General features: G+C 34.3%; 4 protein-coding genes across 4 annotated transcripts; 2 read left to right on the top strand and 2 right to left on the bottom strand.

Moving 5' to 3' along the window:
• The first annotated feature begins 426 nt into the window (after positions 1-426).
• On the top strand, positions 427-22,541 carry LOC132546747 (DNA ligase 3-like). Its single transcript, XM_060210466.1, has 22 exons — positions 427-483; positions 1,279-1,782; positions 2,200-2,319; positions 2,817-2,978; positions 3,422-3,528; positions 4,383-4,427; positions 5,379-5,465; positions 6,339-6,418; positions 7,900-7,977; positions 8,391-8,559; positions 9,267-9,422; positions 10,593-10,724; positions 11,407-11,486; positions 12,981-13,068; positions 13,519-13,596; positions 15,339-15,462; positions 16,610-16,974; positions 17,405-17,761; positions 17,958-18,065; positions 18,698-18,783; positions 19,240-19,309; positions 20,035-22,541. Exons 2-22 carry the CDS (start codon positions 1,317-1,319, stop codon positions 20,131-20,133), a joined length of 3,057 nt encoding a protein of 1,018 aa, XP_060066449.1. The 5' UTR covers positions 427-483; positions 1,279-1,316; the 3' UTR covers positions 20,134-22,541.
• A 6,251-nt stretch (positions 22,542-28,792) lies between these two features.
• Positions 28,793-37,322, bottom strand: LOC132546749 (CTD nuclear envelope phosphatase 1-like). Its single transcript, XM_060210468.1, has 7 exons — positions 37,142-37,322; positions 33,755-33,821; positions 33,144-33,262; positions 32,450-32,521; positions 31,871-31,987; positions 31,087-31,198; positions 28,793-30,564 (listed from the first exon to the last, which is right to left on the bottom strand). The coding sequence occupies exons 1-7, from the start codon at positions 37,238-37,240 to the stop codon at positions 30,422-30,424; spliced, it is 729 nt and encodes a 242-aa protein (XP_060066451.1). The 5' UTR covers positions 37,241-37,322; the 3' UTR covers positions 28,793-30,421.
• Positions 37,323-38,593: 1,271 nt separating this feature from the next.
• LOC132546737 (uncharacterized) lies at positions 38,594-43,473 on the top strand. The gene is made up of 5 exons (XM_060210454.1): positions 38,594-38,789; positions 39,871-40,060; positions 40,347-40,510; positions 41,273-41,368; positions 41,795-43,473. Exons 1-5 carry the CDS (start codon positions 38,594-38,596, stop codon positions 43,471-43,473), a joined length of 2,325 nt encoding a protein of 774 aa, XP_060066437.1.
• A 7,658-nt stretch (positions 43,474-51,131) lies between these two features.
• On the bottom strand, positions 51,132-60,647 carry LOC132546760 (solute carrier family 2, facilitated glucose transporter member 3-like). Its single transcript, XM_060210479.1, has 11 exons — positions 60,531-60,647; positions 59,682-59,780; positions 59,302-59,462; positions 58,881-59,005; positions 58,159-58,329; positions 57,455-57,562; positions 57,033-57,121; positions 56,819-56,917; positions 55,930-56,142; positions 55,073-55,276; positions 51,132-51,332 (listed from the first exon to the last, which is right to left on the bottom strand). The coding sequence occupies exons 1-11, from the start codon at positions 60,645-60,647 to the stop codon at positions 51,132-51,134; spliced, it is 1,587 nt and encodes a 528-aa protein (XP_060066462.1).
• Between the last annotated feature and the right edge of the window lie 301 nt (positions 60,648-60,948).

The following is a 60,948-nucleotide window of genomic DNA, read 5'->3' as shown; positions in this document are numbered from 1 at the left end:
TAACATATTCAATTTAATATGAAAATAATTAATTTTACCTGAACTTTTCAAATTAACATGCAATACATTTATACGTAGATGCTTTACAACGTCCGTTTACAAAGTCGCTGTCGCAGGTGGACTCATAGTCTCTGGCGAGGTACTTGCATGCTACGTTTTAATTCATTCGAATAGTGGCGCGGTTTAGAATATACACATATCCTTAATTACGAAATTTATTGAATTACGGGCTTCTGCGCCTTCTCGTCTAGTCTTTAGGTTTCTTTCAATCACTTTGGATTTTCTTCAGTCGCCGCCAAATCTTCCCAATTTAAGCCCTGATCGTCACTGACGAGCTATAGAAGTACAGCTAGCGACAGTCTCTTACTAAGGGAAACAACTCTTACTATACTGTAACTCTTTCGTCTATGAAGGAGAGATAACGTTCTTTAAACAACTGCAATTGTCTGCAAAACAAACTTGCTTGTTTAGCGTTTTGTACAGGTAAGACGATTTGTATTTATTATTGATATCAAACAGCTTAGAATCATAGTTTGTCAAATATGGTTTCTGAAATCTTAATGCCATGGATGAAAAAACTTCTCAGACAATGCGCAAATGGTTTAAGTAAACTGTTAAGTTTAAATACAAAGACCATGCATTAGGCACAGGCACATGTATCTGGAACGTAAACAACACAAGCAAAAATCCGGTCCAGTGGGCTGAAATTTTGCTTGTGATGTTAACCATCCAGATACAGATGCCTGTGCTTTAGGTAAGGGAACATGGCTGCTGAAAAAAAACACTAACAGATTCAATATCGAATGTGCTGTGTCGGAATTATACACTGTATGACTAGCACTCTGATACACTAGGCAGGTAATATATCAAGTGTAATATTAAGATTGCGTCAGTAATGTGTTGGGGTATTTACCGAAGTGGAGGACATGTTGATTTGTTTGTCAAATATAGTGGGTTAATTCCACTTAGAAAAAGAATTGGTATAGGTCTGTAAGAAGTTGGAAATTGTATTCAACATATTCATTTAGATAAAAAGAAATTGTAGATAATGGTCATGACTCAGTAGAGTGAATATATTTTCGTTCTTTTAAGTAGTAATTGTCAGTACTACATGTGTGGCCTGAAATATGAATTCTGCTTCCAGAATCATAAAAAGCTCAAATGTGATATTTGGCAAATGGGTACTTAGGTCATGGTGATATGAAGTGTTTTTTATGGTTTTTATGGCATATGATTCACACTTAATATTGCTTCTGTTGTATTTTGTTTCTTTTACAGATGGAATAAATCTGTTAAACAAAGAGCAAAGACATTTCATGTTAAGATTTTACAGAGTGTCTAGGTATGTGTACTTGTCGTCAGCCCTGGTAAAGCTACCAAAAGGTAATTTGATAAAGTCATGTCCTACCAAACTGACCTGTAACAATGTCAACAGTTTACTGACAAGCAAAACTCCTTGGACCACTTTGACTTTGACTAGAATCCAAAGCTATTGTGAAATGGCAGATAACAGGTTTATTGTTGGATATGCAAAGTTGGGAACATCAGGATGCAAGGGTTGCAAGACAAAAATAGAAAAAGGATCTCTGAGAATTGGGAAAGTAACGGCCAATCCGTTCGGAGGAGATGGAGACATGAAGCAATGGTATCATCCAAGCTGCATCTTTAATACTTTTAAGCGAGCTCGTGCCACTACCAAAAAAATAGAAGAGCCCGATGACATGGAAGGATTTTCAGAAATTCTTCCAGAGGATAAAGATGAAATCAACAAACTTATCAAAGGTTATATATTTTTTTTCATGATCATAGTGTCATGAAATAAAGTTTGATAATTCAATTTATTTCAGTTGATTTTCAATGAATTCATTGTAATGTGAATAGCCATTTCTATTACATGTACTAGCAGGTAAACATATAAGTGTTGAAAGTCCTATTAAACAATAGATATTTTATTGATTTCCTTCAAGATAAATCTCTTCAGTACATGTACCATTTATAAGCAGTATTAGCAGTATATATAAAAAATTATTTTTTTACCCATGCATTAGGTATTTGTATTATATGAACAGTAATATTAAAACTGGTATAAAAAATGAAAAAAGAGATGAAAGTGAATGAAATGTGCAATGTTAAAAATTAAAGGGTTAACATACATTTCTTCATATGTTATGTCAGTGTTATGTTTTTATTTTTATACAGAATATCTTGCTAATGCAAAAACACCAAGTAAGAAAACTCCAAAGGAAGCAACCCCGAAAAAGACAACTGTCTCTCCAGCTGCGGCAAAATCTACCCCATCTAAATCTTGCAATGATGATGGTAATATTTTAAAAACATGTAAATCTTTAAATGATGATGATGATGATGATAACATACAAAAATTGTGAATATTTCAATCATGGTGATGATGGTTATATATGAAAACATATATAAATCTTACAATGATGCTGAGGATTATGTATAAATATGAAATTGTGTAAATCTTACAATGATGATAATGATGGTGATATAATCACCATTTGTGTATATGCTGCATTGATAGCAACAGTACTATTACCAGTTTAGTTGAAGTTTTTTAACGGGACTTCTTTACTAGAGTTAAGGGCAACATTTAGGTTTCTTAGTTATTTCGTAATCCAGGACCCATATGATAGATTGATAAGAAAAAGTTTTGTTCCTGCTTTTAGCTTTGGTGTTAAATTTTGACATATTTGTTGCTTTCTCTACAACAAAATACATGCTTTTATCCAAATGCCTTGTATAAAGTTGACGTTACTTCACATCATAAAATGCGATAGCCATTGATGCTCTTGCAGCTGTTGTTCCCTCAACATCCACCAAAATGCCGGACGACAATGGGGAGCGAGACGATACATTCCGTGAGTTCAGACGTCTCTGTGCTGAAATTGCTGATGAAAGTAGTTACAACTCCAAGACTGCTCTGGTTACAAAGTACCTCAAGAAGGGCTCTTCTGGAGGTCAGTAAGCTTTTATATTGGCGAGTAAAAATGAAACAGTGATAACAGGTTTTCTTAGCTTTTCTTCAGCAGGCATACTATAGTGATTTAATGCAAAGATTAGACAACAATTTTTACTGCAAATACATCCTTTTTCCCCAAGTGAAAAATATAGACTTAAAGTAGGGCAGGGCATATTTGGGGACTACAATAAGCTGCATGATAATACTTGTAGTATGAATCACAAACAATGTTTTTAAACAAATTCAAAACCAACACATTTTTATATCGCCTAGCCAAAGGGCCAAGTGAGCTGTGCATCATAAACTTTTAAACATTTTTGACTTCTTCTTGAAAACTCCTAAACCAATTTCAATAAAATTTTACAAAAACCTTCCATGGCTAAAGATGCACCTATGCACTGTTTAAGGAACTTACATATAATCTTGTGTTACATATTACAGAGGGCTACACTGGTGACACCTATACACTTTTGAAGCTGCTGCTGCCTGGTGTTGTGAAACGAGTATACAACCTGAATAACAAACAGCTTGTTAAATTATTCAGCCAGGTAAATATTTGATGAGTAAAATAATAACATAATCAAGTTAGGTTTTATTAGATCATCTGACTCTGTCTTTAGTTACCCATACACATTTGATAAGATTGTTTTTCATTTTTCTGTAGAAATAACCCCAAAACAATAAATTTTCCTTGTTCAAAAACAGTCTGCAGTTCTAGAAATGTCCAAACTAAATAGACCCTTGGGTCAGGAGTAGTTTTAGAAATAAAACTATTGATGATCCTGGGCCTTTTTTTGTAACAGGATTACTTAACAGAGCCTTATTGTGACCCCGTGAAACAGAAACCAATCACACCTGTCATGATTCACATAACCCTAGTATAACCTATGTGACCCTAATATTGATATGAGTTGTGCATGATCTTGTCGCATCTGAGAGATCCCTGTGACCTGTTTGAAACTCATGTGACTGTAGATTGAGTCATACATGTACTTTTGTCATGTCTGAGTGAATCCTGTGACCTAGGTCTAACCCTTGTGACCCTAATATGAATTGCTTGTAACCTTGTCATTTCTGAGTGATTCTTGTGACCTAGGTCTAACCCTTGTGCCCCTAATATGAATTGCCTGTAACCTTGTCATGCCTGAGTGATTCTTGTGACCTAGTCGTAGCCTATGTTACCATATTGTCAGTTTCTCTTTCATTTTCAAGTCATTGTATTGATTTTGCTTGCTGGGTTTATCATCCTGCAATAGCAAGGGTCATTTTGAGGCAGAATCTTCTTGTGGTAGCTGGTTGCTACATCACAACATCCTAGAGAGGCACATTGCATGTTCTTTAAACCGCAGCATGAAGAGATCATAAAGCAACACAATTCATTTCATCACCTATTATGTTTTAGATTTTTGGAACCAGTCTGCAGGCAATGGTGGCTGATCTTGATCAGGTATTTAATCTTTTACATATCAACAATCTGTTTTCTATGCAAGCTTAAGATTTATTTGTCCTCCATGTTACTGGAGAGGAGTGTGGTTAATATATCTTCCTTTGTCATTTCGTTAAAGGCCTTTTCTCACATACTCCCTAGTCTTGTAACTTACAAATGATAAGTATTGAATGTGAGCACATTTGGAATGGCTCTGTTTTACGTACTAAAAATCATTTTAACATTGTACATAATTATTTCCCTCTGTCCAGTTTTAATACTGGAGTTTGGCTGTATGTGTGAAATCAAGAGCTTCTCCCAACACCTTGCCTTGTTCATTGCTAAATAATTGTATCTTTCTGGATAAGGAAGATTTTATCCTTTTCTGTCAATACCCTTGATGGGAACTGACATAAATTTGTCATTAGTATAAAATCTTTTTACAAGTGATCAGTCTTATACAAAACACTCTCGTTGTCTTGGATTGAAGGGTGTGAGGTATCTTAATGTGGAATGAGACAGGAGTACCCCTGGAAAAACCCACATGTCCTGGCAGATGACCCCATATAATTAACTTTAAACATCCTTTCAGAGAATTGAAATTTGGACATCATGGTGAAAGGCGAGTGTGTTAACATTGCACAACCCACTCACCATTACTAGTAACACTTCCGCAATGTCTTTTCAGGATTAAAAAATGTATGGTATTCTTCTCTCTATTAGATTGTTTGAAACCACTTTTTCCAGTGTTATAAATTCTCTGCTGATTAAAAAGAATTATCTGTTATTTTATTTCATCAGCATTAACAAGAGGTAAATGATACATTTTGTAATGAACAAAAAGAGTTTTTTTTAAATATTTGATATTTTCTCAAATTTGATAAATTTCTCTTTGTGGATATTCCATGTGTTTTGTTTTGTTTTTTTATTTGAAAAATATATATCAACAAAATTCAATGTGCTTTCTTTCAGGGAGATGTCGCAGAGACAGTGAGGATATTTTTTGATCAGAGTAAACACTTGATGCCTGTAAAGAAAAGTACATTGACCCTACAACAGGTATCTGATCCTTTGAAGTCATTTGTATCAGTAGTCATGGTATATTTGACCCGAAGAAGTTTATTATTATAGAACAGAAGCTGGTATTGAATTCATCAGCACAGTCTAAGACTGAAACATTTCATCAAAATTCCATTAATTCAGGGAATATCTATAAAATTCTATGAGATGTAAAATTTAATAGACAAATGAAACAAAATTCAGACTGTAAAGTAAAAGCATAATTGATTTTATGTATTCAGTGATACTGGAGTCTAGATATTGTCACACTTGGCAGAACATTTGTAGTTCAGTAGAAAGTTATGGATAACGAGACCTCTGTCATTAAACAACACATATTTGTGATCATAAAATAAAATGGATAGATCCTGGTAAATGATTTTAAAATATCCAAACAGATGAGAAGTCTGTAAAAGTTATGCATAAACATTTTTCATCAAATAATTGGTTTTGTCATGTCATACAACAATGTCATAAATATCATAAGATTCATACCTAATATCAATAATGTGATGTCATAATTATGTCACATCATGATGACATCACATAATTGTCTCTGTAATGAAAAATGTACCTTCCAAGTTGAAATTAGCCTGTCTGATTGGCGAAATAATTTTCAGAGATTTTGCGTATTTTTGAGAAATATAGGTTATATTGGATAAATGAAATCTGACACTCAGATGTAATATGGAGTTTATTTAACTTGATAAATAATTTGATGTGTCACTTGCTGAAAGGCTTATGACATATAAAATTTTTGAAATGGTTCAGCAAATTTCATACTACATCTATAGTCATGTAAGACCCTCTGTGAATAAACATGGAACATGGTGAAATTTGATATAAAATTACATAGTTGTTGCATTGTTCCAGGTGGACTATTTCTTGGAAGAGCTCTCTCTTGTGACAAAGGAAGAAGACCAACAGAGAATTCTCACACAAATAGCCAAAAGGTAAACTCTGCCCATCTCAAAAAATTGAAAATAAAAAGGAAAGAAAAATTATCAATACTATTGCCACTGCAATTATGTTAATGTTTTAATCATTTAAATATTTTCTTATTCATCAGCAAGAATTTATAAATGTCATGTCATGGTATGTATTGGATTAAGACATCTGTAATAGAACTCAACAGCTGCCATCAAACTAACCAACAACCCGGAGATCCAGATAAATTAGTTTTTTGTCTGAATACATTGAAACATTAACAGTACTAAAAGATCCATGCCACAGTTGCTCTGGATGGTATGTGACAGGCCAATCTCGATACTCCAGGAGTTTCAGTTACTTTTGCTCTCTTCACCCTTGGAGCATGTCATTACAAAAATTGAGAGTTCCATGTGCGACACCTTATGGACGTACATCAAAGCAATCTCGAGGTTGCATAACAGTATATTGTTATGGTTTTGAAGTTGGGTGTTGCTCTTTATGTTATCTTTAAAGGGAGTGTATTAGCCTGTATTGGTCAGTTTTTTTGTCGTCCGTACGAAAGTTACCTGGACTTTTTTCGGTAATGCTCTGAATTATCAAAATGAAATTTTGCATATGGTTTTTTGTTGCAAGGGTTCAGATTAAGTTTAATTCCTGGCTGTCTGTGATCCTTTTTAGCAGAGTTATGCCCCTTTCAACTTAGAAAATATCCTGGGAATATTGTTTTCCGGACTTTTTTGGCTTATGCTTTGAGTTATCAAAATGAAATTTGGTATATGGCATTCTGTTGCAAGGGTACAAGTTAAGCTTGATTCCTGGCTGTCTGTAACCCTTCTTGGCTGAGTTATGCCACTTTGAACTTAGAAAAATTCTCTGGGAATATTGTTTTCTTGACTTTCTTTGGTTATGCTTTGAGTTTTAGAAATGACATTTGCTATATGCTGTCTGTGACCATTCTTGGCAGTGATATGTCCCTTTGAACTCGGAAAATTTCTCAGAAATATTGCTTTGTGCAGTTTTCGCTTTATGCTTCAAGTTAATGAAATGAAATTTGATATTACAACTTTATGGTTGAATGTTGCACATCCAGCTCAAACTCTGGGTGACCGTGACACTTTATGCAGGCGACACATACCGTTCCGAGGAACTCTTGTTTTCTCCTGGAACCAATCAAATTACTTTGCTTGTGCCTTCAATTTTCCCGTGACAGAAGTGCAGAGAGTGAAAGTGATCATAACCTCTGTAGTATCGAGGATGGTGAGAGGCCTACCATATAATGATCTTTAAGATGGTTAACAGCTAGTACTAGGAGACCCTGTCTCAAAATGACTGTGGCAGTTGATGGGATGGTACATCCACCAAACAGTTGAGCATTAGAGAAAAACAGCTTTGATATGAAATTGTTTGGAACATTGTTATTTATATAGTATTTTGTATTAATGACTTCCATGTTCTTTAAAAGTATGTTTTTAGCTCTTTAAGTCATTTTACTGTTATTTTCTAGGTGTACACTTAATGACCTAAAGATGGTGATACGTCTTATAAAACATGACTTAAGGATCAATGCTGGAGCAAAACACATGTAAGTCTGAAGCAAAATATATAACATCCAATGTATCAATTGTTCTGTCACGCATTTACAATCTATATTTCTTATGTGAATTTCCATTTTACATGAAAACATGTTTAAAATTTTCCTTTTTTTACTGAGTCTTGATCTTTTGATCAAGCAATTTTTGTTGTTTTTGTAAATAGCATTTTATTGGACTGATGTAAATTGCTGTTAGCAATATTCTTGTTATGATGCATTACATTATTTCACAAGATGTTACGAAATTGGGATAAGACAGTTGTAATGACAGTGTGTATAACACATTGAATGTAATTGATGCAAGCCTTTTAACTAGAGGGATATAATGTTGTTAACATTATATAATATTATTGACCAAACAGTGCTCTATATCATTATAAATGTTTGCTATATATCTGTTGTAGACTAGAGGGTTTAGATGACAATGCCTACGCAGCTTTCCAGGCCTCGAGGAATCTCCGTGATGTTGTCGATCGTGTGCAACAAAACTTGGAAGAGGGAGGTGGTAAACCAGGAAAGGCTAGGAAACTGAGCGTCAGGGCTAATCTCATGACACCAGTCCTACCTATGCTTGTATGTTATATAGGATAGAAAACAATGTAGAAAATAGTGATTTTACTTATGTAGAAGCTCTAATACAGGGTATAAAGGACTATGTAAGGATTCACCAATTTTTTGTCCACAACTCTATCAAACTTTAAAACCCATAATCAATGTATTTCAAATTTTAGATACTTCCTCATACCATTGTAATGATAGATATTTATTTATTATTTCATCTATGGTTGCAGTGGTAACCACCTGAAATTTGCATAATTAGAGCAAAGGTCAAATGTGAATAAGTCAATTTTGTCTTCTTGTATGGATTTGGATTTCCATTCCGCATTAATAAAGTTCATTCTTGAAATCTAAGTGCCTTCATAATCTCATGTAAATTTGTTCAAGAATGCTTTCAATAGTTTCTATGGGAAATAATATACAAAAATTTGGCAAAACTAACTGAATATTAAAATTTCTTCACTTTATGCAAAATTGAAATAATTTTATTGCTATGGACACAATTAACAGACGGCCAAATACATCAGTTTTCATGATATGAGTTAATATCGGGAGACATCAGTAACCAGATGATTAATAACTGTAGTGTTGTAGATATATCCTTCTGAAGATAGCCATTGGTTAGCTGGCTTGTCTAACTGTTCAACCAAGTCTTTGTCTAAACTACCAACCACAGTTCTAATTATCTAATCTGGGTTATTGTTTTATTGATTTTGTTTCAGGCTGAAGCTTGTCGCTCTGTTGAGTTTGCTATGAAGCGATGTCCCAACGGTTTCTATGCAGAAATAAAGTATGACGGAGAAAGAGTACAGCTGCATAAAAAAGGAACACAGTTTTCCTACTTTAGTCGTAGTCTTAAACCTGTACAACCTCATAAGGTCAGTGTCTTACATCAGTCAGAATCTTAAACCTGTACAACCTCATAAGGACAGTTTTACTTCAGCCAGGGTCTTAGATTCTACAAACCAGTAGTCAGTCTTACCTCAGTCAGAATCTTAAACCTGTACAACCACATAAGGTCAGTTTTACTTCAGCCACGGTCTTAGATTCTGCAAATAAATAATCAGTCTTATCTCAGTCAGAATCTTAAACCTGTACAACCTCATAAGGTCAGTGTCTTACCTCAGTCAGAATCTTAAACCTGTACAACCTCATGAGGTCAGTTTTACTTAAGCCAGGGTCTTAGATTCTACAAACCAGTAGTCAGTCTTAACTCAGTCAGAATCTTCAACCTGTACAACCTCATGAGGTCAGTTTTACTTCAGCCATGGTCTTAGATTCTACAAATTAGTACATGTAGTCAGTCTTACCTCAGTCAGAATCTTAAACCTGTACAACCTCATAAGGTCAGTTTTACTTCAGCCATGGTCTTAGATTCTACAAATTAGTACATGTAGTCAGTCTTACCTCAGTCAGAATCTTAAACCTGTACAACCGCATAAGGTCAGTTTTACTTCAGCCACGGTCTTAGATTCTGCAAATAAATAATCAGTCTTACCTCAGTCAGAATCTTAAACATGTACAACCGCATAAGGTCAGTTTTACTTCAGCCATGATCCTAGATTCTACAAACCAGTAGTCAGTCTTACCTCAGTCAGAATCTTGAAATTTTTTAAACTCATAAGGACAGTTTTACTTGAGCTACAGTCTTAGATTCTGCAAATAAATAATCAGTCTTACCTCAGTCAGAATCTTAAACCTGTACAACCACATAAGGTCAGTTTTACTTAAGCCAGGGTCTTAGATTCTACAAACTAGTACATGTAGTCAGTCTTACCTCAGTCAGAATCTTCAACCTGTACAACCTCATAAGGTCAGTTTTACTTCAGCCACGGTCTTAGATTCTACAAACCAGTAGTCAGTCTTACCTTAGTCAGAATCTTAAGCTATATAACCTCATAAGGCCAATTTCTTACCACAGTCAGAATATTGAATTTGCAATAGAGAAGAAATGCACTGACCAGAATCATATAGTATATTCAATATGTCTTCATAAATGAAAATATAGGTAAAAGATGGACTGATTGTTTTTGAATTGGTGTTTAAAGGTGGAGCACTTTAAAGAGCACATCCAGAAGGCTTTTCCATCAGGAGACGACCTTATTTTAGATGCTGAAGTGTTACTAGTGGATACAACCACAGGAAAGCCCCTCCCATTTGGTACACTGGGAGTTCACAAGGTTTAGTACAGTAGAAGGTGGTGGTGTTGGAATCAGGAAGGCAATAACATTTCTGTATTTTTTTAAATTTGTGAAGTGTATTGTTATTAATACTGTTGCAAATTTAGTTTGACTGGTGACGCATAGTGGAGCCAGTAAAATGGATATGATCACAATATACCGCTGTAAATTTAAAGACAAGGTAATGAAGATTTTTAAAGTTTGGTTTCTCAGAAATATGGGCACTGTAGCAACAGCATTGTATAATATGATATATGTATATATATGATTGTAGTATGTTCAATACAAATGATGGCAAGCATAGAGATTTGAAATAATTCATTGAATTTTTCAGCCAAAATATGAAATTCATGTGAAAAATATGAAATATGTATAAATTTGGATCAATTTCAAGAATTGATAAAAACTCCTTTCAACAATTGCTTTCACTAAACAACAAATATGAATATATTTTTATTAAACACATAAGAAGGGCTTTTGATTTCTTTTTTGGCAAAAGTTCTACTTCAATATATGTATGTGTTACTTCTCATCTAATGCAATGACTAGAAATTTACATATTTGTAAAGAGTTTAAATGGATAAAAACCAAATAACTACTTATAGGAACATGTACAATTATCCACTACACTTGTCAGTATATTATATAGGCTTCACACAATTATTTCTTTTTATCCTCACAGAAAGCTCAGTTCACAGATGCCAAGGTCTGCCTTTTTGTGTTTGATTGTCTCCACATTAACGGGGAGAATATCATGGACAAGTAAGTTCTATCTGATACCAGGATAAGTAGGGGCTTACAGTGACTCACTATGATAAAATGCAGTGAAATCTGCCTTCAAGGCAACTAGTATTTAAGATGCACTTCTCTTCAAAGGTCATCTGTATTTTAAATGTACCTCTCTTTAAAGGTTATTTGTTTCAGGTACCCTAAAATTCAAAGTTATTGAACCTGTTCATAGTTATAATGGTGATCTACCTATAGAGCCATTTTTATCTCACCTGGCCTGAAGGGCCACGTGAGCTTAGACCATGATGGAGTGTCCATCATCCATTGCCCATCCCGTGTCAACTATTTCCTTTAAACATCTTCTTCTGAATAACCAAGAACCTAAGAAGTATGATATTTTGCTGGAATGTTCATAGGATGAAGCCAGACAAAAACCATGAAAAAAAAGAAGTTACCTTAATCCTTATTCAAGGTCGCAGAGGTCAAAATTGTTTAAACGTTTAAACAACTCCTTATAACGGAAAGGCCAGGAAGCATGATATTTTACTTGTAGGTACTTTGGATGAAGTCCAACAAAATTTGACTCCTGTGACCTCAATTGATATTCAAGGTCATAGGGGGAATTTTTTAAAAGATTTTAATGACTGCTTCTCATTTACCAAAAGATCTAGACGCGTGATATTTGGCTTGCATGTGGTAGGATGAAGCCCAAGTTTGCAAAAAGAAATAAACTTGACCCTCATTTAGGGTCACAGGGGTTAAATTTGTTAACACCTGTAAATGATTTTTCCGACTAACCAAAAGGCACACAAACAAATTTTGGTAGAAAGGTATTTCTAGCTCATAGCCCAACAAAGTTTTGAAAAAGAAAAGAAATTTACCAATAACACTGGTCCTAACAATGTTTAGAATTGAAAGAAGCTCTTTGTTGTGTAAATTGGTAAAAATTCATTGGATTTGCCAAATGTGTAAATGGATTTGTTATATTTATAATGATTCAGTTTTTGATAATGAAAAGATAACAGAACCAGTAAAAACGATTTGATGATGGGTACAAGGATCTCTCTAGGATCTTTCATTAGTAAACTTCTCTTGGTGTTGTCTATGTAAATGAGCTGCTTGCCTTTGATGAGAAATTCAACATTATATTGAATTGCCCAATACTATTCCTTTTACATTTGAAGTTGAAGAATGCTGTGAGATGATATAGAAAAATGATATAAACCAGTACTTACATATTATTGAAATATTAAAAGTGTGATCAGATCTAAATTCATTGTTAAGTTACAGGGTTTCTTTGAAAGGAATACCAGGTAACATTATTTAAGTGATGGTAAAGTTTCAAGTTTTGAATATACATGTAGATATCATTATATGAACTAGACTTATTAGTAAATTCAAAGATCACGACTAGTTTATTCAGAGTCTTACACACACTTATAAATAACATAACATTGATATCAATAAACATAATGTGAAGTTCTGTAGAATATATTTTGCTCTCACTAAAAAGTGTTATTTTTACAGACCCATAAAGACAAGAAGAAAAATACTCCATGAAAATATGACAGAGATAGAACATCATGTTATGTTCTCAGAGATGCAGCACATCAAGGTGGGTTTTATTTCTTTTTCTGTGAAGATTTTACTTAGGTGAATGTTTCATATTAACTAGGCTGATTACAAATATCCATATTATATCAAATTATTGGAAGTTTTGTATGACATGGACATAACTTACACATTGTTAATTTGTTACAGTATATATTCTTTCACTAAAAAGGAAGGAAACCCAATATCTTTTAAAAAGGGAAAATCCTAGTACTTTCTTTACTTTCAAGACTTTCTAGGACATACTGAGCAATATCTGATGTCTTTTGTCACCATGGAGACAACCATGTGATCACATTGGTTTATGACGCAATATTGATATTTATATACACGTGTCATACAATATTTATGACATTGACGTGTGTGACCAAACTAGACAGTTGTGTCATAAATCTGTTTACAACGGTTCATATCTCACTAATATAGCAATCTGTTACCTCGTCTGATATTACAGGAGCCTGACGACTTAAAGGATATGATGAATGAAGTGTTCAGACAGGGACTGGAGGGACTCGTTCTCAAAGATGTCAATGTGAGTTATCTCCCATAATAGCACAATGTGGCTGAGCTTGTTTTAGTATGTGGCTTGCTTATATTGTTGTATTTGGGAAGCCGACTGCCCTTGCTGCACTGTTTTCAACACTGATGAGATACTTTGACATTTAGATATTTAGATAGTCTACTTTCTCTCCTGGTATGTTTGTGTGCAGAGCCATTACAGAGTTAGCTTGTCATGAGAAAAAAATCGGTGTTCATATTTGTTCTTTTATTTGATAAAATATTGAAAATCGTAGGATGATGAATTGTCTTTCTCTTAATTTGAAACATTCCGGAGTCCTTTGTTTTGGAATATTGGGATTTGTTAAAGTGAAAAAAATAGCAGTAGATGTAACTGTTGAGTTCTACTGATAAACTCATCTAGTTTCAATTTATAACAGCTCTTTATAACAGGTCAAGTCTTCAGATCTTGAAACAAAGTATGTGAAACACTAAATTTAGTATAACTGTTAAGACTTAGAAACACTGTTTTTTAGATTTCATGAGTAAAGTTAAATGTTACATTGCTTGTTGGGATGAGTTGTAGGGGATCTATGAACCAGGGAAGAGACAGTAATGTTACATTGTTTGTTAGGATGTGTTGTAGGGGATCTATGAACCAGGGAAGAGACAGTAATGTTACATTGTTTGTTAGGATGTGTTGTAGGGGATCTATGAACCAGGGAAGAGACAGTAATGTTACATTGGTTGTTGGGATGTGTTGTAGGGGATCTATGAGACAGGGAAGAGACAGTAATGTTACATTGTTTGTTAGGATGTGTTGTAGAGGGTCTATGAACCAGGGAAGAGACAGTAATGTTACATTGTTTATTAGGATGTGTTGTAGAGGGTCTATGAACCAGGGAAGAGACAGTAATGTTACATTGTTTATTAGGATGTGTTGTAGAGGGTCTATGAACCAGGGAAGAGACAGTAATGTTACATTGTTTATTAGGATGTGTTGTAGGGGATCTATGAGACAGGGAAGAGACAGTAATGTTACATTGCTTGTTGGGATGTGTTGTAGGGGATCTATGAGACAGGGAAGAGACAGTAATGTTACATTGCTTGTTGGGATGTGTTGTAGAGGGTCTATGAACCAGGGAAGAGACAGTAATGTTACATTGTTTATTAGGATGTGTTGTAGGGGATCTATGAACCAGGGAAGAGACAGTAATGTTACATTGCTTGTTGGGATGAGTTGTAGGGGATCTATCAGACAGGGAAGAGACAGTAATGTTACATTGCTTGTTGGGATGTGTTGTAGGGGATCTATGAACCAGGGAAGAGACAGTAATGTTACATTGTTTATTGGGATGTGTTGTAGGGGATCTATGAGACAGGGAAGAGACAGTAATGTTACATTGGTTGTTGGGATGTGTTGTAGGGGATCTATGAACCAGGGAAGAGACAGTAATGTTACATTGTTTACTAGGATGTGTTATAGAGGATCTATGAACCAGGGAAGAGACAGTAATGTTACATTGTTTATTAGGATGTGTTGTAGGGGATCTATGAACCAGGGAAGAGACAGTAATGTTACATTGTTTATTAGGATGTGTTGTAGGGGATCTATGAACCAGGGAAGAGACAGTAATGTTACATTGTTTGTTGTTTTGTAGGGGATCTATGAGACAGGGAAGAGACAGTAATGTTACATTGTTTATTAGGATGTGTTGTAGGGGGTCTATGAACCAGGGAAGAGACAGTAATGTTACTTTGTTTGTTGTTTTGTAGGGGATCTATGAGCCTGGAAAGAGACATTGGTTGAAGATAAAGAAAGATTACCTAGAACAGGGTACAATGGCGGACTCAGCTGACCTAGTGGTGCTGGGGGCCTACTTCGGGTCAGGAAACAAAGGTGCAGCAAACAGACTTGACCAGTCGTCATAGTGATCTCTCAGAGAATTATTCTATTTCATTGTGTAATATGAAGCTGAATGTGTTTGATACTTGTTAGTTTACCTGTTGGTTCTGTTGTTGTATACCTTGTTTTCATTTTGAAAGTAATATTACTTATGTGGGTTGACCAAGATTTACATGATGGGTGTTGTCAATGAAGCAGAAGATGCTTACTCTTTTGTAACACCTGGTCTAATTCACCTTGCACTTTTTCAGGAGTCTCAGTGTAAGTCTTTCATTTATTCATATTTTGACCTAGTTTTATTGAATTTAAGTTTGGATTCTGATTATGTTGACATGTTGGTATTTTCTTTGGTGTTGTTGCCATAGTTTTATTGAACTTGAGTGTTTGGATTATGTTGACATGTTGGTATCTTGTTGTTTTAATGAAGAAACCTCTTTAGTTTACAATCTATGTCTTCTTATGATATAATGTTTAGTGAGTCCTTTTGATGTCATAGACACATCAAGCATCATACATGTATGAAAAATGTGTGTATATTCCACATCCAATAACTGTCACTATTGTCATTTCTCAGAAAGCAGTTGTGGTTTTATTTATTTTTTTGCTTGACTTCTTACATGAAATTTTCACGTGATCAGAGAAGTCTATTTAGTTGTTTTTTATAGCATTCAAGAAATGATTTAAGGTTAAATCTCACACTTGTGAGAATTTATTCTTATTCATATCCATTGTTTTTCTCAGGCCAAAATGGCCTGTTTGCGGCACTATTTTTTAGAGTAATGCTTGAATCTGTGACTTTCAAAGTTGACCAAGATCAAACGACTGTCGGAGGAATTTCTATGAATAAGCTTGATATTCCTTTCTCCTTGGATACTGAGAGTGAAATAATTATTATGTTAAACATTGTCTACTTCAGAGGACATTTTATAAGGGTTTTGATGTATTGATCAGTGTTATCTAAAAACAAAACATGACATCTCTTATCTGATTCTTCATTATTCAGAATCTCTGCAACTTTTTAACGGTTTGAAACCTGATCTTGAAGGTGATTTACGATAAATTTTAACTATAACAATGGAAAGCTGACACTTTATATTTGAATATTTGTCAAGCATCCCTTACTAGATACTCTATTTTACAGGTGGAATCATGTCAATATTCCTGCTTGGAGTTCATGATCCTGACACTGACCAGTGGTGTACTGTCACCAAGTGTCACAGTGGACTGGATGACAAGACTTTAGACGAACTCCAGACTAAGCTGGACATGGTCAAAATCAGTAAGGATGTCAGAAAGATCCCTGATTGGCTCAACATTAAAAAACAAGTGATTCCTGACTTTGTCATACGTGACCCAAAGAAAGCACCTGTGTGGGGGATAGCCGGGGCAGAATTCAGTAAGGCGGAGATACATACTGCAGCTGGCATCAGCATCCGATTTCCTCGCATCACGAAGTTCCGTGATGACAAAAGCTGGAAAGAGGCAACAAACCTCCCAAGACTTCAGGTAAATAGACTAACTCATTAAGTGAACAAAGTTTAGCTTAATATATATCACAAGAATCTTGAGGATATTAACTTTCGTGATAGGAATTCTTATAGCATACTATAAACATTGTTTATTATTCTTGTCTCCTCTTAATTTGGAGCAATTGACTTCCTCATATTTTTGTGAACGTTAATTACCCCCAAATGTTGTTTTACAATTTGAGAAGTATATCCGAGGATCCACTAATGGGACAAGTTTTTGACACTCCTTAGATTTTACATGTGTCTTACAAAAAGGTTGTACAATACAAGACAGGCACTGGAAGACATTGTCTCCATTAAAAATAAGAGATCAGATAACAGCAGGATGAAGCAGGTGTAAACAACACAGAAAATACAGGGATGTTGTATACATAACTTTACAACATTGATGTCTTGTCTAATTGTAGGAACTATTCAAGAAGTCGAAGGAGACATCAGACTTGTTTCCTAGTTCCAAGAAAGGGAAGGCAGCTACCAAGCGTAAAGGGAGTCAGGACAGTGACAACGACAACAATAACGGAAACAGTAATGGTCACTCTGATCACGCTGGGCCAGCACCTTCAACTCCGTCCAAAGGTCGAGAATCTGCCCCAGTAACACCTTCCAAGGCCTCACCCAGCAAGATGGGGACACTGGCAGGCTGGGTCAAAAGGGGTGAAAAAAGGTCAAGGACAGAGGATAATGACGAGGAAGCTTCCTCACCAAAGAAAAAATTTGATGGTTCTCCTTCAAAGAAAATTGATGAGGAGTCACCAATTAAGAAGGTAAAGTCAGATGTATGTATATATCAGATAAGATTAAATGAGGAAACAAAAAACAAATCAATTTATATAACTAACATTATTTAGCAACGAAAAATGGAAATATTATTTCTCCTGACATATGGATTGATATTGTTATCAGAGGTAAGTATGTGTTTAGTGTAAATTGACTAATCTTTATGATCACTCAATCTTTCAGTCCTCAAAACCTACATGTAAATATAGCAGTGACTGTTATCAGACAAACCCTGCTCATACAGATCAATACTACCACCCGACTGACAAGAAGCTTCCAAAACCAGGGGAGGTAAGTGTGTAGCCAACCTAAACAAGAGGATGTAAATATGTAGTCAACCAACAGGAGAAAGGATAATTGGGTAGCCACTCAAAGAAATGGGGAGGGCTTCATTATGTTATATTCCACAGCAATCACCCATAGCTGCTGAAATAAGTGTGTAGCTGACCCTAAACAATGAAAGTAAGTGTATGGAGAATTCAAACCAAGGGAGATAAGTATATATGATACACATACAGATAAATGTGTAATTTGTCCCCAAAAAAAATTATTTTCAAGTAACTCCAATAGTATATTTCAAACCTCCATGATCATATGCTTGTCTATGCTAGGACAGATAATGCAATGTTGCACATCTCTTTGAGTATCGATAATATTTTTTTAACATTGCACAATTTATGCTGTTTCACCTTCACTCATTGAATTTGGTATTTGACCTGGAGAGGCTTGGTGTAATGAACTAAAAATAGGTCTTGTGCCCATTAGTAACAAAGTTTGTTGGTATCCGTTTTATTTGTTTTGAATACAAATGGCAGTGAGGGATGATTGCTTCATTATATATGATAATCCAAAAATATGATGATTTTTTTAGCTGTGTGTTTTTATTTAAGTGTTACTAGTAATTTATTGTTTTATCATTTCAGAGATTACCAAATGTGTTTTCTGGGACAAAGATTTTCTTGTCAGAAGACACAGACAAATACAGACTGTTAAAGCGATATATTATTGGGTAAGAATTAGATAAGACAACCCTTTCTTTTACCCTGGACAGGTAAATCATGCAAATCTTGTGTTATCATAAAGATTGAAACTCATCTTCATCCACAACTTATCATAATATATATATATAAGCTATCAGGAGTATAATTTCATTTGACATTTATTGGTATGCTCTTTATATTTATGTTTTGTGTAAGATTAAATCACAGTGTGCGAGGCGTGGGTCTCATAACTATTCATACACTATCCACATGTTATTGTATACCCTTCGTATTGTACGTAGATAAGGAAAACAGGAAACAGAAATGTAATAATTCAGTGGGAGATAAGGGAATCTCATTGTAAAGGGAGTTGAAAGATTCTATAAGTTTTCATCCCAAACTATGGTCCCACTCTTAGTTTTTAAAACTAAAAGAGAATCTTTTTATTATTTCTGTGGACCTATAATTCTGCTGCCTGTTTACAGCTTTGATGGAGATCTGGTGAATGACTTTCAGAAGAAAACAGCAACTCATGTTATTGTTAAGCCAGGAGAAGTAAGTTCTTATAAAAATTATTTTCACAATTTCACTCAACAAAAAAACAAACTCTAGAGTAGTTTGGGCCTGCTGTTTGGCAGGCTTCCTCAGTCCTACTGACATTGGACAGGCTAGTGGTATTTAGTCTGATAACTAGGTTTTATTGTATGGTACTGTTTATTTAATAGCCAGTAATACATAGCAAAGATGTGAAAAATGTAGAAACAGTGACCTCATGAAAGTTCAGTTGTGTGACTGTGCATTTGTGAATCATCTAGAGTTTGTTATCTATAATTTTTGAGATTCTTAATTTCTCAATTACAGGAGAGATAATTTCTTACAGAAACTGGTGTATGTTCAGAATTACAGGATAATATAAATAACTGTAGACAGAAAGGAGGTTTAGCAAAGATTAAACAAAGTCTACATATTACCGGGTGTGTGCAGTAACATATATCTCTTTCTTACCCTGTCTCTAGGTGGTACCAACCACAGGTGTGTGCGTCACAGTTGACTGGCTATGGTTGTGTGTAGTTACAGTTGACTGGCTATGGTTGTGTGTAGTTACTTATATCTGTTTCTTAACCTGAATCTAGGCGGTACCAACCACAGGTGTGTGCGTCACAGTTGACTGGCTATGGTTGTGTGTAGTTACAGTTGACTGGCTATGGTTGTGTGTAGTTACAGTTGACTGACTATGGTTGTGTGCAGTAATTTATATCTCTTTCTTATCCTGTCTCTAGGCGGTACTGACCACAGGTGTGTGCATCACAGTTGACTGGCTATGGAGCAGCATTAAGAAAAAGATGAAGATGCCGTTACAGAAGTTTCGTGTCACCTGATCAAAGTTTTGTATCGCACAACCAGGATTGATATCTGCTCAAGTCTGTTTCCAAGGAAGTTTGCAAGGTCTGCTGAACAAGGATAGTATCGACAACGAATATAAAATTCAGATTCCTAAAAAAATGGCATACATCTCAAGATTCTGAAGTGATCAATTTGTATTTGACAATATCATCGAGATTTTATTAAACATTTTTACTGAATTTTAGAAGTGTACATTACCAGTGTAACTGTATGGAATGGGAGAAAGTGACAATATGTGTGAGAAAATGATGGTGTGATGAAATTGTGAAGTATAGAGAGGATATTTAAGTGTTTCCTGTTAGACATATATCAGCACAAGTGGAAAAAAATAGATATCTTCTGTCAGAAGATTAAGAAATATTATATTTACTAGGAAACCATTATATTTTCTTTTTATTATGTTTTTATTGGAACAAAACAAACATAATAATGAACAGTGTTAAAAAAAGTTGGGGAAATAAAAGCATGCTCTTTGATGTCAGATAATTTAACATTATGCTTGACAACAAAATGACACCATTTTGAATCAGCTGCTTTGCATAGTGTTCCACCATTTACCTGGTGAGAATTGGTTACAAAATTTGTTTATATACCAGATCAAGGAAGCATGAAATGTACATATGAATGCTTTGATGAAAATCCAACTCATTCCAGTGTAGTTTCATTTACCTACACTTCATTTGTGACTGAACAGTAAAATCAGGGAATTTCAATGCAGTGACTAGAAATCAATGTTCTTTTTGGATAAAACCACAAAAGTTAAATCATCACTGGAAATTTTTTATCATCATGATAGTTTTAAGGAAATTGATAAATTCCTATATTTCACTGGCAAAATGTAATAAATTGATGTACCTACCAACAGAAAATCCATTTATTAGCTATTTTTGAAAAGTCAGGAAAGGATTTTCTAAAGTGTAATATTAATTTATGAAATTATGCTATTTGACAATAAAATGAATTCCTACGTAAAGGTATGCATTGTTTTTTTTCTGTTAAATTTTTGAGGAAACAAGCAAAATATTATTCATGTATGAGTTTTCACTTATAAACATAGTAAAATGAGGGTATTCCAAACAATTATTACACAAAATTTATACATGTTTGACAAAATTTGATATTTGTGTACATGTCATCAATAATGATTCTGGTTTATACAATGCATTTTTGTTTTGTTTTTGTGCCATGTACAAACAACCTTTTTTTACGTTCTTTGAATGTTTGTGACTTATAATGAAAAGCGTATTATGTTTGGCAGCTATGGTACTTAATACTACTGTAATGTATAGCTACCTTTTGTTGACTGTGTAAAACAATTGCTTTATTCTTATGTCACTTATTAAGTATAATAGCATGCTTTGTATCAGTTAATTGACTTTCATAAATTATGATGTTATAACTTCTTGGTGGGTGATTTCCTTTTGTGCCTGTTTCTACTGGTTTGGGGTAATTTCCAATTCAGGTTGAGAAAATGCTGATCTCGTTTGCAATGTTTTGTTAAAATTCAACACACGAGAGCTTTGAATGAAAATTACTTGCACAGCAACACCCTTTTCACATAGAAACCAAACTTCACTATCTTTACCAAATATCATTCAGGGCATCATTTTTTTATATACAAAGTGCTTGCTGCACTAAATTATATCTGAGTACATATGTACCAAATATATCCATGTCTAAGTCCAAATAAGTAGCAATACCTGTTAAAACACTGGCTAGAGACACAACTGTGCCAGTGAAGTGAGTTGGTTATATATAGTATTATGTAGTTTCCATGTGGTTGAAAGTACATCAGTACATTAACATATACGTTATTTTATACTTAACATTAAATCCATTTACTTTAATAAACTGTCACAATGTTGGACTATACCTGAACTGTCATTATAACCCTGCCTTTATGCTGAGAACCAAGACTGTTGGGTTGTCAAGTTTCCTATGCACAGATAACAGCAATTTATGGTAGGTAGACATTTTTTTCATGTGTACGTAGTTCTTTGTTATAGCCTTATGTTAGAATTTTGTTGACTTCTGTTGTGTTGTTTTTCTGATATTCGATTAAATCATGTTGTTTTCTTGTAAATTAACCAATAATTTGGTTTTTGGTTGAAATATGATGACAAATTACAGTACCCACCCTGCAGTAAGTCCAGGGGGCATACACAAAATGTCTGTCTCGAAGTTTAGGGGTAACGCAGGACTTAAGTAACAAGTACTGACTGACAATGGCACTATTGCCAGGCATGGGCTTATTGCGAGACAATGCTAACTGTCTAGCTTTGATTAGTTTCTCAGTTTAAGCCAGGTTTGTAAATTAATGTCTGCCCATTTCACATTAGTATGTTACTACCTCTTGAGTGAATTGTCCTGTGATAACTGATTGGCTCTGAATATTTGTCATAATTTACAATAAAATTGCTGTAAATAGCCATCTTGGTTTCATCTTCTTTCACAAAAATTGAGGCAAAGTTATCTGTATTAGTGATACCCAATTAAAATCTCATAGGAAGATTAATTCCATGTAACTCAAAAGATGGACCCTTTTTCATAAATACGCCCAATGATAAATTGTGTGGATGCTATGAAGATGGACCCTTTCTCATCAATACGCCCCAATGATAAATTGTGTGGATGCTATGAAGATGGACCCTTTCTCATCAATACGCCCCAATGATAAATTGTGTGGATGCTATGAAGATGGACCCTTTCTCATCAATACGCCCCAATGATAAATTGTGTGGATGCTATGGACCCTTTCTGTGTTGATGCTTGGACTTGAGTTAAATTTAAACTGGAATATTCCAGTTGGACAATAACACCTACTTATGTATGCCCACATGTTAATTGTTAGGGTTGTATAGAAAATACTTTAGGATGATATAGTTTACCTATGTTCCCATTGGAATCAGGAATTTCCTGTGAACAATTTACAGTGTCCACATAACTCGAGATAGAGATCAGAGGTGTGTGGTTGGATGCTCCCTACTCCATGGTAGTTTGTGTTTCCTAGGAAGCTGAGAAATGTCTGTGCTGATATGATTGTGTCTTTGACCATGACACTTTACCTTAGTTGCTCTTAATGGCATGTGACGCGCCTCCTGTATGTTGTTCAGTGAGGTAGCCACCAGCTACTACAAGGAGAACACATCAGAACAGACTATAGTGATCTCTCAATATTTATAGATACATATTTATCTCTACATCCAGATATTTTCCAAGCGATAAGAAAACACATGTTGCTGGTTTTTCTGCCCATTTTCTGAACAGATAGATTTATTCATGTAGTCTAATAACAAACAGTGATGCTGACTGCCGTTTCACCACGGTCGTCTCGGTAACAATTGATGGATCACATGTGAAGGATGAATCACAAAAAAATGTAAGTAACTTTCTCACCCATATGTTCACCTAACATTGATCTGGTCCATTTTCAACACAAAGCTCAAAAATATCCCATCCCAAAAGGCACATTTCTATTTCGAGTTGTTTACCAAGAAGGAATCAAAGATGCCCCAATAATTGTGAAATGGTTGAGGAACAAGGAAAATAATCTTGTGGCTAAGAGGTAATGACAATATTTATATCTCTCTACATCCATATGTAAAATTGAACATAAATATTCTGTCAAGCTGCTTTCAAAGGAGACATTTCTGTTCCATCATTTATCTTACAAGGTTGCACTTGATCAAAAGTGTGAAATTTAAACTAAGTGAACATGTAAGTAGATAGCTTCAATGTGGTGGAGTATCATGTAAACAAAAATATTCAGGCATTCAATATTCTGGACCAGCCTTTGTTTCATGAAGTTTTCATACCCAAATCATGTGGACCAGCTCAATATTTTCACACGGGTGTGAAAGTTAGTATCACAAACATGTTACTGTTCCTTCTCACCCTCAAGTTATAATTTAGACTAGTCCAGTCAATAACAGAAGGGAGTGAAGGTTACTATGGTCACTGATACAATAGCATGACATCAATGTTACAAGCAATGACAACAAAAATTATAATCTAGGCTATGATATTTGATGGCGATACAGAAGAATGACATACACTATACATAACATGGCTTTAGACTCCTTTTCCATACACATGTACTACAACTACTACAGGACCTTCAGCGGGAAATTTGTCTTTTTATCACTTAATTCTAGAAAGTCTTCAAACAAACCTTTCTGAAAATCAAAATTACTCAAATATGAAATCATAATACAGGTTTATGGAGACAGGAGTCCATTTTTCAACTGTTGAATACTGTATCAAATACATATTGTACTTGTTGTGCATAAAATAGCTCATGGCAACATCATAGTCAGCCATGATTTAAGCAGCAGTTAATGATAATCGGAACATTTTAATTCTGGACTAAATTTTGAGGGAATTTTTATCTATATAAACAGTAAAACATACATCTCACAGGTACTGGTGCTTTCATTTTATGTGTATTGAGAATAATCAGAAGTCTAGAGAGTATAAGAGAAGTGACTTGGATTGTTAAGGTGTTGCTACCATAAACATACACTACTCTTTCCTCCCATCACACAGTGACGCTACACCTCCCATCACACAGTGACGCTACACGTCTGGGCATCAGTGTACTGCTATATAACATACCACATACATTACAGCCAACATACAACAACAGGTTATGATATGGGACAGTACAACAACAGGTAAGCTAGGGTTAAAAAGCACTCATTGCAGTGTTGAACATGTACAGTTACAGGTTGCTAAAGTACATCCATATTAGTCTGAAGAGTTCTTACTATCTATTGTATGTTTTTTTTTGCCATGGTCCAGTTTGACGTGATACAAATTAAAACACTGGATATATAAAACCCTCAGACTTGTATGGGTGTAGAGGAAGGGTAAAATGAAACTACAGGTTTAGAGTACGGAGAGGATTATAACTACAACTGTGCTCGCTTTGCTTGCATATTCTATAAATACACATATAGCTATTTTACTACTAGTTTCATTTAACACATACAGGCAATGCTCTACATAGGAATACTGAGCTTAATTTTAAAACTTGTATTAATACAAAGAATTAATGAAAAATATCAGAACAATTTCCATTTTGTGGTCTATCAGCTAATGTAACAAAGCCTTAACACTGGTCTCCCCCTCTCCCCCCTTTTTTGACAATGTGATAATTCAAACACTTTTTATGACACTTTGATCAGATTATATTCTGAGGTGGGAAACTGTCACCGCCTTTGAAAATTCAATATTAGGAACTTGTTCATTCAATATTATGAAAATCATTTGAAATGTTCAATTTTGCCATGACACGTTCCAGGGGTGCAGAGAGCAATAGTGAACGTAACTCCTGGAATATCGCAAAAATCTTTACTACTAATAATAATTTGATCCAATATTTTCATATCATTTCTATGTGAAATAAGGAATCACAAATGCTTATTTAACTTATCAATTAGTCGTCCCTCCCACCAGAAGTGTTTATTTATCAACAGAACAAATGAAACCTTACATAAATATAAGCAGTTACAACACAATATACAATAACACAGTGTGTGATTTTTCATAGAGATTATTAGTTTTTGACTAGAAAATCAAGAGATCACAAAAAAAAAAAAAAAAAAAGGATTTTTAGAATTTTTAATCTAAACATTGAACAAGTGTATCACGGGTATGAATTGTTCTGAGCCTGAAATTTACTTCAAGAGTAAGATTTTACTACCAGATCTTAATATTTATTACAACAGCCCAAATTAACTGGGAGCTTTTAATTATCACTTTTGAGGAGCACTTTTTGAAAATTGTACTTTAACAGACTTTATAAAAAGAAAGAAGCATACAACATGCTTTAACCAAAACTCCCTTTCACTTTCATTAGGATAAAAACAAAGCATTGATGTTGGATTTTATATTACGTAAATAAAAGACCTAGAAAGACCAATTTGAAATTTATTGATTTGGTTCATGGTGGTTTCCTGAAGTAGTTTGAATGGATGTAGAATGACTGATGAATATGTGACACCAATCTTTAAATCTGATGAAAAACATATTCAAACCAATAATATTGAGTATAATTCAAATTATGAAAGGAAGATAAACATTCCGTTTGAATGATAGAAGGCTCCATCCAGCAGCACGCTATTCATATTCAACATCAAAATGGAGAATTTTAGTTGAAGAAATAAAAGGTCACACCCCCTTCAACACTGATGACTTTCAAAATAACCTTCCATTCTACTTCCCTATTTCTTTAGGGTGGGAATGGGTTGTTGGTGATGGGGGTTGTTTATAGATATTAGCACATCTATTGGCAATATAACGCATTTAATAGGTAAATTATGTTGATCCTTTTAGCAGTTACAGATAATATATTTAACAGGAATCACATTTATATCTTCTTTAAAAATGTTCCCTGATACAAAAAAGTCTTGTTCTTAAAATATATCACTTATTTGTATATATACGGTGTATGTATAGTAGGATTATGTGGTTAACAGAACCATTCAATATCTTTTTTTATTATTTTTTTTTTACTTTGGGGTATCAGGAATAGAAATCTATCCTGTAGGGTTTGCGATCATTTTATGATCATCCCCATAAGAAATTATATATCAGAAAATGGATGAGAGTTTCTTTTAGAACTATTTTATCCCAAACTAAAAGTAATTGTGATGCTGGATGGAGCAGGACTTTTTAGAAATCTATGAACACATGTAAATCTTAACAAATAAAACCAATAGGCACCCTTCAAACTAAACAAAAACACAAATATATAACTTCTGATATCTTAAGAACATTTGCGTTCCAAATCTACTTCAACCCAAGGAAAGATTTCAGACAGAAAGCAGTCCTAATCAACATCAATGAAATCATAATAATACAATTAACGCAGCAAAATAACCATAAAATATTTTCTGTTACTTTTACAGTTCACACACACTCAACAAAATTAACAAAGTTGTTAGATATTTTAATGCTAATAAAATGTTCCATTTGAACATGGAAATAAAGTATATACATAACAATATAGTACTTATCTATAAAACTCAGACTGGAAACTCAAAAAAATAGTCATATCTGGCATGACCTTGAATCAACTTATATATATTGTAATATGAAATATTTGATGAAGCAGATCAGCGTGTGTACTCGTGTAACTTCTATTAGGCTTTATTATAGATCAAATGTTCACTTTAAATCAAGTTGAAAGTGACTTTTCAAATATCTCCCATGGTTAAACCGAGAATGAATTTGATTCTGGTGGGCAAGTGGTCAATTGGAACAATATAATTATGTCCAACACACATGCAAAATTCTGGGGGTTTTTTTTGTGTGTGTTTTTTTTTTTTTGGAGAGCAATATGTATGATAGTTGTCTATGAAGAGGTTGGGCAAGATATTGAAGTATACAATTGTATGACAGTTTTCTTATATATAAATTTGTGGACATTGAAAATACAAAACATTCTTCTCTTCTTTAGCCATTTGACCAATTAGAACACTGTAATTATAGAAAAAGCTCTGATTAACATATTTAATTGTATGCAAAAAGACAGTGATGTTGCATCCCCAAATTTTTGTTTCATTCAAACTTACAATATGTTTTTCTGTGTTGTCAACTTTAACATTATTATAAAAGTCACAACATGCCAACTCTATGTTTAAACAACGGAATTTTATATTTAACTATTGAACAGAAGTGAGCAAATTCTGTAACATGTTCATCAATCAAGCACGAAAAAAACCTGTTTTGATCCAATTCATTTAATGAAATTTGTTCTTGTGAAATCAGAGATAAAAAAATACTTTCTGAGATGTGATTGTGTATTTTGTCAGTTAGTTTGTACCATCTCATTTTTGTTAACCTGCTGACCAAGGACAAAAAAGAATGCCAGAATCAATTTCATCCTGTGGCAAACAGATAGGGGCTGATAATTTCTATTACAAGTTATTAAATGTAATATTTATTATTGCACAGCTATTTTATGCAGCATTTTACTCACAATAAAGACATATATTGCTTAAAAACAAATTCCACTTTAATCAATTCACTTCTTATTGCATCCTATATATTCCTGTCTAAATATCACCACTTCTAGGTGGTGAATACACTGGAGTAGAATTACCTACATGTGTATATCACCTTTCTGCACCAATATATACCTAAATTGAACAGATGACTTGGTCACTCTGTAGAGGCTATGTGTAGAACTACAGGGTAGTCTACACATAACCAGTACACTATACAATCTAAAGCAGGTTTGACAAACCTTGTATACTATATTTACAGTCATCACAGAGACAATCTATTAACAGTCTTCCAATTTATTACACATCACTGACAATTTTTACTTTATATCCAACTTTAAAATGTTTTGTATGGTTGTAATATTACAAACTCATTATTTTGAAGGTACCCGAGATTTATCAGTGATTATTCCTATGTACCAAAGCTATAATCGATCAAAATCATATAGTATTAAAAGTATAGCACAGTATTACAAATACAACACAGTATTACTGATATAACACAGTATTACTGATATTATATTGTATCACATGTATCATACAGCATTACATGTATCAAACTGTATCACAGGCATTATCCTGTATTACATGTATCATACAGTATTACAGACGTAATACTCTGACATATACATGTATGATACAGAAACACTGTACTGCTGGTGAAATTATTCAACAAAGACCATGTATAAAGGATATATAAAATCTATTATTACCCTTATTTCAGATACATGAATGTTCAATTTGATTATTCAAACAAATCCTTTTCATAACTAGTTCATAATTATTGACTAGTATACTGATATGGAGTAAACCTTAGAAATTGTTAAACACATTATTCATCAAATTCACCATAATTTTACAACATCCACATGCACAAAATGGTGAAAAGCTCAAAAACAAGTTATACATGGAAATGTTTGCACTTATATCATCAACATTGGAAATCAGTATTACTGTTTAAATCTCTATTTTATTGTAGTAATGGCAGATAATGTAATAGTTTGATGAGGTAGAAATCATTGTAATTATCTCATGATTTAATATCAATTGTTTATATTATTAATCTGTCAGTTTTTTTTCTCAATTGCCATTTTTCAAATAGTGTTGGCAAAGCAAACACATCTCTTTTTCTAGTTGTGTTAGTAAATAAACATCTGCATTTTTCTGACTGTATTGGCAAAGCGAACAAACATCTGAAATTTTCTAATTCTGTTGACAAATAAAAGTAAATGTATAATGTGCTGGAAGCAGAAGCTAGTGAATTTTTAAACACAGACCCAAAAAAGTGATTGTTCAGTTTGTAGATATATGTATCAGCTATATAAGCTTATACTAATCCTTTATTAAAGGAATGTTGATGAAAGGGCAGCTCAGTACCCAACAGGCTAGGAGAAAAAATCGTCTTAAGCAAAAGTGTACCTGTTCTAATATTCTAAAGCCGAAGCATACCTGTTCACATGACTAAGTGATGAGGTACCCAGTGGCCTATGATCTTTGCCTAACATGCCAATTTTCAGTCAATGAGTACAACATACTTCCACATATATACCATATGTATGTCACTACTACTAAGTTTTCATAGGGGACCTATAGTAACTATCTTTGAATCTAACATTAGATCCAAACCCATGATACATAAAATCTAAAAGCCATTGTCACTATGCTATGAGATCGTTGAAAGCTCTAAACAGGATCAAACTTACCAGTATATGAATGATAATGTCCCTGATAACTTAAATTTTGATGCAGCCACAAACATTCCACTGGCCATGTTGTAGATCAATTGAATTGTAGAATAGCAAATAGCTAGTCATATGTCATGTTTGAAAATCAAACTTTGTTTAAAAAAGTGCTTTAAAAGTAATAACAGATTTTGAAGCAATGCCTGCAGCAAAGCACGTAAATGTGTTGTCTTTACAAAATACACCAATTGTTACCACGTCTGAAATAAAGAAACGGAATGGATTTTTATGTACTGGAAGGGAATCTGGTATTTTTAATAAAATTAGGACTACGAAAAAAAAATTCTGTTGGGTCTCTGAGTGTTGGATGAAGCTGGATAGGGAAAGAGACAATAGATTTATAGTGTGCGATACAAAAGGTTCGTCTTTGATATGTATTGAGGTGTGGTATGTTTGGGGAGATGGTGATATGTAGGGTATGTGTGTGTGTGTTGGTGTAATACACATATATGTTAATACAAGGTTCTATATTACAGTGAGGATGACACAATGTCCACAAACAAACTCCAGGGCTATGTCCGATGTAGATGTAAGTTTCTACTAAGCACTGATCGCACATCGTTACAAAACCTCAAAGCGTCCAGCATTGGTAACAAACAGAGAAGTGCTGTGTCTGTAGGGTCACTGAACCATGACCGTATAGGGATAGCATTATCTGGAAATAAACACAATATTTGGAGTTATTTTCCTTGCATGATTCTATATTAAATTTCCTGAAAGCAGTTTTCACAGATCAGAAAATATTAAAACAGTTCTGTATTTATGTAATCTTTTATTCTACACAATTCTGAATATCTACATCTCCTCATGATCATCTCCCTATTATACCAGTATTTCTGTCTTATCATCTACCTATTTCACCAGTATTTCTGTCTTATCATCTACCTATTTTACCAGTATTTCTGTCTTATCATCTACCTATTTCACCAGTATTTCTGTCTTATCATCTACCTATTTCACCAGTATTTCTGTCTTATCATTTCTTTATTGAAAGTTTTCATCATAGACCATCTCAAACCGGTTACAATATAATTAACGAACCAATGAAAGATTTCTACTTTAACATAACCTGATATTATCATATGAAAGGGATAAAGTTCTTGGGAATATATTTTGAATCCCATCTAAAGCTAAAATTGATTGCCCAGACAAGTGGATATAAATACTGATAACCTACCTTGATAATTCCTATATGCCACTGGAGAATTGTCGAGTATAAATATACTGGAAAGGTCGCTGCAGATATCACATAAATCCTTAGTGTAGCTGCCTTCTGCTAAATGACAGTGCTGAAACAAGGACAACAGAATACAAATAACTGCACATGATAGTACAATAGAAATGTATAGGACTCATTATATAATTTCACTAATCTGTTACAGTTTACACAATTTTTCACTTACAAAAGAACAAACTTCGGAAGTTTTGTGTTTAATTAGGCTGAGAAATTATTTTTTTGGGTAACTTGATTCTGATGCATGCTATTTACAAGCGACAAAATATTAGGTTATACCCGAGATCCTGTTTGCTTGTATCCTGCCTTATATCACCTACACTGATGAGGCAATAAGGAGAGATGGGAATAGCGTTCAAGTTCAAGACACATCATTACCATTTCTCAAACCAATGATGATGATTATCAATATATTATAAACAGAAGGAAAATATCTATTATAGCATTCACAACACCGGTGGTAACATGGTGGATATTTTTGCTGAGCCGTGTTCAGAAAATTATTCTGACATTAATTTTAATGTCAGGAGAGTGATGTGGTGTGGATGTCATTCATGTATTTTTGTTTAATTGGAACAACAATGATGTCAGGAGTGTGATGTTGTCATTTGTGTATTTTCGTATAATCAAAAAACACTGACGGCAGCAATGTGATATTGTGTGGATGTCATTTGTTTAACTTAAAATGTTAAACATCTGTACCACAGCATACCTGTGTTAAACTTACCTGCCTATAATATCTACGACGTAGAATGCCTTTATTATTATCAAGTTTATCAGCTACAGCCGCACCGTAAATCTCCATACTAGCTGTAAAAACCACCAGGTCGTACCACTGGCTTACCTATAATAAGAAAAATAAATTTTCAGTATAAAATAGTGCTGTATATGGAGACATTTTGACCCAAGTTATTTTCACCTTTGTTCCATTATTACACAAATTTACCTCATATTCATTTCACCCTCTGCGGATTATATAAAAGGGTTATATATATATTACAAATTTTCGCCCTAAAAATTCCTCCTCCTTTGTAAGGGTGAACATCAAATGCATACAAAAATTTCCCAGTAAACAGAAACTGAAGTCTTAGAAATGAAGTTGTACACTGTCATGACATTTAACAAGTGTTCATACTCTGTTTGCAGTCTTTAATTAATGACAGCCTCCCCCTCCTGAAACATCTCACATTTATTAAGAGGAATGTAACGTGTTGACATTTACTTTCAAAAAGGAACTTAATACGTTAAATATGCATTTAGTTGAAGATTTTCTTTTTGAATACAGTAGCACTATATCATGACTTACAATTTCTAAGAAATAATCCACATGTGGTCTTTTGTGTACAAAAAATCTTACAGGATGTCTGTCAATATTCACCTGTAAAACAGCAAGTATTAAAAGAATAATGAGTTGTTCATGGTTAAGGTCAAGGTCAAGGGTAATCCTAGAGGAATCTCATCATAATTCTAATTTGGTTTCATCTAAAGTTGATCTTTTCTGTATTTCTTTCTTACATGTAGGATTAACAGTGAAATCAACAATTCAGTTAACTGTTATCAATAGATGAAATTTCTTAAAATAGTTACAAGAATCAAAATTAAATATTAACAATAAAGGACTTTAAGAAAAGTAGACATAACAAACTACAGATGTAAAAATTCCAGAAGAAGATAATTAAAATTATTGCCAACACTCACAACAATTTTCATTTATGTTATTAAGCTAGCTATGGTCATTTCGAAGCAGGTTCTCCTTAAAGTAGCTGGTGGCTAATTCTATGAACGAAATGTGGGAAGCTTGTCACATGCCATCAAGAGCAATAAAGGTTAAATATCCTGCCCAATGACACAACTACTACAGCACAGACAGATTTGTTTCTGATCTTCCTGAGAAAGATAAACCACCACAGTAGGGAGTGATAAGGATGATAAACACTTGACTCAGTAGTGTATATATAAACCCAATATCAGGTTGTGTATAATCAAATGCTCATAATTACTTTAAGGACAAAATCAGGTGGGGTTCCAGGTTTTACTGTAGGCTTTAATACTCCGTCATGATGAGAATGTATCAGTGTTTCATCTAGATCCAATACTAGTGTTTTCCTTTTTAGCATACCTGAAAGACAAACATTTAAACTAAATGCAAAAATACTTCTTACATGAAAACAGAAACAATGTGTATGTATATTGTGTAAGGTAAAATGAACTCATTTTAGGCATATACATGTGGAATATAGCTGATGGTGTACATAATAATTTAGTACATTTCCTGGTTAAGAAACCTTTAGATATATAACATTTCACTTAGGACTGCGTCAATTAACATAAACTTCATTTCATTTTACACATTAAATATGTATACAATAAAAAACAATATAAAGAGTGCTAGCTCCGAAACAAGTTTGAAAACTTTCATAAACCCGTCTCCATAATTAAGAGTAAGTACAGAAGACAGGATAAGGAACAAGTTTGACAAGTTTTGTAAACCTGTCTCCTTGTTTCAGAGTACATAGAGGAGACAGGGTATAGAAAAAGATTGACAACTTGTAACAAATCTGTCTCCTTGATTCATCATGCATACAGAATTGTCTCTGCTATTGTTACTTACTAAGTCTATGCTTGGATAACGGTGATAGTTGTATTACTTCATATCTAACTGTTTGATGTTGTATAACCTGAAAAACAAATAAATAAAACTTTACTGATGATAACGTGTATTGTAAAAGTAAACGACATGATTCAGCGTTGTAATAAACTTTTAAGCCTACTTGAGATTAAAGAAAAACAGTCAAATAATGAGTCTGCTTAATGTTAAAACATTTTTATGAAATGCTTTTAATATTTTTAAATCTAATCTTTCAACCAGGTAAAGTTACCTGTCTATTATCTTCAGTCATGATCAGTTCATTTGATGTTAAAGGGTACTATATATAACTATATATAACTATGGTCATGTTTGGATGATCTTAATCACGTTTTTTTACCAGCATTTACCTACTTATAAAACTTTCAAGAATATCACCAGTAATAACAAAGTAATAAAAACCAATCACACAATACCACAAAACCAATCACACAATACCACAAAACCAATCACACAATACCACAAAACCAATCACACAATACCACAAAACCAATCACACAATACCACAAAACCAATCACACAATACCACAAAACCAATCACACAATACCACAAAACCAATCACACAATACCACAAAACCAATCACACAATACCACAAAACCAATCACACAATACCACAAAACCAATCACACAATACCACAAAACCAATCACACAATCACACAATACCACAAAACCAATCACACAATACCACAAAACCAATCACACAATACCACAAAACCAATCACACAATACCACAAAACCAATCACACAATACCACAAAACCAATCACACAATACCACAAAACCAATCACACAATACCACAAAACCAATCACACAATACCACAAAACCAATCACACAATACCACAAAACCAATCACACAATACCACAAAACCAATCACACAATACCACAAAACCAATCACACAATACCACAAAACCAATCACACAATACCACAAAACCAATCACACAATACCACAAAACCAATCACACAATACCACAAAACCAATCACACAATACCACAAAACCAATCACACAATACCACAAAACCAATCACACAATACCACAAAACCAATCACACAATACCACAAAACCAATCACACAATACCACAAAACCAATCACACAATACCACCAGTTAAATTGAGCAGATTATTTGATAATCTAAGCTGGTAGCTGACAATCAAACCGGTTCACTTTTGCGTTATCATTTTTTACCTTATTATAATATAATTACTTCAACACAAGTTTCTGACTGCTAATACAAAACCTGCAACCCTATAAATACAAACTCAAATGGGTTCATATTGTAGTAGGTTTGGCGACATGTTTAACAAGTTATCACTAGGGAAAATACAATAATCAATCTCATTAAAATCAAATGTTAATCAAAAATACCTCTGGCTATTAATGGTATGTAATAATAAACAGCCATACCTATTCAGATTACTCGATAATCAGAAGAAAATCTGAATCCTGTGACTGAATAAATTATCTACTCATTGAGCTTCCAGCTTGTAGTAGGTAATTGACTCCAGTTTAACTACTTCTCTCACCTTCAATAAATGCACATCTACTACCATACACTAGCCCTATTAGATCAAAATCAAGTGGAATAACCTAAGATCTAAAATTGAATCCCTAAGACAGATGTAGCAGTGAATGTACAGGTACAACCATTGTTGTATCTTCAAGGTGAAAGTTTTTACAATTCAGGCGACCTTTTAAAAATCTTCATCACGTAGCAGAGATTCAAGAAAACTTGTGAAGGGTCAGAGGTAGACATGAAACAATTTATTGTGATCTGATACATATTGCAATGTTTGCATTATGATTCAATTGACAGTATACTTTCATATCATACTCTTAGTTGTAAGCAGACATTTTAAACACACTTCACATTAGCATCTTGTTCTTGTATTTTATTAAACTTTCATGTTCTTTTCATCAGAATTTCATATTACATATAAAAGTGTATTATATAAACAAGTAAAAGGGTGTGTATCATGATGCACATCATATCAGAGCTAAACTGTATTGTTACATCCCTCGTCAGAGAGAACAATGCCTCAACTACAGGTCATAAGAAGGGTAATAAGTGTAATGTTTTTCCAAGTAAAATAATGAACTATCAATCACTGACATCATCACACTTCACAGTAGTCGGAATTAATTTGACATTCCCCATAAACTTTTTCAGACTGGCCTTCAGTTCATTGACTGAAGACTGATATAAAAAAGATAATAGAATGTCAGGATAATTCTGACTAACTTCACGGATGCTGACAGTCATTAAAGATGTTGATCAATGTTTGAGTGGTTGGTTCACGGAGAGTGAGATAGACCATCTAGCAAGAGTCAACAATTCTAAAAGGTAACACAACATGTTTAACCATTTCAATCCAACATACACATTCACTCCCACATGAATTTCCAATTAGATGCACTGCCATAAACTTGTCAACATTTTCGTAGCTTCCATGGCCTTGGGGTAGAATTCATGTGATCAATATCTCAGAGTGAAGTACATTCATTCATCATACAGAACTATACACTGGTACCATAATGAATACAAACTAAAGCAAAACAGTCATTAGAAAGTGACACCTTTTTAGCTTCTCTTTATTGAAAAGTTGATTTTGATATATCTAAGTGTATGGTTAATAATATTAACACAAAATTTAAGCAGAAAAATAGAAATCAAATCTTGGTTGAATCTAATGTAGAATTTTCATTACTGCTCACCTGCGTACTACATGTGTACTCCTATCATGAGGCTATGTTTGTAAACATGATTTATTAATCTCTCTGTTTGTGTGTATTATGTTACTAGTAAGACGTTAGAATCTGTAAGCATTTATTGGATTAAAGGATAATTTCATGTTTGTTTAAGTAAACAAATGTCAATTCAGTTTGTAGGTCTTGGAATTTCGAAGTTAAGAAGCCACTTTATGGGTGAATGACCTTGCATATTGTGATTAAGGATATTTAGGTCACGTGCGTTCTTATTAATTAGTTATATGTCATTCCACTACTCTGCGTGTGGTGTGCACATTGGACTGTTTGCATTTACTCCGATTGATTTCCTGACACCTGACATTCAAGCTAAACAAACAAAACCATGAACATTATTTTAATTGGGTCAAACCAGTACATCATAGGTTACTATGTGGTTTAAATATTTAAATAAGCGGGCACGTGCTTGTTTTATTTGAAAACATTTACTGATGGGGTACTGACCAAAATACCATCAGTCAACTCCTTATCTCGACGTTGCAACCTCATTATCCTTGATGTGAAAGCTTTATCGATATAAAAGACAAGATGTCTATATTTACCGATGATAACATAACCTAGTTAAAATCCGTGTCACTTACCGTCCTGGCTTGTCTTTTGAAGCAGTAGCAAACGAAACTCCAGATCTTAGCAGCCAGCAAAAAGAAACCGCGTAATCCCATAACAAAGTACTTGATCATGAGTGTAGATGATTTTATCAGGTCTTCTTAGCTCACTTAATATGTCGTCAAATGTCTTAAATTATGTAAATAAACAACAAGTTGCAAGTAACTGTCAACTTGCTTTTTATCTGCAAGGCGCCATTGATTTCCCACAATTCTCTTTCGTACAAAATATTCCGATTTCGTGAGTTTACTTTATTTGATATGTAAATAACAGAAAGTGTCCGAACAAAAAGACAGGTCACGCGAGATTTCATTACAGAGGAGATTTCCGCAATGGCGTCTGTGGAAACCGATTTTTGCATGTTTTTACGTGCTAAAAAGCCCAATTAGCACGCAAAAATAAAATGGTAAGCTCTTCAATGTGACAAACACTCAAACTTCTAGAAAGGTTATGAAAAGTATTTTCTACAGATTGATTATTATCAAGCGCTTATCTTGAAAACGCAATAACTCTTTTTTTTAACATCGATGTCAAATGAAGGGTTACGAAATGCTAGGAAGGATGATATGATGCTCTGATCTGAATCAACAAGGGCTGGGAGATCCTTTCAGTTCCTACTGTTTTATGATTATATATGTTTAAAATGTCTAATTTAGACTGTCAATTTATGATCTCTTTATCTATTTAAAGATAATGCACCTTACCGATAACACAAAATACTACGTCAGTAATCTGTACTTATATCATACTTATAGACAGTAAGCCAGTATAGTGTTAAATCACCTCCCAATGTATTACACCAACTGACATCTAGCCTTCACTGTGCCTTTCTCAGGAATAATGTTTCTCATGTTTAAAATCTAGATATCTTTTAAAAATAATCTGTATATTTTGGTACATTAGTACCATTCTATATGTCCTTATGACTGTACACTTGTTTGGTTTTTTTGCTTCCATGAACCAATTTGAATACAAAGACTTAATCAAGGGATTCGGCCAAGTGAAATCATTGGAAAAGATCTACAATAGAAAAAATCAAAATATGCTAACGCTTTTACTTACAAAAAAGAAGTGAAATTCCCACTAATGTTGTAACTATACTATTTGAAACAGTATAGTCCACTTACCAAGACTAGTAAAATGATCTGTACTTTCTACTATATATTGATATGTTTGATTTAGGCAACCAGGACATATCAACACAATTAATTTGGGAATTGAGATTAATGTTCCAATATTTAATTCCAAATGCTTACCTGCCTTGATAAAACTGTAATGTACATTCATGTTTACTATCCATTTAAGATTCTACACTCACAAGTGATCAACCAAAACATCAATATGTCTCCCTAAACATTCCCTTTGGTTCATTGTTTTTTATAGACATGAAATTAAACAACTTGTTATTTTCATTAAGATTTAAAAGAATGGGGAGCCTGGAGCATGGAACATTTGACACAAAACTTCATGAGGCAGTCCGGTATGGTGACATAGATGCTGTGAGGTTAGCTCTTCAACAAGGCTACGACCCCAATCTGATTGGTCTGTATCAGTGGAGTGCCTTACACGAAGCCTCACATAACGGAGAGGATGACATACTCAAGCTCTTACTAAAACACAAAGGTCAGTGTTTAAATCACATCTTATTGTACAGCAACGAGAAGTACAAAGCACTAGTGAAAATGTTGTTAAATTTCTCACATATGTCATTTTGTGTGCTTTAACTTAAACCATTTCCTGTATTGATGTATGTATTTAACAGGATTACGATATCTGTATGTTCACAAAGTTACACAATGATGGTGAATTTTAATTTTTTTGTATTTATATTCTTAATAATTTGGTAATGTTTTTATATACAGTATAGAATCAAATGGGAATCTGTTGTATACTGCCATATTCAACCTAATAAGTACACCTCCCCTTTACTACAGTATACACCCCGCATTCTTTTTAGAAAGGGGACAGATACATTTAACTAAAGCCTGTAAACAGTTGGGTTATTGATCTTCCATTACATTTAACTATTAAACTGCATTCAAACCCTGTCACTAAGACATTTAACTGAAATTTATTTTTCCATTTCAGATTCAAATTGTAATTTCTGTTATTTAAGTATGTTTGAATGGAAAGTTTTCCATGTTCAAAGCTGCATTAGGTGCAATCATTCTCTGTTGTTTAAAGACATGGTACACTTATGTGACAGAGGTCTTTTTTCATCTCAATGCCTCCGCTAGGAATCAAACCTGGGACCCCTGGCTTACTAGTCTGACGCTCAACCAATCAAACTAAAGAGAAGTTCTCTCTAGCCGAGTGGTATATTGCGGCTAGTATTTTACCAGGGTTACATACTCCCCCTCTAGGAAATAACTCGTCCTCGAGTTTCCAGGGGTTACAGCAATGAGTTCCATGGGTTACAGCGATGCCGGTGGGGCATGGCTAAGTACTATTCCCGGGTGCCTACATGGGTGCCAATGTGACAGAGGTCATTTTTCATCTCAATGTCTCCACTAGGAATCGAACCCGGGACCCCTGGCTTACTAGTCTGATGCTCAACCAATCGAGCTAAAGAGAAGCTCTCTCTAGCTGGGTGGTATATTGCGGCTAGTATTTTACCAGGGTTACACTTATTAGAAGAAATAAGGTTCTATTTGAGACCCTTGCATGCTGCTTTCCTACATTTTTTATGTAACATGTGTTACAGGTAACCCAGACAAACCAGACTCGCTGGATGGATTCACAGCTTGTCACTATGCAGCCCAGGCAGGACATGTTGATTGTCTCTCTCTGTTGCTGGCAGCCGGGGGCCACTGGGATGTCAAAAACAAACAAGGGCAGACAACTCTGGATGTTGCTGCAGAGGAATGTCTGAATATCTTAAACATAGCTAGTATGTAAAGGATCTTTCTTTGTTTTGTAAGATTGCATATATCATGTTATTATTCACAAAGTTACACAATGATGGTGAATTTTATTTTTTTGCATATATCTAATTATTCTCTTCTGTCAGACTAGATACACTTGTCTAAAAGAATCTACAGGTAAGGTAACATTCTAGTCACAGATATCACACCCTGTACTGACTAAGTGCAATTTTAATCTGTGATAGAAGTAGAAATCTTCTCAGGATGAATGTAGATGTGTGGATATATATTGAACTTTGATGATTTCAGAAACAAGTCAGAAGGTTGAGGAGGAGGAAGAGGAGGAGATAGAAACTGAGAAACACTCATTAGACCAGGAAGATCCTGTTAAAGATGATGTGTCATTATCAGGAGAATCCAATGTAGAATCTATCAATCAAGATCTTGTAAAAGTCAAAGATAAGAAAGTTAAAGATCCAGGTATACATTGGTCTTAATTTATCTAGTTAATAACACATACATGCAATTACAATCTCTTTTTTATATATATGTTAAAGTGTTATTTCGCCTACACTGAATATTCTATCTGGGATCTGTAACATTACTGGGGCTGTAATAGTGGGCTATTTCCTCTGATTTCTTTGTCGTTTTCTGTATACAACTGTTGCTATTTATTTTACTATTGTGGTGACTGTACAATACTGGAATATACTCTTTTCGTTTCTAAGTTGTCCTAGTAACTTTTAACTAATGCTATAACAACAATATTGAGTTATCTTCTCCTGATTAAAAAAAAAAAGTATGTCACCAGAGTAAACGAATGTGACATAAATTGTTATCTTCTAGTTTCTCTTTATAGTCATCCATGTGTACAGCTGACAGTAAACAACTGTTGTGATAGTTGTAGTTACCTCTGTATAACTGTTGTTGTGTTTGTATTACTAGGTTGTCTTCTCCTGATTTTATAACACACATATTGGTTCATTTTTCCATGCTCAGCTTTCTTTATTAAGTGTAAAATCTTGAATGCCATTTTTGATTTTATAAGCCATTTTATATTTTCTCCATTGAAGAGCAGAAAAAAAAGTAAGTACCTGGTGACTTTTTCCCAGCTGAAATTCTCCTGCCAAGAATTCACCACGCAATATATAAAAATTAGACATTGAAAAGAAAAGTTGTATGTTTAGTTTTGTTGACACACAAACTGTTTTTTGGCCATTGATATTTCTCTGGTATTTTCAGTTTTGGGTTATCTCCACCTGACATTTGAGTACCATGCTAAGAAAATGACGCTGAAGATTAGAGTTTGGCAGGTCACAGATCTTCTTCTACCACCACGTAAGTAAACATCAGATTTTTTAAAGCTCAATCTGTTGATTAAAGAAGGCAAACTCAACAAAAAAATGGAAGTTAAATCTGAATAAATTTGTAGCTGTAGATTGCCAAATCTTATTTATAAACATTTTGAAATAAACTGTATTACATTCACAGATATCTAATTTAGAGATCAACTCTGCATTTGAGATAAACTGAATATTTTTGACAAAATCAGAGCCTGTAGTATGTTAGGATATGACAGGTATAACAAATGCTTAACATACATGGTATTAAAACTAATATAACACTTAAAATGTTAAAAGTATACAGACAATTTGAAATATTTGAGATATTTTTATTTTGTATCTGCGTTCCTATAACAAAACTGGACTGTACCATTATCATGTAAACTATAGTCTCTTTAAACTGTGTTTTCACTTCTTGCAGCTACAACTTCAATGATCCATTCCATTTACGTCAAGTCTTACCTCATGCCTGACAAGAAAAAGAACTCCAAAAGGAAAACAGAAGAAATACGGGTAGAGAGTACGGAGGCACACCTCCAAGTAAAGAAAGGAACCCAAGGTTATCAACATGTCTACTCCCCATCAACGTTTCAGTTCACCAAGCCTCTAGAATACACAGACATCACTGCTGACCTGGTTCAAAACAGAAGTGTCCAACTAGAGGTTTGTATCACGCAGAAGTATTCAAAACGCAGCTTTTTGATTGGCCAGTACCACTTACCATTGAAGTCTGCTGTTCGTAAGTTAGTGCGGACAAGTTATCCATTAATTCCGTGTATGAATCACACTATACCTTACAATATGAAGGTTTACTATGCATCTGACCTTCAGGTTACAAACTCAGCACAAGTGTTCTACAGTAACCCGAACATCAGGAATTTGTCCCTGACTGACCTGTCCGAGGGATCAGAACGTGCACTCAGTGAACTCGAACTCACAGGGGTCACAATTGGGGAAGATTCTGCCTTACATTCAGATCATTCTGTGGTGAAAGTGAAAGACTTTGATGAGGATGAAGCACCAAAAACTTCTTTAAAACGTGTGACTATATTAGAGGACGAGGATTTTGATACAGATGTAGTTAAGGTCAATATGAAAAAGGTTGCAGGGTTAAGTGTTCAGGGTTCAGAGGTCAAGGTCAGAGGAAGTATATCAAGTGTGAATGATGTTTCACCTCACCATTTAGATAGTCATACTAATATAACAATGGATGAAACAAGTACTTTTGTTCCGATACCAAAAAATACTGATCAAGATAAGAAACAACATAAAAAGAAACACAAGGGTGTACAAGGGCAGCATGCTGACAACCAAGTCTCCAGGCCTGAGACCCCGACCTGGGACTACTATGACTTTGACACTGGCACCAGTGTTGTGGAAATTCCCTTTGAGGACTCACCACCTCCTGTTTCAAGGCCACAGGTAGAGAGGGCAACTGTGCACAGACCAACTGTACAACAACAAATTGCCACCCCGATCTGCCTTCCCATGGACACTACCATGGGACTACAGGCTGAACGCAGGTCACATAGACAGAAAGGTCACAGGAAGGAGAAAACACACACAAGTGTAGATAGAATTCCTGTGATTGTGGTTACACAGGAAGACGGTCCAAAGTCTACTGTGGTGGATACTACAAAAATTAAAAAACTCACAACACCCAAAAAATTCAATATCATACCGCAGGATGTTGAAATAGAAATGAGCAATTTAGATATTAACTCTGATGTAAATGGTCAAAGGTCATATAAAAGTTCAAAGTCAAGGTCAAAAGGGGTTGCAGTGGAGGTTGCAGCAGATGTACATGTGGATGGACACCACAGAGTTAACAGTGATACATCTATTGAGATTGAGCCTGAGGAATCTTATGTTATTGATTTCGAAGAAATAGAGGCGAGTAAATCCATCATGCAGTCAGATTTACTAAAACAGCATAAGGTGCCAATGCAGGTGTTTATAGATGAGACATATGACAGTATGGATGAGTTTAGTATCAGTTCAAACAACATCACAAAGCCTTCCCTCCCACAAAGGAAGAGACAGCCCAGAGATAAAGAGTTTTTTCCTGGAGAGGAGGATTTGGAAGTGATTGAAGTATAGTATTCCTTATAAATATGATATAAATATGAAATACCTCAATGTCAACATTGATTCAGAAATTTTAAGGTTTCGACTAGGCCCTTGAAGTTTAGCTAAAATCTCCTGTGTGACATTCTTGCCTTTGATGAAAGGATAGCCATTGAGGTAAACTACTTCCAGGGACAAAGATCATATAAAACTTAATATATCTGAATTCATCTGGAGATGTATACATTGAGTGTAGTCTCTACTAGAAAATCTTGATGTTGGTGAGGTCAAATGTTTGTGATCTCTTCAGTCTGTACACTGTCTCTGGTGCTTTATTGAGGGGACTGAACAACTTAGCTTTAAATCATGGCAGCAATTATTGGTGAATTTATAAAGAACGTTATTAAACACTTTTTTGGAGAGTTATATATAAATTGTCTTTATAAAGTCATGTTTATAAAACTATTTGCCTTGGATCAGTGAGCTATTATTATGTGGACACTGAGTGCAAAATTTCAATGTGGACAGACAGAGATTGCTGTAGGTAGTACAAAGTATTGCTATAGTCCTTAATTACTGAGATATATATGTCATCAGTACTATTTCACTGGTATATCAACCTTCATTCACTAAATCTTTTATACCCTCACCCTGTATACTTACGAATTTTGGAATTGTTTCATATCTGAATTATGCACAAATTTTTACAGAGGTTTGCATGGCCGTTTTTGCATACCATGATTTTCTGAATGGGAAATTGATATTCTTAATGACAGTATCCAGTTCATTCTCTTGTTCTCTAAGCTTTTGAGATGTGCTTTTACTATTAAACACAGCACATAATACTTTCATGAATTATAGTAAGAATTATTTTCATATGATGTGCAGGAAATACTTCTTTTAAGAATCTCAAAATGGCCAGTGTTGTTTTAGCCTTTGTTAAGGTGTTATGTAGGGGATCACAATGCATTCTGGGAAAGATTAGTGTTTTGTAACAAAAATCCACTGAAAGGTAGGGGTGTGAGGTATGAAAGTTTGTTATGTGGTGATTGAATCGGAGAGGTGATAAATGTGACAGGCATTTTATTTTCCTTTCCCAAAAGTTCTCTTGTTGGTTATTGATAGGGCGATTATGTGTAAATAAATAAACAAATTGTTAAACTTATTTATGTACAAACTATGAAAATCATGAGAGCTAATCATATTAAAATTGTTACTTAGTTATACATACATTATTGTTAGTCAGACACACATTTTTGTCAGTGATTACATATAGCAGAGATACTCTCTGTGTTATATTTGCTGGTCAACATTTTTGATAATTTTCATTTAAAACAAGAGTGTTTTTTTTAATGAACTAAAATTTCGTGATTTGGATACAAGTTGATGTGTAATATTTTGTGAATATTCCTCCTGATGTCAGGTTCCAAATTTGTGATTTCTGTTTTATCAGTCAAACACGTGTACGATTCAACACCTATCCGTGATTAATTAGATACAACTCTGTTTATAATACAAATCATTACAGCAATTTATGATTTGATTAATACATTAATTTACATACAAATCACTATATATGTTTGCTGTACACTGTGTTCATAAATACACAACATTAATTGGTATGCTATACATGTGTTCTTTGTTCAGTAATATACATGTATACTTAGTAACATTTGATTCCAATGTTTTTCCTTTTCATTTTTTTTCAATGATAATCAAATAAATAACAAATTTGCCACAGGAATATTGCATGCTGTTAAGTATTGTCCATTTCCTGGCTGGAAATATCTGACCAGATATATTGATTGATTACTACTTTGTGTGATTTATGTAAATGTTTTCATCTGATTGTGAATATTTTAATAAGTTTTTGTTAAGTTTCTATATACATTTATAGTCAATGTACTAGCTGGTTCTCTGTCTGTGATAAACTATTGGGACTATTTTCAGCCATGTAATATCACATTTTATTGAATACAGAACTATGTAATATTAGCTGAATTATTATATTCCATGTAGTTTATGATGTAGATGTATAATGGGGATGTTATTTTCAGTGTCTTATTATCACGGTAATACTGTATGCTGAATATTGATATAGCAAATTTTAATAGAGAACATGTTTACCTAGAACTTTACATACTAATAGTTCTAGCTGTTCTGTGGTGAAAATATGACACAACTAAAATCAGTAACTTTATTTAGATTTTTACCTCAAAAAACACTGTCATTTATCTTATATAAAACACTGTCATGTATCTTATATCAAACACTGTCATGGATTTTTTATCTGGGTTATATCAAACACTGTCGTGTATTTTTATCTGGATTATATCAAACACTGTCGTGTATTTTTATCTGGGTTATATCAAACACTGTCGTGTATTTTTATCTGGGTTATATCAAACACTGTCGTGTATTTTTATCTGGGTTATATCAAACACTGTCGTGTATTTTTATCTGGGTTATATCAAACACTGTCGTGTATTTTTTTCTGGGTTATATCAAACACTGTCGTGTATTTTTATCTGGATTATATCAAACACTGTCGTGTATTTTTATCTGGATTATATCAAACACTGTTGTGTATTTTTTTCTGGATTATATCAAACACTGTCGTGTATTTTTTTCTGGGTTATATCAAACACTGTCGTGTATTTTTTTCTGGGTTATATCAAACACTGTCGTGTATTTTTATCTGGATTATATCAAACACTGTCGTGTATTTTTTTCTGGGATATATCAAACACTGTCATGTATTTTTATCTGGATTATATCAAACACTGTCGTGTATTTTTATCTGGATTATATCAAACACTGTTGCTAACTGTTCACTACTTCCATATTTGGTGAGGCCTATTTACATTTAAGCTGTGTGTTAGCATTTTCTTGGTTGGCAGTGCTCTAAGGTCTAGTTTGCATATAAGCTTTTAGTAAATTTCCTTTCCAGTTTACTGCAAACTCATTTAAATAATTCAGCATTTAAAATAACCACCCAGGTAATGAATGGTAAGAGAGGGATAACAGCCAATTAAAACTGCTCAAATCTGCTTTGGTATAGTGGAACAGTTTCCTCATTTGCATATAAACCTTCAGATAGAAACAGTTAAAATCTGCTTGAATAGGTCATCCCATGAATGTTAAAAAACAGAAGAAAAATACCAAGGAACTACATTGCTTTTTGACTTGGGCTGCATATCTAATATTCACTCTTGTACAATGTGTTTTATTAAAGTGACCTACAGCTCAGTACATTTGTTTAAGGGTAAATTTGGAACATGTCAAAGTTGTTTCCATTAAGTGATGGCATTTAATATAGATCTGTAAAAATGGATAAGTAAATTAGTAGATTTACAGTGAGTATAATTAAAGGTCAGCATGACTGTCTACATCAAAGGTCAAATATAATGAACGGTATATTGTCATCAAATCTCAGCTATGTTGTAACCTTTTTAATGACAAAAAATGGGGAAATATAGAATATTATGATTGTATGCATCAAAACAGAAGATGTGCAAGGTCACAGATTGTGTCACAAGGAACCCTATTCTTAAGGTCAAAGGTCAAATAAGTAAGATGTTTTCTGAAAACTTGTCTGGAGTTATATATATCCAGATTGATGTGATATTCACTTTAAGTATCAATACTTCAAACATTAAAACTTACAGGGAATATTTTCCACAGATGAACAAATCCTTTTTTCAAATTCTGTTGAACTCAGAAGTATAGTCCCATAATTTCTCTCTTCAATAAAATTTGGACAAAAAACATGTAATTCATAACACAGGCTCTTATATCTTCTTCAAATTCTGACAGAAAGACATTGAGAGTTTGAGAATGGATGATATGTAAGGGTAATTTAGTATAAATGCTCAATTTTGTAAAACTGTTATTTTAGTTGTAACATAGATCATGCATGTTTTCATAAAACTGAAAGTTCACAACTCTAGGCATCAGAGATGGTATAATTTTAGTGGTTATATTAGGATTTGTAATACTGTTTCATGTGTCTATTTATTATTACGGTTATTCAATACCATTATGTACTAACACGTTCAGACATCAGTTGTTTTGATTGAAAATACGCAAATAAGTCATATAATCTTTTAATTAGTATCAACATTGCTATAGATATTAGTTATGTTAGTCAATAGTTACTATAACCTTTAACTGATTTTATTTATAATCTATTTCTTGTTTTAATAACTCATAATGTTGACTCTCTGATCAAAATTATGTTACATGATTGGACAGGAAATACTATTTAACGTTAGATGTGGCCCTGGTAAATGTGTGAGTATCTTTGTGATACATCAAAAATGTATCTGAATTTTCAGTTTGATCATCTGCTTACACAAGGGTTGTTGCCTGCCTTAGTCGGATAAGTATTGATCAAACAGTAATATTTTTCCTGATCAAAACTTCAAGTGAATGTCACTACAGCTTGTGATTGATGAAGAAAAACATTTTTGAAATTAATTATCCTTTGAAAAAAAAACATTTCTACCAAAAATCATGATTTCACAAAGTAATGCGTGGAATCCCACATCCCAAAAAATATCATGGAATTTTCCTTGTCTGATAACAGTTTACCAAGACTGCTACAGACCATTGTAAGCCTTTTTTACTTCCATCAGAAGTGATAATGATCCTGTATAAGATAATTCTGTTGCAGCAATTCTGTGTAGTGTTGTCAACCCCCACCAAAAACATGGCTGTTATTCATGGGATAATAAGTTATCTGAGATTTGAAGGAAACAAGTCCAATATTATGACACTGTCTTTTTTTCATATATAGACTGATGATCTTTGATTGCCCCACTGCCCTCCATCCTTGTAATGCTGCAGCCTCACCCATATCAATACCCGACATCTAGGTAATACTAACAAGTATTGAAAGAAATCAGACACCAGATTTATGGAAGATATTCAGAAATTTCCAATAAAATATATTAACCTATTTCGCAGAGTAGGCCACCCCAAGCTGAGGAAGAGAAACGTGTTGATTTTACTATTGTCTAACACACAATAGATATATACCAGTGTAATAAGGGGAAAATGTTGTTTTAAAGTATTTGGTATTGTAGGTGGTGATATGTTATAATGAAACACCACTTAATGAGTAAATTATGATCAATCTATCACAGGTCCTAGTGTAAACACACCTAGCAGTCCTGGAATTGTAGATTTTTCACTTGTTTATACACTGCAAGCTGGTTCTTGCTGAATGTATCTGTCTTTATATACACATATATTCTGGTAATAAAACAACTAATTATGAATTTTCTGTGTTAACTTATTTATTAAGTTCATATTTCATAACAACATCTTAATTAATAACCAAATTTATAAAACAATAATCCCGGAGTCTGGTATAAAGGAATACACCTTATTTAACTTAATTTAACAATGATTGCTGACTTTATCAACTGATGTACTTATGACATTATATGAATTGGTCCTTTGAATATCTAACTTCATCAATAGAGATATCTGCTGTATTAATGACAGGATATCTGACTTCATCAACAGAGATATCTAATGTATTAATGACAGGATATCTGACTTCATCAATAGAGATATCTGTTGTATTAATGACAGGATATCTGACTCCATCAATAGAGATATCTGATGTATTCATGACATGATATCTGACTTCATGAATAGAGATATCTGACGTATAAATGACAGGATATCTGACTTCATGAATAGAGATATCTGACGTATAAATGACAGGATATCTGACTCCATCAACAGGGATATCTAATGTATTAATGACAGGGTATCTGACTTCATCAACAGAGATATCTCATGTATTAATGACAGGATATCTGACTTCATCAATAGAGATATCTGATGCATTACTGTCAGGATATCTGACTTCATCAACAGGGATATCTAATGTATTAATGACAGGGTATCTGACTTCATCAACAGAGAAATCTGCTGTATTAATGACAGGATATCTGACTTCATCAACAGAGATATCTAATGTATTAATGACAGGATATCTGACTTCATCAACAGAGATATCTGCTGTATTAATGACAGGATATCTGACTTCATCAACAGGGATATCTAATGTATTAATGACAGGATATCTGACTTCCTCAATTGGGATATCTGCTATTTCAATCACATTATATGAATCGGTCCTGTTGGATATCTGGCTTCATCAACAGGGATATCTGATGTTTTACTTGCAGTATCCTATTTGGTTCTTTTTAGATATCTAACTTAGTCAATATTTGATTTTATTGAGGTAGGTATTAACTTTGTTGAGATGGAATTAGTTGAGGTAGACTTTTTTGTGAAGGTAGACATTTAGTTCTAGGTATAAGGGTCATGTGATCTAATTACAAATATATCACTATTACAATAAGTGTAGATAATTGTAGATATTCTGTATATCTTATTTTTTTATAGATTTATAATCATTTAATTACAGTAAATAAGATGAATTAAGAGATAAATTTTCCCTAACTTGGCACTAAGTCTTTACACACATGATAGTTCTGTAAACATTTGAACATCACAAGAGAAGGCTCCACTTGTCAGTATCACTCCTATCTTACATCCATTCTCAAAAATAGCAGCATTCTCAAAAGTTACTCTGCACCACTTGAAGAAAATGGTGGAAAATAAAGCTGGAATGCTGACAGATGTCAAGCAACAACATCAATCCGGTGGCCTTTCATTAGTATGTAATATCAAATTGATAAAATGTGACTGAGTATTTTATATAGAACAAACTTGTGACAAATTTCCTATCAATATACATTACTAAGATATCCCAGAGACGACACCCACTATTAAATGTAAGCCTGTCTACTTACTAGAAAAGTAAAGTGAAAAAAGAAGGACAAAGGCTTCACTTTTCTGATGTCCTTTTCTTTATCAAAACCCATAACGGTCATCTTGCAGCCATCTTGTTCTTATAAACTGCTAAACAGAGAGTTGATAACAAAATGAAGGGCAGTGAATCCTTAAGGGATCCTCTAACCACTCTGAACAGTGAGAATTACCTTGTGAGGAATACAGAAAAAAGAACTGAATGAAGAACAGCAAAATGGGCAACAGATGAAATACTATTTGAACTATCACTTACTGAAGAAAGTGAGCTGATAACAAGCACCAGCTTGTATATAAGGTATATCATCAACTATGAAATAACGGATATCTATTGTATACCAGATTAAAATATATAACTGAATTATAGCAGGACAGTTTTCTATAGAGAAAGGAATGTTATTCATATCAACAAAAATACTTCAAGAAACCACGTGTAATATTGATCACAAAGCACCTGTATCATACCTGTCAGTTATATACTGTAGTCACACGTCATCAACACAGTATGTTCCTCACACAATATTTGTGTAAACACCAGTATCATACATACTTTTACCTTTATCCTATAATGATATTGAAAGAACGTAACTATTACGATATTGCACACATCAGAATGATCACATTTTGAGTATTTTTTTTTTTCACACAAACTTTTGATTATCATCATAATAACCTTAAAATACACCATTGTTTAAGGATGACAAGACCAGAGCAAATATGCTAATAAAACAACAACTGCAGTATTTCTATATGCATACAAACAAAATAAGACTGATCACAGATTGTTTCAATTCACAGCACACAAGATAAAAACACTCGCAGTGAGCGTTGTACAGTAATCAGGAATAATTCTCCCCTTGTATTGGTGTATAATGGTGAGAATCAGGACTCTGTATTTGATTCTGATGGTCTGATTTAAATGACGATGTTATTTCGTCGATAGTCTTTCCTTTGGTCTCAGGAACTTTAAAGAAGGTAAATAACCAGAAAAAGACCAGCATTCCGATAAAGGGAAAGAAGGAGTATTCCTCTATGGCAGCCTGCAAAAGTTAGAGGGGAAAAAAAGAATGTATCAGTCTTTCTCTGATCAAAGTACTGGAGCAACACATTGTATATACTACATGTCAGTATGTACATCTAAATAACAAGTAGGAATGATTCTGACTTATTTGAGAAAAACGTTTGTAAGACTTTCTTAATGCCTTTGCTCCCATACATATTGATAGTATTCCATATTATGGTAAGTGTGACCTTGACCTTTGAAACATAAACCCATTAGAGGACATTATCATTAAAATTTGATCTTATTCCTTTCAGAAATTCAAAGACGTTAAGACTGATGTCAATGAAGTGGAAAGATGATTTTCCATCAATATTAACTACGGCCTTGACCTTGGCACCATGAAAAATAAAATCATCTTTGATAATGTTTTAATTGACTTCTGTGTAAAGTTAAGGCAACTGAACACAATACAAGTTGGGGATGGAATGGTCATGGGTTACACACTATCAGCGTTCTCACGAAGATTTGAAACCGGTGATTCTAAAAGAAAATAGTATTAACTAAACATTAGCTTGTTGTAGTATCATTCTCGTCATCTCCTGAACAAATTAGCTTATTCAGAGTTGATGAACAACAGTCAACTTTTGCCAGCAACAGGATTTTACCATATGAGAACACTTACCACTGTCATACTGCTCCTTTGTTTGTCCCCCCTCCCCCATCTGTAATATATATAGTGTAACACGCCCCTCCCCTCCTCTCCCTCCTCCAATATACATATCGTGCAACACGCACCTCCCCTCCTCTCCCTCCTCCAATATATATAGTGTAACATGCCCCTCCCCTCCACCCCCACCTACAATATATATAGTGTAACACGCCCCTCCCCTCCTCCCCCTATATATATAGTGTAACACGCCCCCCCCCTCCTCCCCCACCTCCAATATATATAGTGTAACATGCCCCCCCTCCCCCACCTACAATATATATAGTGTAACATGCCCCTCCCCTCCTCAACCTCCAATATATATAGTGTAACATGTGTCTCCTAATATATATAGTTAATAAAATGTCCAATATATATAGTGTAACACTACCCCCCCCTCCCCCCTCTCCTCCAATATATATAGTGTAACACGCCCCCCCCCTCCCCCCTCTCCTCCAATATATATAGTGTAACACGCCCCCCCTCCCCCTCCCCCCCTCTCCTCCAATATATATAGTGTAACATGCCCCCCTCCCCCCTCTCCTCCAATATATATAGTGTAACATGTGTGTGGTAGGAGGTGGAATATATATCACACTAAACGAGTATATAGTGTAACCTCCAATGTATATAGGAGTGGACATGCCCCCCTCCCCCCCCTCTCCTCCAATATATATAGTGTAACACTGAGAATTCCCTCTCCTGAGGAATATATATAGTGTAACAGTGTAACCTAGTGTGTGGTAGGAGGTGGAGATGGTCTGAAGTCACCTCCAATATACATAGTGTAACCTCCCTGTGTGGTATATATATAGATGTAACAAGTCACCCTCTCTCTCCTCCAATATATATAGTGTAACACACCCCCCTGTGTAACCCCTCTCCTGGAATATATATAGTGTAAGTCCAGATAAAGTATATAGTGTAACCTCCAATATATATAGTGTAACATGCTTCCCCCCTCACACTAATATATATAGTGTAACAGTGTGTGGTAGGAGGTCCCCCCTGGTCTGAAGTCACACCAAATATATACTGTAACATAGTGTGTGGTCCAATATATATAATGTAACACACCCCCCCTCAGTATATAGTGTAATATATGTGTGGTAACACAGTGGAGATGGTCTCCTCACACAATATATAGTGTAACCTAGTGTCTGGTAGGAGGTATATAGTCTAAGAAGTCACACTAAAGTATATAGTGTAACCTAGTGTTTGGTACAAGTGGAAATTGGCTGAAGTCACACTAATGTACACAGTGTAACCTAGTGTGTGGTAGGAGGTGGAGATGATCTGAAGTCACAGTAAAGTATATAGTGTAACCTAGTGTGTGGTAGGAGGTGGAGATGGTCTGAAGTCACACTAAAGTATACAGTGTAACCTAGTGTGTGGTAGGAGGTGGAGATGATCTGAAGTCACAGTAAAGTATATAGTGTAAACTAGTGTTTGGTACAAGTGGATATTGTCTGAAGTCACACTAAAGTACACAGTGTAACCTAGTGTGCGGTAGGAGGTGGAAATGGTCTGAAGTCACACTAAAGTATAATATATATAGTGTGTGGTACAGGTGGAGATCCCCTCCTCTGACCTCCAATATATATAGTATATATGTCCCCTAGTGTGTGGTAGGATATATGGTGTGAACACACTAAAGTATATAGTGTAACCTCTCCTCCAATATATATACTGTAACATGTGTAACCCCCTCTCCGGAGGTGGAGATGGTCACAGTCACACTAAAGTATATATGTGTGGTATTGTCTGAAGTCACACTAAAGTATATAGTGTAACCTATTGTGTGGTAGGAGGTAGAGATGTTCTGAAGTCACACTAAAGTATATAGTGTAACATAGTGTGTGGTAGGAGGTGGAGATGGTCCCCACACCTCCAATATATATAGTGTAACACTAGTGTGTGGTAGGAATATATATAGAATGTAACAAGTCACACTCCAAGTATATAGTGTAACATATATATATACTGGTAGGATGTCCCTCCCCTCCTCACACTACAAGTATATATAGTGTAACAGTGTGTGGTCCTCCCCCTATGGTTGAATATATATATATAGTGTAACATGTGTGTGGTAAGGTCCCTCCTGCCCCACCTACAATATATATAGTGTAACATGCCCCTCCCCTCCTCCCCCTACCTCCAATATATATATATAGTGTAACATGCCCCTCCCCTCCTCCCCCACCTACAATATATATAGTGTAACATGCCCCATATATATAGTTAAGACTGATGTCCAATATATGTAGTGTAACAAGCCCCTTTATCCTCAATAAATAATAAAATGGCAGAGAAATAAATATTTGGCTTCATGCAATTCAGACCAAGGTTAATCATGCAATGCTTAAATAATGCACAGCAGCAATTATAAATTATACTGAACTTTGTTAACATTAGTTCAATGGCTGGGAAGTCCAAATGAAGCCCAAATACAACAAAAAGACTATCAAAGGAAACATAATTACATGCTAAGTTAAATTATGTAGTGTCAAATTTTTTTTTATGTTTGAAATTATGTTTTAGATTTAAACAAATTGAGGGAAAGTACCCACAAGCACTGTATGTTTTTTTATAATGACAAAAACGTGTTTCAAACCTGATCTCTTTTTAATTACCTGTAGAAATCAGAACAATTTTACCACAATTGACCTTGAAGGACTGAAGACTTTGCTATTTGGTCAATGAAGTTATCTTCAAGAGTGTCATGTGACCTCTGTGATGTTGAGTACAGATCTTTCATCACAGAAAACTTAAAACAACCTCACAAAGAAAAACATATCTACACCTGTTATAGAAGAACTTGTTTCATTTCTTCTCAGAAACCTGAAATATGTCATCTTGAAATTTTGGTAAAGGAATTCATTTTGACAAATTTGACCACAGCAAGTCACATACAACAGGTGGTATACTACCATTATTTGACCTTATAATTCTGGAGGGCAAATTGATTAAAGGAAACATCGATTACAAGAGTGTACATCTTGAATATTAGGGGGACTGATAAGGTCATGGTCTTCAGTGTGTAGTAATGGGGTTGTTGTTTTTATACTTACATGAATTTCTGGATAGGAAAGACCAACTGTAAAATTTGCAAGCCAATTGGTCAGTACTGACAAACTGACTGCAGCTGATCGCGGTCCCTGAGCGAACAATTCAGCCACATAAAACCAAGGTATGGACCCTGGTCCAGAGGCGAATGAGACAATATAGGCCATGACAGCAACAATACTGACGTAGGAAAGCCATGATGCTTCATCCTGCAACATCAAATTATGAAAAACATGTAGTTTGATACAGGTGACTTCTATAGGAATAATGACTAACTGCTGCCACAATTGATGTAATTGTATCTGTTTTAATAGTTCTTATTCATTTTAAATTTATATGTCACATAAAACCATACATATAACATCATATCAATGCAATGTACCTGTATTTACCATTTTTTTTTTAGATATTTCATATTCAATTTTTTTTAAATCAAAATATTTGTAATAACATAATGTATACAAAGTAATGAATCTATTAAAAATCCAGGGTTAACACATGAAACATTGTCACTATCTATGGTGATCAGATAATACCTAACTGGTCAGGTGCTCATAGTGGTAGAATTAACCAGGGATTACAGTAGCAGGATCATCAAAAGTCATTTGAGTTTTACCACCTCGCATCATTCCTTAGGATAAATTTTGACAATTTCTCCATACATTTTTAAAATAGCTTCAGACAAACCAAATATATGATGGACCTATCTACCAGCTGTTGTTTAGTCTCCACAAAGTTATATTGTAGTGCCTGAGAGGACGAAATCTGACTACCATAAAATTTCCAACTACCAGAGAAGTGACAAAAAGAAAAATGGAAATGGCACAAATTAATTTGTGAATAAAAGGCAGAGAGAACTTACTCTGAAGATGAGAGCTACAGACAGGACAATGCTGAATACCAGCATACCCCCGAGGCCCAGTAAATGTAGGGTTCGCCGTCCTAACTTATCCATGATGTTAGCCGATACAAAAGTCATGGCAACATTCACAGCTCCAGTGCCAAGTGTTGCATACTGAGCATTCAGCTGGCTCAGCCCCGCCCCCTCAAATATCAGGGTGGAATAAAACACAACCTGAAAGAACAAAATTGTATCACCCAGTTCAGTATTAAAAAAAAGTGATTTAAAAACAACTCTTAGGTTAAAAACCATTAACACTCAACTTGGTAAACATCTATAACATCCAATATGGTTCACAACAGGATTAAATCTGGTGTATGATCATAGCAATCATCTCTGTACAAAGCTATGATATCTAACTACATGTGACACGCACTGGGTAAGCAATAGAGTGACCACACATCCAGGTACTGACCGCACGCTAGCTTGCTTAACTTCAGTGAATAAAAACCTCCTAATGGAGTAGTAGAGAACCAATGATCTTGTTTTCTTCGTTTGTCAATTGGATCATGAAGGAGTCAAAGATGGATATACAACAGTATTGAAAAGAATCCTATCATTTGTGTAATTTCAGTCATGCCCTCAATCACACCATCACAAAAGCTATGTAGACTATTCAACTGACATGCCCATATCTGTGACCCATTACATGGACACAACACTAAAGCACCAAACCATGTTATCTTACTGTAATATTATATATATGTAATATGAAATAATTACATCTAGCCCAGACAAAAATAGTGTCTAGCACAGTGTATACAGCTACTAACCTAATTTATCTATGGATGTTCTGTTTATGAGGTTTTTAATACAGAAGCATTAATTCTGAGGAGATTTCAGTACTTACAGCGTTAATACCACTGAACTGCTGAGACAACTGTAGCACCAGGCTTATGATCAATGGTGTGAGGAGTTCTCGTCGCTTAAACAAATCTGTGAAGTGAAACTAATACAAAAGAAATTAAAATCAAATCATGATGGATTTTAAAATGATCTCTTTTCTGATAAATCATTATCAAGATTATTTTTGTTAAACAAAAATATGATCAGACAACATTTACCTGTGCTGCATTTTTTGCTTTCTCCATCTCTGTTCTCATTTCCTCTATTTCATCACTGACATCTATGTCTTTTCTCAGCCATATCAAAGCTTAAAGAGTTGGAAATATTCAAATTAAATCAAATCTAAATATAGACAAATCTTTCTTTTCTTCGCATTTTTTCCTCATTACATGCTTATTTTTGCCCCAGACACGACATCTTCTTGCTAATAATTTAATTTTCTTCAAGCGTTCTTTCCCTTTCTCAAAAAATTAACCTTTATCATCCCACAACCCTATCATACCCTTTCCCTGAATCCCATTGGATACCAGGTACTTTTCCAACTCCCCCAACTTTCTTACTACCAAGGAAATCTTTGTCTCCAAAATCTCCCTGGATATTATCCTGGAGTTAAATCTACAGATTTATCATGAAAATTTACCTTTTTCTGCCATGTCCTCATTGTTCTTGTTTATCATCAGATATCTTGGACTTTCTGGACACCAGGTAAGTGTCAGTAACTGGAACACCATTGGTACAAGTGTACATCCTACAACACAACATATCCTTATATAGACATTACCGGTGTAGCATGGTATCGTGAAGCATGGGGAAATGAACCGGGGGGGTCAAAATACCATAATGGTGAACTGAACCACAGTTCACTTTACCATGAACTTCACTTTATCATACTACACTGGGCTTTATCACTTAATTTCTTGTGTTCCTCTTATATAACCATTACCAAATAAACATTTGCGATATTATTCCTTATGTTTGTTTGATATTTTCAAGGAGTCCAATATATTTTTGCTATTTTCTAGGATGATATGCATTGTGAAAAACAAATCCATGAAGATATAATCAAGAGAGATAACTCTATTTCACAACATCCATGAAGATTGAAAAAAAAAACAGGAATAATAGATACCATAGTACAGTAAAATTTTAGAAATCTGAACCATTCAAAAATCCTTTTAACACCTAAAATAGTTCTTGTGATTATTTTTTAATGCATCAATTTTGGTTAGCTTATGTGATTTGGGCACACATTTCCAAACACATGACTGCCTGGACTTACCGTAGAAATCAATTATGTTTCAGCCATGTTGAATGTAGGTGTTTATATAACAAAGAAACTCTTACCTAGCAAATAATTCCAAGTGTCAGCCCTAGCAAGTACATGTCCGAGGCCTAAAATCTCAGACACAAGGGTTCCAGAACAGATTGCTAGCTGATTAAATGTTCCACATAATCCTCGTATGGAAGTTGGTGCTGTCTCTGACAGGTACAAGGGCACAATGACTGTATTCACACCTGTAGGTTTAGCAATTCATATCAACTATGTGAACGAACATTAACAAAAATAAATTGATTTTTAAGATGGGGTATCCTTGCCCTTATTCTATAAATTTATAATGATAAACATTTAAAACGGATATGATAATTCAGTATTCATTGATTTCAAGAGTAATAATCATCAATTTTATCAAGTGCCAACAGAGCTGCATTCTCCTTTTCCCCCTTTATTAAATCATCAGTTTGAGCCCAACATTGTTATATGACAATGATGTCAACCAAGTTGTTATCCAGGAGAAAAAAACTTCAAAATTAAATCAAAACATCAAAACAATTGATTGCCTGGTTATATTTGTCTCTTCATGTACAGCAATAAAAAAAATAGTGTACATTATTGTGTCCCAGTTACAGACCAACTAATGGATCCAAAAGTGGAATGTTCGAGCATTACAGGGTAATCAGTAACCAGTGAACACGTGCTTTTAGGTGAATAAATATGACTTCTAGTGACACAACGTCCTATTAAGAAAAGCTTTCTATGTGAACAAGGTAAAATATATTCCACTTACCACAACACAGTCCAGCTACAAACCTTCCAGCTATGAGCATTTCATACGACTTGGCAAACTTGGAGGAAATGAGAAAGCCACTTGCGATAAAGTTCAGTAAATTGTTTCTCAAAAGACCACCTTTCCTGGAGATAAAACATTTAGATTAACCAGGTACATTTAAGTTTAGAAATAATTATACCTAATACAACTCAAAACTAATTTCATACACTTTGATATGAACTTGTATATTTAAATCAATTCAATGATGCTTGGAATCAGATAATGACCCTTTCACAATATACCATGCCAAGAACTCTGTGCATATTTATTCATTTTCAGTGTATAAAAATGTTTTTTTCATAATTTACTTCCCTCAGTTTTAGAAATAAAAAAGTCACTAAAATCATTTCTTGCTTAGCATGATTAAAAGTAAAAATACCTCCCAAATCTGTTAGCGAGGTATCCTCCTGAGAGACCCCCTATCATGCCCCCGATCGCAAAGATGGACACTGTGAATGACCACAGGAGTGTGAGGAGAGAAGATGACATGTACTCCCCATTTCTGTCATAGTATGTACTGTTGTAGAAGTCCTGGATCACCTGTAAAATGATAAACCCTGTGGTGTTTACAGGATAAACATAGGTAAGACATACAAAGAGAACACAAAAGTATATCTTATAATGTATGATGTATATCACATCAAACATGCCTCCTCCAATTTCGGGAAGATTTACAAAGGTGAGGTGGGTGTTATTCATGGGAGGGGATCAATTTGTGATAAAATATGGTAAGTGACAAAGTACTCATTAATTTCTTACCTCTGACGGCTCATTTATGACACCGGAATTGAATCCAACGATGAAAGAGGAACCCAAGATAGATGATAAAATTGTAAAGGCCAAACGGGATGTCACACCCTTCACAAAAGAGAAAACATTTTGGTTTGAAGATTGATAAACCATTATGATTCAATACTGTTGCAAAACTTTACCTGTACCAACCACAAAAGATTCACAAACTGTGTTTTTTCAGTTGTTAAACATCAAAATGCATACTTGATTCTCCGCTTTAGTTATGAGTAAGGTCCCATCGGCCTTTCAGCGGACAATTACAACTAATGATATCAGTAGCTTATATGAATGGTCAAGAGTACTGATGTGAAAGCAACCAAACATTGAAGTGAATTACTTCTGTCATTCATATTTCATATACATGTACAAAGTTGTGAATTATTCTGTCAGTAGAGCATCAAGTTTAATCTACAACCCAGGTGAAACTGGTTTTACACCCCCTAATTAATCCCCATAATTCAATTTACCTGAGTTCGGCTTATACAGTCCAGCACTGTATTTTCTGATAACAACCCACCTACTAAATATTGTTCTCTGTGCATTCGTGACAATTACTGATTCCTTCAGTAATCTAACCAAGACCACGCCTGAACCCTCTATACGGTATCGTATTTCAATAGATACATATATGTACTGTTAAATTTCCCATGGAGTAGCGTTCACTACTGTAGCATATAATTCCTCTGGCAATAATTAATACTATGGAAAGTCTGTTATTTACAAAAAGTTACGATGGGTGATAATGACAGAAAGCTTGTACTACATATTACTATTACCGAGTTGCAAAGCTGTACGTTAAAAATGTCGGTGAAGTACCTTTTTCTCTGTCGTCACAGAAATCGAGTCTATGATATCTCCATTCTTCCCATAGAGAAGTGAAGCATGTTCATTTTCTCTGCCATCGCTTTCAAAACTGTTGGTTCTCCGTAACATCGCTTCTAGAGTTTGTGATTGTTTACCAAGTCTACCATTTTGTCCAACGGTCACGTGCTTGTCACATGCCTCGTATTAGAGGTCTATAAATACAATGCGCCAAACAGACTCGCTGCTCAAAAGGGACTGAACTTTTATCATTTTTTTTTATTTCCAATTCCAAACCAAGACTTTTTTTAATACTGTGTCACCCTAACAATACTTACGCTATAGGAACCCTACATGAGATATATATCTTAATGTATGCAAGAAAGAGACAGCTGTTTTGGGCCAGTTTTAGACATAAAATATATATATTATA

Source organism: Ylistrum balloti, unplaced genomic scaffold, assembly GCF_031769215.1.
Source record: "Ylistrum balloti isolate Yb309-2 unplaced genomic scaffold, AGI_CSIRO_Ybal_v1 Utg369912, whole genome shotgun sequence".
Lineage (NCBI taxonomy): Eukaryota > Metazoa > Mollusca > Bivalvia > Pectinida > Pectinidae > Ylistrum > Ylistrum balloti.
This window is presented reverse-complemented; position numbering and strand designations above follow the sequence as displayed.

Coding starts and splice junctions, on each gene's coding strand:
- LOC132546747 (XM_060210466.1), top strand. CDS start 1,317: ATGTTAAGATTTTACAGAGTGTCTAGGTATGTGTACTTGTCGTCAGCC. Junction 2,979..3,421: donor CAAGAAGGGCTCTTCTGGAG/GTCAGTAAGCTT, acceptor TACATATTACAG/AGGGCTACACTGGTGACACC. Junction 4,428..5,378: donor TGGTGGCTGATCTTGATCAG/GTATTTAATCTT, acceptor GCTTTCTTTCAG/GGAGATGTCGCAGAGACAGT.
- LOC132546737 (XM_060210454.1), top strand. CDS start 38,594: ATGGGGAGCCTGGAGCATGGAACATTTGACACAAAACTTCATGAGGCA. Junction 38,790..39,870: donor GCTCTTACTAAAACACAAAG/GTCAGTGTTTAA, acceptor CATGTGTTACAG/GTAACCCAGACAAACCAGAC. Junction 40,511..41,272: donor TAAGAAAGTTAAAGATCCAG/GTATACATTGGT, acceptor TGGTATTTTCAG/TTTTGGGTTATCTCCACCTG.
- LOC132546760 (XM_060210479.1), bottom strand. CDS start 60,647: ATGTTACGGAGAACCAACAGTTTTGAAAGCGATGGCAGAGAAAATGAA. Junction 57,563..58,158: donor CACTTGGAATTATTTGCTAG/GTAAGAGTTTCT, acceptor GTTGTGTTGTAG/GATGTACACTTGTACCAATG. Junction 57,122..57,454: donor TGAGGACATGGCAGAAAAAG/GTAAATTTTCAT, acceptor CAACTCTTTAAG/CTTTGATATGGCTGAGAAAA.
- LOC132546749 (XM_060210468.1), bottom strand. CDS start 37,240: ATGATCAAGTACTTTGTTATGGGATTACGCGGTTTCTTTTTGCTGGCT. Junction 33,263..33,754: donor GTTATCCAAGCATAGACTTA/GTAAGTAACAAT, acceptor TTTGTCTTTCAG/GTATGCTAAAAAGGAAAACA. Junction 30,565..31,086: donor GGCATATAGGAATTATCAAG/GTAGGTTATCAG, acceptor GTTTATTTCCAG/ATAATGCTATCCCTATACGG.